The sequence below is a fragment of the Rana temporaria genome, chromosome 3 (assembly GCF_905171775.1).
Source record: "Rana temporaria chromosome 3, aRanTem1.1, whole genome shotgun sequence".
NCBI classification, from domain to species: Eukaryota; Metazoa; Chordata; class Amphibia; order Anura; family Ranidae; genus Rana; species Rana temporaria.
The window spans coordinates 487,500,227-487,572,315 of record NC_053491.1 but is presented as its reverse complement, the minus strand read 5'-3'; the positions used below and the strand labels follow the sequence as shown (position 1 = coordinate 487,572,315).

General features: G+C 47.8%; 1 protein-coding gene across 2 annotated transcripts; it reads left to right on the top strand.

Moving 5' to 3' along the window:
• The first annotated feature begins 11,989 nt into the window (after window positions 1-11,989).
• LOC120933746 (C-type lectin domain family 10 member A-like) lies at window positions 11,990-61,408 on the top strand. 2 transcript variants are annotated; one of them, XM_040347119.1, is made up of 10 exons: window positions 11,990-12,068; window positions 19,208-19,288; window positions 23,247-23,357; window positions 27,803-27,841; window positions 29,607-29,678; window positions 33,517-33,555; window positions 45,609-45,683; window positions 50,630-50,781; window positions 54,122-54,228; window positions 60,987-61,408. In XM_040347119.1, the coding sequence occupies exons 1-10, from the start codon at window positions 12,035-12,037 to the stop codon at window positions 61,135-61,137; spliced, it is 861 nt and encodes a 286-aa protein (XP_040203053.1). In that variant the 5' UTR covers window positions 11,990-12,034; the 3' UTR covers window positions 61,138-61,408. The 2 variants fall into 2 exon arrangements, with proteins under 2 accessions (XP_040203053.1, XP_040203054.1); XM_040347120.1 differs by lacking the exon at window positions 45,609-45,683.
• The last annotated feature ends 10,681 nt before the right edge of the window (window positions 61,409-72,089 follow it).

Genomic DNA, 72,089 nt, shown 5'->3' with positions numbered 1-72,089 from the left:
TACACACAGAGATCTACGTCCCTGGCTCTGTGACTGCCGATCGCGGGTACCTGGCGTACATCGCTGCCATCAGGGATGTGCATCAGCACCTGCGTGAGGCGGCGGGCACAGCTCTTCCACAATACGTGCCCGCGGCAGCGCGCATTGTGGGAGTAAACAAGAGGATGTCCATGGACGTCCACCCGGCAATTGAGCGCCGCGCTGTAGACGTCTTTTGTCTATAGCAGTGGTTCTCAACCGTGCTAGTGCCGTGACCCCTTGATACATTTTCCAAAGTTGTGGGGACCCCCAACAGTAAAATTATTTTGATAGCGTGGGTTGTCAGCACCCAAGGCAGGCCAAGTAATTTGCGCCTCTAACCCACGGACATTTAGCGCTCCCTGAGACCCTTCCTAGTATTAAAACCCCTTATGGTACATTTTTGGCTGTACCACTCTTTCTCTTTGTTCTCCTTTCTTTCCCTTTTATCTCTCTCTATCCTAATGTCTTGTTTTTTTCTCCCCATCCCTCTCTCTATCTTTTTTTTCTTTGTATTATTCTTTCTCTCCCTCTTTTCTTTGTTCCTCTCCCTCTTTTTCTCTCCTTTTCATGTATTCTCTATTTGTATTCCTCCTCTTACTCCTTGGTGAAGGGAATGAGATGAGCGGCAGTGCTGGTGGGGGGTGGGGGGGGTGGGATCAGTGGCAGTGCTGGTGGGGGGTGGGATCAGTGGCAGTGCTGGTGAGGGGTGGGATCAGTGGCAGTGCTGGTGGGGGGTGGGATCAGTGACAGTGCTGGTGAGGGGTGGGATCAGTGGCAGTGCTGGTGGGGGCGTGGGATCAGTGGCAGTGCTGGTGAGGGGTGGGATCAGTGGCAGTGCTGGTGGGGGCGTGGGATCAGTGGCAGTGCTGGTGAGGGGTGGAAGCAATGGCAGTGCTGGTGGGGGGTGGGATCAGTGGCAGTGCTGGTGGGGGGTGGGATCAGTGGCAGTGCTGGTGAGGGGTGGGATCAATGGCAGTGCTGGTGAGCGGTGGGATCAATGGCAGTGCTGGTGGGGGGTGGGATCAATGGCAGTGCTGGTGGGATCACTGGCAGTGCTGGTGGGGGGTGGGATCAGTGGCAGTGCTGGTGAGGGGTGGGATCAATGGCAGTGCTGGTGGGGGGTGGGATCAATGGCAGTGCTGGTGGGATCACTGACAGTGCTGGTGGGGGATGGGATCAATGGCAGTGCTGGTGAGGGGTGGGATCAGTGGCAGTGCTGGTGGGGGGTGGGAGCAATGGCAGTGCTGGTGGGGGGTGGGATCAGTGGCAGTGCTGGTGGGGGGTGGGAGAAATGGCAGTGCTGGTGGGGGGTGGGATCAAGGGCAGTGCTGGTGGGGGGTGGGATCAAGGGCAGTGCTGGTGGGATCAGTGGCAGTGCTGGTGGGGGGTGGGATCAGTGGCAGTGCTGGTGGGGGGTGGGATCAGTGGCAGTGCTGGTGGGGGGTGGGATCAGTGGCAGTGCTGGTGAGGGGTGGGATCAATGGCAGTGCTGGTGGGATCACTGATAGTGCTGGTGGGGGGTGGGATCAGTGGCAGTGCTGGTGGGGGGTGGGATCAGTGGCAGTGCTGGTGAGGGGTGGGATCAATGGCAGTGCTGGTGGGATCACTGGCAGTGCTGGTGGGGGGTGGGATCACTGGCAGTGCTGGTGAGGGGTGGGATCAGTGGCAGTGCTGGTGGGGGGGTGGGATCAGTGGCAGTGCTGGTGAGGGGTGGGAGCAATGGCAGTGCTGGTGGGGGGTGGGATCAGTGGCAGTGCTGGTGAGGGGTGGGATCAGTGGCAGTGCTGGTGGGGGGTGGGATCAGTGGCAGTGCTGGTGAGGGGTGGGATCAGTGGCAGTGCTGGTGGGGGGTGGGATCAGTGGCAGTGCTGGTGAGGGGTGGGATCAGTGGCAGTGCTGGTGGGGGCGTGGGATCAGTGGCAGTGCTGGTGAGGGGTGGGATCAGTGGCAGTGCTGGTGGGGGCGTGGGATCAGTGGCAGTGCTGGTGAGGGGTGGGAGCAATGGCAGTGCTGGTGGGGGGTGGGATCAGTGGCAGTGCTGGTGGGGGGTGGGATCAGTGGCAGTGCTGGTGAGGGGTGGGATCAATCGCAGTGCTGGTGAGGGGTGGGATCAATGGCAGTGCTGGTGGGGGGTGGGATCAATGGCAGTGCTGGTGGGATCACTGGCAGTGCTGGTGGGGGGTGGGATCAGTGGCAGTGCTGGTGAGGGGTGGGATCAATGGCAGTGCTGGTGGGGGGTGGGATCAGTGGCAGTGCTGGTGGGGGGTGGGATCAGTGGCAGTGCTGGTGAGGGGTGGAAGCAATGGCAGTGCTGGTGGGGGGTGGGATCAGTGGCAGTGCTGGTGGGGGGTGGGATCAGTGGCAGTGCTGGTGAGGGGTGGGATCAATGGCAGTGCTGGTGAGGGGTGGGATCAATGGCAGTGCTGGTGGGGGGTGGGATCAATGGCAGTGCTGGTGGGATCACTGGCAGTGCTGGTGGGGGGTGGGATCAGTGGCAGTGCTGGTGAGGGGTGGGATCAATGGCAGTGCTGGTGGGGGGTGGGATCAATGGCAGTGCTGGTGGGATCACTGACAGTGCTGGTGGGGGGTGGGATCAATGGCAGTGCTGGTGAGGGGTGGGATCAGTGGCAGTGCTGGTGGGGGGTGGGAGCAATGGCAGTGCTGGTGGGGGGTGGGATCAGTGGCAGTGCTGGTGGGGGGTGGGAGAAATGGCAGTGCTGGTGGGGGGTGGGATCAAGGGCAGTGCTGGTGGGGGGTGGGATCAAGGGCAGTGCTGGTGGGATCAGTGGCAGTGCTGGTGGGGGGTGGGATCAGTGGCAGTGCTGGTGGGGGGTGGGATCAGTGGCAGTGCTGGTGGGGGGTGGGATCAGTGGCAGTGCTGGTGAGGGGTGGGATCAATGGCAGTGCTGGTGGGATCACTGACAGTGCTGGTGGGGGGTGGGATCAGTGGCAGTGCTGGTGGGGGGTGGGATCAGTGGCAGTGCTGGTGAGGGGTGGGATCAATGGCAGTGCTGGTGGGATCACTGGCAGTGCTGGTGGGGGGTGGGATCACTGGCAGTGCTGGTGAGGGGTGGGATCAGTGGCAGTGCTGGTGGGGGGGTGGGATCAGTGGCAGTGCTGGTGAGGGGTGGGAGCAATGGCAGTGCTGGTGGGGGGTGGGATCAGTGGCAGTGCTGGTGAGGGGTGGGATCAATGGCAGTGCTGGTGGGGGGTGGGATCAGTGGCAGTGCTGGTGGGGGGTGGGATCAGTGGCAGTGCTGGTGAGGGGTGGGAGCAATGGCAGTGCTGGTGGGGGGTGGGATCAGTGGCAGTGCTGGTGGGGGGTGGGATCAGTGGCATTGCTGGTGGGGGGTGGGATCAGTGGCAGTGCTGGTGAGGGGTGGGAGCAATGGCAGTGCTGGTGGGGGGTGGGATCAGTGGCAGTGCTGGTGGGGGGTGGGATCAGTGGCAGTGCTGGTGATGGGTGGGATCAATGGCAGTGCTGGTGGGGGGTGGGATCATTGGCAGTGCTGGTGGGATCACTGGCAGTGCTGGTGGGGGTGGGATCAGTGGCAGTGCTGGTGGGGGTGGGATCAGTGGCAGTGCTGGTGAGGGGTGGGATCAATGGCAGTGCTGGTGGGGGGTGGGATCACTGGCAGTGCTGGTGGGGGTGGGATCAGTGGCAGTGCTGGTGAGGGGTGGGATCAATGGCAGTGCTGGTGGGGGGTGGGATCACTGGCAGTCCTGGTGGGGAGTTGGGATCACTGGCAGTGCTGGTGAGGGGTGGGATCAGTGGCAGTGCTGGTGGGGGGTGGGATCAATGGCAGTGCTGGTGGGATCACTGGCAGTGCTGGTGGGGGGTGGGATCACTGGCAGTGCTGGTGGGGAGTTGGGATCACTGGCAGTGCTGGTGGGGGGTGGGATCAGTGGCAGTGCTGGTGAGGGGTGGGATCAATGGCAGTGCTGGTGGGGGGGTGGGATCACTGGCAGTGCTGGTGGGGGGTGGGATCAGTGGCAGTGCTGGTGAGGGGTGGGAGCAATGGCAGTGCTGGTGGGGGGTGGGATCATTGGCAGTGCTGGTGGGGGGTGGGATCAGTGGCAGTGCTGGTGCTGGTGGGATCAGTGGCAGTGCTGGTGAGGGGTGGGATCAGTGGCAGTGCTGGTGAGGGGTGGGAGCAATGGCAGTGCTGGTGGGGGGTGGGATCAGTGGCAGTGCTGGTGGGGGGTGGGATCAGTGGCAGTGCTGGTGGGGGGTGGGATCAGTGGCAGTGCTGGTGGGGGGTGGGATCAGTGGCAGTGCTGGTGAGGGGTGGGATCAATGGCAGTGCTGGTGGGATCACTGGCAGTGCTGGTGGGGAGTTGGGATCAGTGGCAGTGCTGGTGGGGGTGGGATCAGTGGCAGTGCTGGTGAGGGGTGGGATCACTGGCAGTGCTGGTGGGGAGTTGGGATCACTGGCAGTGCTGGTGGGGGTGGGATCAGTGGCAGTGCTGGTGGGGAGTTGGGATCACTGGCAGTGCTGGTGAGGGGTGGGATCAGTGGCAGTGCTGGTGAGAGTTGGGATCAGTGGCAGTGCTGGTGGGGGTGGGATCAGTGGCAGTGCTGGTGGAGAGTTGGGATCAGTGGCAGTGCTGGTGAGGGGTGGGATCAGTGGCAGTGCTGGTGAGAGTTGGGATCAGTGGCAGTGCTGGTGGGGGTGGGATCAGTGGCAGTGCTGGTGGAGAGTTGGGATCAGTGGCAATGCTGGGGGGAGTTCTGATCAGCCAACTTAGGTGCTCTTGATTAAGGTCATCTGCTGATCTGAGAACTGTAGTGATGACTTTTAATGGCAACTCTAATCAGAGGTATTGTTACTCACTGTGGGCCAGATTCACGTCCGAACGCGTATCTTTGTGCGGGCGTAACGTATCTGATTTACGTTACGCCTCTGCAACTTAGACGGGCAAGTGCTGTATTCTCAAAGCACTTGCTCCGTAAGTTGCGGCGGCGTAGCGTAAATCGGCCGGCGTAAGCCCGCCTAATTCAAATTTGGAACAAGGACGTCATTGGTTTCTACGTGAACGTAAATGACGTCCAGCCCCATTCACGGAATGACTTACGCAAACGACGTAACTTTTTCAAATTTCGACGCGGGAACGACGGCCATTCTTAACATTGTTACGCCGCACTTACGCCACCATATAGCAGGGGTAACTATACGCCGGGAAAAGCCTAACGTAAACGGCGTAACTTTACTGCGTCGGCCAGGCGTACGTTCGGGAATTCGCGTATCTAGCTAATTTGCATACTCAATTCGACGAAAGCGCCACCTAGCGGCCAGCGTAAATATGCAGTTACGATCCGACGGCGTAAGAGACTTACGCCTGTCGGATCTAACACATATCTATGCGTAACTGATTCTAAGAATCAGGCGCATAGATACGATAGCGCAACGCAGAGATACGACGGCGTATCTGGAGATAAGCCGTCGTATCTCGACTGAGAATCTGGCCCTGTGTTTCTGGCTCGGTCGCAAAAAGGCTTGGAGAGTGGTGCGGGCTTCAGGAACAGCCCAGGATTCTGTGACCCCTGGCAAATTGCCCTTTGACCCCCAGGTTGAGAACCACTGGTCTATAGCGTGGGCGCAAAAAGGTTAAGTGAGGACATCAATTAACCATCTTAATACCGGGCACTTTCATCCCCTTCCTGCCCAAGCCATTTTTCAGCTTTCAGCGCTCTCGAACTTTGAATGACAATTGCTTAGTCATGCAATGCTGTACCCAAATGAAATTTATATATATTGGCCCAGATTCAAGAAGCTATTGCGCCTTGCGATGAAAACTTGGGGCGGTGTAACGTATCTACGATACGTTACGCCGCCGCACTTCTATGTGAATCTGGCCCTAATTTTTTATCATTTTGTACCCACAAATAGAGCTTTCTTTTGGTGGTATTTGATCACCTCTGGGATTTTTATTTTCTGCAAAAAAAAATAAAAAAATGACCGAACAATTTAGAAAAAATATTTGTTTTTGTTTCTGTTATAAAACATTGTAAATAAGTACGTTTTCTCCTTCACTAATGTGCACTGATGATACTGCACTGATAAGGTGGCACTGATGGGCACCGATGAGGTGGCACTGATGTGGTGGCATTGATGATGGGCACCAATATGCGGCACTGATGGGTGGCACGGATGGGCACCGATGGGCGGCACGGATAGGCGTCACGGATGGGCAGGGATAGGCGGCATGGATGGGCAGGGATAGGCGGCACGGATGGGCAGGGATAGGTGACACGTATGCTCACTGATAGGTGGCATAGATGGGCACTGATAGGCGGCATGGATGGGCACTGATAGGCGGCATAGATGGTGTGAAGGATATGTCAGTGTAAATCTCCCTGCTTGGTTAAATTGTGGGTTAGAGGTAAAATGGATTCATGTGTTACAAGCTATTGACATGTTAATGACCCGTCTGCAGCTAGCTCCTTATTTCAAAGGGATGTTAAACCTGTTTACTGTGATTAGAGGTGACTCATGTTATGTATTCTGATTGCTTCATTATGCGGTGCCAGGCTGCCCAGCTAATGTGTTCTGTACACCTTGTAATTAAATTCCCTGATGTCATTATTTAAAGAAAATGTGTCTCAGGTCGGCTTCGAATTGTCTGGCTATATTCTGTATGAGAACTCCAGAGTGGGTGAAAAGGGGGTGGAGCTCCCATTGTTCCTTGATTAAGGATTTAGCTTGTAAAACTGTATTTATAACCAGCAGCAAGCTGCCAATAAATCAGTCTTGGTTCCAGCATTCAGTCTTGACTCATGTGTGGATGATCCTGTGATGTTCTTGTATGGAGAGGAGGGAATGCTTGACGGGGATATCATACCGATACCGTCACAGATGGGCACTAACTAATGTGTTGTACTAATGGATGCCAACCAGTGCCAAACAATGCCTGCCAATCAGTGATGCCCATTGTGGGCACTGATTGGCATCCATTGTGGCACTGATTGGCATCCATTATGTGTCATCCCTGGTGGTCTAGGGTGGCATACCTTTGATTTAAATCCCTGGTGATCTAGGGGAATCCCTGGTGATCTAGTGTAATCCCTGGTGGTCCAGTGGGCATCCCTGGTGGTCCAGTGGGCATCCCTGGTGGTCCAGTGGGCATCCTCAGGGGTGGCTGTGCTGATAATCGATCAGCACAAACCCCCCCCTGTCAGAGGAGCAGCCGATCGGCTCTCCTCTACTCGCGTCTGACAGACACGAGTGAGGGAAAGCCGATTACCGGCTTTTGCTGTTTACATCGTGATCAGCCGTGATTGGACACGGCTGATCACGTGGTAAAGTGCCTCCGTGAGAGACTCTTTACCTAGATCGGTGTTGCGGGGTGTCAGACTGACACCCCGCAACAACGATCGCCGTGATGCGTGCCCCCGGGGGCGCGCAGCGGCTCAGGATCCTGAGGACGTCATTTGACGTCCAGTCAGGATTCTACAACCACTTTGCCGACGTCAATCTGTCATTGGCGGGCGGCAAGTGGTTAAAGGGGTCCCAGAGGTCCCCAGGGCCCCGGATGACAACCTCCCTTTTTTTTATATATATAAAAAAAAAAAAAAATTTATATATTTTTTTATTTATATATATAAAAAAAAGGGAGGTTGTCATCCAGGGCCCTTTATTAAAAAAATAAATATTAATTTTTATTTAATTTTTTATAAAAAGTAAATGCAAATCCAGGGCCCTTTTATTAAAGGGCCCTGGATGACAACCTCTCTTCTTTTATATATATGAAAAAATATTTATATATATATATATATATATATATATATATATATATATATATATATATATATATATATATATGTATATATATATATGTGTATATATATATATATATATATATATATATATATATATATATATATATATATATATATATATAAAATATTTTTTTTATATATAAAAAAAGGGAGGTTGTCATCCAGGGCCCTTTAATAAAAATATATATATATTAATTTTTATTAAATTTTTTATTAAATATATATATAATTTTTTTTATTAATGGGACCAGAGGTCCCCAGGGGCCCCAGGGCCATGGATGGCAACCCCCTTTTCAAGCATGGGCCAGGGGGGGCCATAAATCCTGATGGCGGCCCTGCCTATCACGGAAGGGACCAGAAGTAGACCGCGAGTTTTAAACATGGACGCCCGCAGCCTCAATTTCAGGTACGTGGGCACAGTGATGACAATGGGCATGGTGACGGCAATGGGCACAGTGAGATTGCAATGGGCACAGTGAGGTTGTAATGGGCACAGTGAGGTTGCAATAGGCACAGTGAGGTTGTAATGGGCACAGTGAGGTTGCAATGGGCACAGTGTGGTTGCAATGGGCACAGTGTGGTTGCAATGGGCACAGTGTGGTTGCAATGGGCATAGTGAGGTTGCAATGGGCTCAGTGAGGTTGAAATGGGCACAGTGAGGTTGAAATGGGCACAGTGAGGTTGCAATGGGCACAGTGAGGTTGCAATGGGCACAGTGAGGTTGAAATGGGCATAGTGAGGTTGAAATGGGCATAGTGAGGCGTGCCAACGGGCTGTTGACCCCCTTTTCCTCTTACAGTAGCTGCTGCATTCTCACCCTAGGCTTATACTCGAGTCAATAAGTTTTCCCATTTTTTGTGGTAAAATTAGGTGCCTCGGCTTATACTCGGGTCGGATTATACTCGAGTATATACGGTATATATATATATCGTACTTGGAAAAGATTTCAGACACAATATGGAACCATCATCTGTCTGCCACAGCTGTGGACCAGGTCAAAGAAATCAATACATTCTTATGAAATCTATAGTAGAATTCCACCCCCTTCACGCGTCAACCCTGGACAGTTTGGATGAAAGATGCTTACCTGCAGAAAGAAACCAAAACAAGGGGGCAGATTCACGTAGATCTGCGGCGGCATAACGTATCGCATTTACGTTACGCCGCCGCAAGTTTTACGGGGCAAGTGCTTGATTCACAAAGCACTTGCCTGTAAAGTTGCGGCGGCGTAGCGTAAATCCCCCCCCCGGCGCAAGCCCACCTAATTCAAATGATCCGGGTAGGGGGCGTGGATCATTTAAATCAGGCGCGTTCCCGCGCCGAACGTACTGCGCATGCGCCGTCCCTAAAATTTCCCGACGTGCATTGCGCTAAATGACGTCGCAAGGACGTCATTGGTTTCGACGTGAACGTAAATGGCGTCCAGCCCCATTCACGGACGACTTACGCAAACGACGTAACGTTTTCAAATTGCGAAGCGGGAACGACGGCCATACTTAACATTGGATACGCCACCTAGGTGGCAGCTTTATCTTTACGCCGCATATCTCTTACGGAAACGGCGTAAATTTACTGCGACGGGCAAGCGTACGTTCGTGAATCGGCGTAACGACTCATTTGCATATTCTACGCCGGCCGCAATGGAAGCGCCACCTAGCGGCCAGCGGAAATATTGCACCCTAAGATACGATGACGCAGGCTGTCGTATCTTAGGCATCTCAGTTTGAGAATACACTTAAATGTACGACGGGCTTAGATTCGGAGTTACGTTGGCGTATCTACTGATACGCCGGCGTAATTCTTTGAGAATCTGGCCCAAGGTCTTTTACATTATACAAAAAAATCTGGCAAATTTTTACTGTTTCTTTTTTTATTATTCATTGAAGTGTATTTTTTTCCACTTTTTTTTTCTTTAAAGATCGCTGCGCAAATACGGCGTGACATAAAATATTGTAATGTCCGCCATTTTATTCTCCACGGTCTCAGCTAAAAAAAAATATATGGGGCCAGATCCGCATACATTTGGATGGGCGCAGCGTAAGTGAGATACGCTACGCTGCTGTAACTTACATTTTAATTCTTTGAATCCACAAAGAATTTGCGCCGTAATTTACGGCGGCGTAGTGTATCTCTCGGCGCCTAATTCAAATCGGCGAGTAGGGGGCGTGTTTCATTTAAATGAAGCGCGTCCCCGCGCCGAATGAACTGCACATGTGCCGTCCCTAAATTTCCCACCGTGCATTGCGCTAAATGACGTCGCAACGACGTCATTTTTTTAACTTAGACATGAATTACGTCCATCCCTATTCACGGACGACTTACGCAAAAAAAATAAAAATTCAAATTTTGACGGCCATACTTAACATGGCAAGTCTAACTATACGCCGCAAAATAGCAGCTTTAACTATACGCCAGAAAAAGCCGACTAGAGACGACGTAAGAGAATGCGACGGCCGCGCGTACGTTCGTGGATCGTCGGAAAAAGCTAATTTGCATACCCGACGCGGAAAACGACACGAACTCCACCCAGCGGACGCCGAAGTATTGCATCTACGATCCGAAGGCGTACGCCTGTCGGATCGAACCCAGATGCCGTTGTATCTTGGTTTGAGGATTCAAACTAAAGATACGACGCCGGAAATTTGAAAGTACGCCGGCGTATCAGTAGATACGCCGGCGTACTCGCTCTGTGGATCTGGCCCATAATGTTTGGGGGTTCCAAGTAATTTTCTACCAAAAAAATACTGGGCCAGATACGCCGGCGATATTTTCAAATTTGCCGCGTCGTATCTTTAGTTTGAATCCTCAAACCAAGATACGACGGCTTCTGGCTTCGATCCGACAGGCGTACGGCTTTGGATCGTAGGTGTAATACTTTGGTGCCCGCTGGGTGGAGTTCGCGTCGTTTTCCGCGTCGGGTATGCTAATTAGCTGTTTACGGCGATCCACGAAGGTACGCGCATTTGTAGCATTCTCTTAGGTCGTCGCTAGTCGGCTTTTCCCGGCGTATAGTTACGGCTGCTATTTCTTGGCTTATATTTAGGCCCCGTACAGACGACCGAACATGTCTGCTGAAACTGGTCCGCGGACCAATTTTTAGCAGACATGTTCGGTCGTGTGTAGGCCCGAGCGGACAGGATTCCAGTAAACATTTGCCCGCCGGGCCTTTTCCCAGCGGGCAAATATTTCTGGACTTGTTTTAAAACAGCCCGCTGGAATCCTGTCCCCTCGGACATGTTCGGTCGTCTGTACAGACCTACCGTACATGCCCGAGCGCCCGCCACCCCTCGCATGCGTCGAATGACTTTGACACATGCGTGGAAGCATTTAACTGGCAGGGCCGCCCACGTCGCCGCGTCATCGTCGCGGCGACGGGGCGGATACGCCCCGCGTATTGTTTACGCGCGGATTTCTGTACGATTGTGAGTACAGCCACCATACAGAAATCCCCGGGCATACATGTACGGTGAAAACGGTCCGGCGGACCGGTTTCATCGTACATGTATGCTCGTCTGTACGCGGCATTAGACTTGCCATGTTAAAGTATGGCCGTCGTTCCCGCGTCAAATTATTATTTTTTTTTTTGCGTAAGTCGTCCGTGAATAGGAAAGGACGTAACGCACGTCGCCGTTCAAAAAATTACATCGGTGCGACGTCATTTCGCGCAAAGCACGGCGGGAAATTTCAAAACGGAGCATGCGCAGTACGTTCGCCGCGGGAACGCGCCTAATTTAAATGATACACGCCCCATTTGAATTAGGCGGGCTTGCGCCGGACGGATTTACGCTACGCCGCCGCAAGTTTACAGGCAAGTGCTTTGTGAATCAAGCACTTGCCCATAAAACTTGCGGCGGTGTAACGTAAATGCGATACGTTACGCCGCCAGAATTCTATGTGAATCTGGCCCACTGATTTTAACTTGTAAGCAACAAGCGTCTGAATTAGGGTCGGTCTAATTATTTTTCAGCTCCAATGTTATTTTTGATGATGAGTAGTGGATCTAAAGTCCATAAACCACGGAGATTAAATAACAAGTTCATGAGCGGGGCACACGCTTCTACAGAATATCACAGGACTTCACACACTTCCTCTTCTGTGGTATTTCTAAGTTCCTAAAACTGAAATGCAGCACGTGGCAACATCTTATTTTAGGAAGTTCCTAAAGATAACATCAATAAATATCGAAGACGCAAATTGAGCAGAGCACAGAATCGGGTTTGTCTGCAGCCTGCAATGAAGGGAGCTAAAAACCCAGAGAGGGAATCAGGTAGGTTGTAGATGTGATCATTGATTAATATTGAGGGGGGGGGGGCATAGTAAGCTTAGTAAAGTTCTTGGGCCAGATTCACAAAGGGGATACGACGGTGTATCTCCTGATACTCCGTCGTATCTCCTGATACTCCGTCGTATCTCCTGATACACCGTCGTATCTCTGCTTCTATCTATGCGACTGATTCATAGAATCAGTCACATAGATATCCCTAAGATCCGACAGGTATAATTGTTTTACACTGTCGGATCTTAGGATGCAATACCGCGGCCGCCGCTGGGGGGAGTTTGCGTGTTAAACCAGCGTCGCGTATGCAAATTAGGAGTTACGGCGGATCCACGCCGGATTTTCGCGTTTGCTACGTCGCCGCTAGTCTAGTTTCCCGTCGCAAAGTTAGTCGTCGTTTTAGGTGCCCTAACTTTAGTCAGCAAACGTATTGCTGTCTAAAGTATGGCCGTCGTTCCCGCATCCAAATTTAAAATTTAACGTCATTTGCGTAACACGTCCGGGAATACGCAAGTACGCTACGCGCGTCGCCGTTCGAGAAAATTACGTCACGGCGCGCAAAGCACGACGGGATTTGCGAAACGGAGCATGCGCCGTAGGTCCGGCGCGGGAGCGCGCCTAATTTAAATGGCACACGCCCATTTGAATTGGCCCGCCTTGCGCCGGAGGCCGCCGGCGTAGTTTTCATCGCAAGTGCTCTGTGAATCAGGCACTTGCGATGAAAACTTGCGACTGTGTAACGTATCTATGATACGTTACGCCGCCGCAGTTCTATGTGAATCTGGCCCTAAGGATCCATGTTTTTTTTAAGCAAAGGTTTGTTATACATACTGGGCTAGATTCATAGAGAGTTACGCCGGCGTATCAGTAGATATGCCGTCGTAACTCTGAATCTACGCCGTCGTAAATTTAAGCGTATTCTGGAAACCAGATACGCTTAAATTGGGCTAAGATACGAGCGGCGTAAGTCTCCTATGCCGTCGTATCTTAGGGTGCATATTTACGCTGGCCGCTAGGTGGCGCTTCCGTCGATTTCAGCGTAGATAATGTAAATGAGCTGGATACGCCGATTCAGAAACGTACGTGCGCCCGGCGGATTTTTTTACGTTGTTTGCGTAAGGCTTTTTCCGGCGTGACGTTACTCCTGCTATAAGAGGCATAGCCAATGTTAAGTATGGACGTCGGGACAGCGTTGAATTTTGCGTCGTTTACGCTGTTTGCGTAAGTTGTTCGCGAATAGGGCTTTGCGTAAATTACGCTCACGTCGAAAGCATTGACTATTTGCGACGTGATTAGGAGCATGCACACTGGGATACGTTCACGGACGGCGCATGCGCCGTTCGTTAGAGACGTCATTTACGTGGGGTCATGTTTTATTTACATAAAACACGCCCACCTCTCCAGAATTTGAATTTGGCGCGCTTACGCCGGCAGATCTACGCTACGCCGCCGTAACTTAGGGCGCAGGTTCTTTGTGAATCCAGCCCCAGCCTCACTAAGTTACGGCGGCGTAGCGTATCTCAGATACGCTACGCCCGCACAAACTTACGGCGGGCTTTCTGAATCTAGCCCACTGTATGTGAGGGTTATCATTTGGTTACAACTCCTCAGTACCCCATGTGTTGTAGATATGGATGACATTTAGGACCTGAGCATAGACATTTCTCTATTTCTACTGCATAGTGCAGGTTGGTGATAAAAAGGGGCAAATCATTGTACATGTATTTATTTTTCTACATTTTCACTTTTTTCTTCACATTTAGAAATGGTCTGTTGCTAAACAGCTGCATGAAGAGTTGGAATTAAGCCCCCACGAACTAAATCCAGACCCTTCATATAGTTGTACAGCAACAGATCACTTCTAATTATGATCTATTGCCGGCTTTAACCAGTCAGCACTAGATAGGGTGACCAGACATCGCCTGTTTGAGGGGACAGTCCCCGGATTGAGGACACTGTCCCCGGACCAAGTCAGTCCCCAGTTTTGTCCCCAGATTGGATTTGAACAGGGGCTGGGGCAATTTCAAAGACAGTGCAGAATAATAAAACAATTCTGAATTACACCCCCCCCCCCCCCACTCTGCCACTCCTACTAGCTTAGGGTTTTTTTTTTTTTTTCATTATCTGAGCCCCTTTCTGATGATCATGCGCTGGTCGGAGCAAAGGGAATATTTCTTCAGTTTCGGGTGCATACCCATTCAGCTTCACTCACATGTTCTTCTGCCTTGGCTCAAGTCCCGGCCAGCCACCTGCCTGCTTATCTCCTTGCCTTCCCTGGGGGAGAGATCTTCCTCTGCACCCCACCCAGTAGTAGCCGGGGCCCGGAGAGTGAGACTTGACAGGCTGTGAGGCGAGTGGCGACGGGTAGAGAGTCGCTGATTGCCACCATTACTAGTAAAAAAAAAAATGTCCCCGAATTAAATTTTTAAAAATCTGGTCACCTTAGCACTAGATCACTATGATTTCTACTCGAAGAGACTGGAAAGGTCCTGAAGTTCAATGTGTTCCTAGCTGGTGGTAGGGTGCCCATGTGTCCCGGATTGCCCGGGACTGTCCCGCAATTGACATGTCTGTCCTGGGTCCCGGGCTCCTTCATTCTGGGACAATACAATGTCCCGGAATGAAATAGAGGACACAGCCACCCCCTACTAACTAATAACTACATTTCCGGAACTGGTTGCTAGGGCCGGTGCTGCCTGGCATCTTGCAACCAGTGACAATTTACTCTCAGACAGTGAGACCGGGAGCGAGGCCTGCGCCTAGTGCAGCACTGCTGTCCCCACCCACCTCAGCACCTCGTCCTTCTCTGGCACCCAGCGGCAAGCAGCAGGGACTGGTGTGATCTTCACTCTCCAGATAGTGACGCCACTCCTTTCCTTCTACGCACGTGGGTCATGCAGAGGGAGTGACAGCAGCACTTCATCTGGTGGCAGGCTATGGGTGGCAAGCGGCACTGCATTGGGTGGCAAGTCGCCTATTCACCTGACAAATAACCTGCCGCCAAATTCTCCATCAACCCCAAGACTGCATTCCCCACCCCATCTTTTTCTGGGGAAGGTGAGAGAGGGGGTGTGTCCCTGAATGGCAGTTTGGAAATGTGGTCACCCTAGCTGGTGGGCAATTACTGAGATGGACCTGTGTGAATACAGACCCACCCTGGTAATTGTCCGGTTTCTATGTGTTACGTAGAATTGTATTGATTCCTGCCGGACAATCGGTAGCTTGGATCAGCTTTTACGCAGATGCACACCAGTGATTTCCCAGTCCATCAGTGTTACACAGAAGTCCAACTGGTTCCTAGTTGGTGTGTCTTTCCTTCTTGTTTTCTCACTGTCTCCCTTGTAGGTGTAGCACCCTCTAGTGTGTGCTACTAGAATAGCAGTCTAGGTTAAAGCATTTGGCTGGCTCTGGGATTAAAACTTGAGTCACTGAATCTGGGTCAGGGTTACTAGAGGTCAGGGCTGAATGACTCATCCTGGCAGGTTACTGGTGCCTCCCCCTGGTATCTGAAATATTGGAGAATGTTCTAGAACTAGAGGGCAGAAGTGAGGAGAAGCTGCCATGAATATTTATGGTACCTTAGCCAATCCCCAAAAGTGGGCCTGCAGGGGATTGAGAAAATCCCATAAAAGGTCTTGGGCCATGCCAGCAGGGGAGTCGGGTGGAAGATGGAGTAGTGCTGAGAAGAGGCTATTTGTGACCCTTGAGGGACCCCTGCTGAGGAGGAGTTTTACTTTGGGCTGGAGTTCGGGATAGCTGTCCTGGAAGGCAGGAGGCAACTGGGGGGATTCATGTCAGAAGAGGCAGCGGGAGAGAGCAAACAAAGACACTGAGTAATATCAGCACAGTGCCAGGACAAGACAAAGGGGAGAGACTGTCAGATTTAACAGTGCTCTCTGAAACATCAGTGTGCTTAAGTCTTCATCCCTGCCCTGGGGAATCTCCATGGAAGTGTGTGCCAGTAAGGAAGGACTGGGGAAGTGTGTGCCAGTAAGGAAGGACTGGGGAAGTGTGTGCCAGTAAAGAAGACTATGTAGTGAAGTCATACATATAGTGGAGTCCGGTTAGATAATTGATATTTAGGTGTTAGTATGATGACTATAAATTATGTTGTTCCGCAGCAACACACCGTGCTCTCCAGAGAGTGCATTTATTTGACTTCCAATACAGGATAAAGTCCAAATTCCACAGATGATACAAATTCAACAAATTCAACAAGTAATTCAAAGTCCCATCTGACTAGATCAGCTCTAGACCTGTGCCATACCCAGAGAATACACAGAGAATATTCTGATCACTTCTAGACCTGTGCCATATTCATACAGAGAATATACAGAGAATATACAGAGAATATACAGTGACAAGACTGACTGAATGCCAGCTTGAATGTCTCAAATACTGGTCTTACACTGGAGGGAGGGGTTCTTCCAGGTCAACCACTCACTTTGCCTAAGGCCTCGTACAGACGACCGAACATGTCTGCTGAAACTGGTCCGCGGACCAGTTTCAGCAGACATGTTCGGTCGTCTGTACAGCTGAGCAGACAGGTTTCCAGCGGACATTTGTCCACCCGACCGTTTTCGAGCGGACAAATGTTTCTTAGCATGCTAAGAAACATGTCCGCTGGAAAGCTGTCCATCGGACATGTTCGGTCGTCAGACTCACCGTACATGTCCGAGCGGCCGCCATTCCTCGCATGCGTCGAATCACTTCAACGAATGCGTGGAAGCATTGATCTTCCAGGGCCGCGCACGTCGGCACGTCATCGTCGCAGGGACAGCGCGGCCATGTCACGGGGGATGGTGTACGCGCAGATTTCTGTCTGATAGTGTGTACAACCATCAGACAGAAATCTCCGGCCGGACATGTCCGCTGAAAACGGTCCGGCGGACCGATTTCAGCGAACAGTCCGGTCGTCTGTACGAGGCCTAACAGGCATTTTTTAAATGCTGTACCTCACCAGGGTAGTTTGGTTAATTAGATCAAATGTTAATACGATCGTTCTTAACTATTCACACGTGTTTTAGTTGCATGCGGTGGAATCCCAGCCTTCTTCCAGTTTTTTGTTCACAGTGTATCCTGGCCTACTTCCAGTCTTGTATTTCTAATGCATTCCAGCCTTCTTTCAGCCTTGTGTTCTCAATGTATCCCAGCCTGCTTGCAGCCTTGTGTTCCCAGTGTGTCCCAGCCTGCTTCCAGCCTTGTGTTCCCAATGTGTCCCAGCCTGCTTCCAGCATTGTGTTCCCAGTGTGTCCCAGTCTGTTTCCAGCCTTGTGTTCCAAGTGTGTCCCAGTCTGCTTCCACCCTTGTGTTCCCAGTGTGTCCCAGTCTGCTTCCACCCTTGTGTTCCCAGTCTGCTTCCACCCTTGTGTTCCCAGTGTGTCCCAGTCTGCTTCCACCCTTGTGTTCCCAGTGTGTCCCAGCCTGCTTCCACCCTTGTGTTCCCAGTGTTTCCCAGTCTGCTTCCAGCCTTGTGTTCCCAATGTGTCCCAGTCTGCTTCCAGCCTTGTGTTCCCAGTGTGTCCCAGTCTGCTTCCACCCTTGTGTTCCCAGTGTGTCCCAGTCTGCTTCCACCCTTGTGTTCCCAGTGTGTCCCAGTCTGCTTCCACCCTTGTGTTCCCAGTGTATTCCAGTCTGTTTCCAGCCTAGTATTCCAAGTGTGTCCCAGTCTGCTTCCACCCTTGTGTTCCCAGTGTGTCCCAGTCTGCTTCCACCCTTGTGTTCCCAGTCTGCTTCCACCCTTGTGTTCCCAGTGTGTCCTGGCCTGCTTCCACCCTTGTGTTCCCAGTGTGTCCCAGCCTGCTTCCAGCATTGTGTTCCCAGTGTGTCCCAGCCTGCTTCCAGCCTTGTGTTCCCAGTGTGTCCCAGTCTGCTTCCACCCTTGTGTTCCCAGTGTGTCCCAGTCTGCTTCCACCCTTGTGTTCCCAGCGTGTCCCAGCCTGCTTCCACCCCTGTGTTCCCAGTGTGTCCCAGTCTGTTTCCAGCCCCATGTTTTCTTAGTGAACCCTTGTGTTCCCAGTGTGTCCCAGTCTGCTTCCACCCTTGTGTTCCCAGCGTGTCCCAGCCTGCTTCCACCCTTGTGTTCCCAGTGTGTCCCAGTCTGTTTCCAGCCCCATGTTTTCTTAGCGTGTCCCAACCTGCTTCCAGCCTAGTATTTCCAGAGTCTCCCTACCTGATTCCAACCTTGTATTCCCAGTTTGTCCTCAAATTCTTTCCATCTTGTGTTCCCAGTGTGTCCCTACTGGCTTCCAGCTGCTTGATCCAAGTGATTCCCTAACTGCTTTTAGCCGCGTGTTCCCAGTAGGCCCTAGACTACTTTTAGAAGTGTGATCCCAGTGTTCCCCAGCCTGTATTCTGACCCTTTCATCCTATGCAGTCCTGCCAGTATCTATTCTTCCTTCACCTCTGAGTCTCTCTTTGCACTTGAGTCTGTTACTTGCTTCTCGGCACCTGTCTGTTTTCCCTAGCCTGCTGTGTGTCTCATCTGTGTCTTTAGGCATTTCCATGCAGCTTTGCTTCAGCCTTATCTGCTGCCTTGTGATGCCTGTGCTCCAACACTGCAGGGGAGTTGCACCAGTGCAGTTGTGATCTGCTCGGGTGAGTCAAAGGACTACAGCCTGGGTATCACCTACAGAACAATCTCTCTACCTCTAGATGCTAGAGGTGAAGATTTGGCCCTTTTCAGGGCTCTCGCTGTTGCACAGCAAGCAGATTCTCTAAATATTCTGTGTCAGCTCTGCAACTTTGGCCCGTCTGCTCCGCTGCCTCAACCAGTCCTGGTCATCTACTCCGACCCAAGTGGAAGACGAGTCTCAAGTCATCATAGTAATAATACAATTAAATTTGAATGATCCCAAAGTTGTTCTGTTAAATGTTTAAAATGCTTAATTATACCTTGTTATGTAAGTCAATATATTATAGTATGTATCATTGGCATCAGTAACTTTTACAATTCTCCAAGAATAAATTCCTGATAGGTCACAATAAATGTCAATAGTATCATATTTAGGAAAAGCTCCACCTCTTCTTGTTAAAATGCTGTGGAGAGCACCATTATATCTGAATTACATTACCTGAATATCCTCTCTGGTATCCACAATATCTATATTAAGGTCTGTGTTCCTTTTCAGAGTGCTCTTATGAGGAGAATACCTATGCCAATATGGGTGATTTTCATTTAAAAAGGGTGAAGAATGCACCAAAAGCCGAAGGTAAGTTATTATAATGAGGGGTATCCTCTTCATCCATTATAGACAGCCGAGTCTTCATTTATAGGACACATGCAGGGGCAGCCCGTCCATTAGGCATCACCCCCTCTCTCCTCACCACCCCTATAATGCAAATGGATAGATTCATGCATAATCATGCGCCCCTTATTCATGTGTCCGGCCCCTTTTAGGTCACTGGGCGCATGAATTACAACAGCCAGGGTTTTTTCTGAAGCACCTAATTAGAGCCAAAGGCTGGGGGCTGTGTGTTAAGCATAGCCACATGTGTAGAGGCTCAGCCCGAGGGGAGCCTGGTCGTTGCAGAGGTTCCGTGAATCAAGTGTTGCCAGAGGTGAAGTAGAAGCAGTTGCCACATGGGACGACTACTCCTGTTACCAGCAGCAAGTGAGAACCAGAGGTCAGAGATAAAGAGGACCCCGTCGCCAGTAAAGGACAACTACTCCACCTATCAGAGGCCAGGGTTGTGAAGTCTGAAGAAGTACCAGACCAGCCTTTTTCACTAGCAGGGAATGGTGAACAAGTTGGGAAAGCTTCAGTGTTCAAGTCAGGGACCCAGCGATTGAGCGTGGGTGACACTTGAAGAAGATTCAGCGGGTTAGCTGAGAGCCAAGCCAGGGACCCAGCAGGTAGTGTGGGTGACACTTGGAGTGTACAGCAGGTTAGCTGTGGAAGAGCTCAGGGGATCCAGCGGGCAGCTGGGATCTGAAAGTCTGGTGAGAAGACTGGGATCTCAATGAGAAAAGCTACAGCGGGAGGCTGTGAGATTGAGGCCAGGTCCTACACAACGGGGATACCAAGTCTGGTATGTGTACAGATCTGTACAGATGGATTTTGAGGGGGACAACTACGCCATTTAATTTTACAAAATTGGCGAAGAGTTCCCCTTAAAGCGGAGGTTCACCCATAGCTTATACATTTTCCCGTTAGCTTCCTGCTCGTTTTGTCTAGGGGAATCGGCTATTTGTTTTAAAATATGATCCGTACTTACCCATTTACGAGATGCATCTTCTCCGCCGCTTCTGGTTATGGGCTGCGGGACTGGGCGTTCCTTCTTGATTGACAGTCTTCCGAGAGGCTTCCGACGGTCGCATCCATCGCGTCACGATTTTCCGAAAGAAGCCGAACATGGGTGCGCAGGCGCAGTATAGAGCCGCACCGACGTTCGGCTTCTTTCGGCTACGAGTGACGCGATGGATGCGACCGTCGGAAGCCTCTCGGAAGACTGTCAATCAAGAAGGAACGCCCGCTCCCGAAGACCCATACCCGGAAGCGACGGAAGAAGATGCATCTCGAAAACGGTAAGTACAGCTCATATTTAATAACAAATAGCCGATTCCCCTAGACACAACGAGCAGGAATCTAAGGGGAAAATATAAAAAAAAAAGGAATTGGGTGAACTCCCGCTTTAATATCCATACCATAACTGAAGGGCCTGGTAATGGACTGGGGGGGAACCCATGCCGTTTTTTTTCAATGACTGTTATCTGTATTGCCGGGACCTGACAATTCAATATAGCTGCAAGTAGTTTTAAATGACTTTTTTTTCCTTTAGAAATTTCATTTTGTGCAGAGGAAAAATGTGACACTTTACAGGCATACTATAAACACCCCCCAGGTAAGAAATGTAAAGGGATATTTCACTGTTGTTTCACTTTAAGCATTATTAAAATCAATGCTCCCGAAAAAACGGCCGTTTTAAAAAATAATTCTTTGCATTGATACATGTCCTCTGGGGCAGGACCCGGGTCCCCAAACACTTTTTAGGACATTAACTTGCATATTAACCTTTAAATTTAGCACTTTAGATTTCTCCCATAGACTTTCAAAAGGGTGTTCCTTGGCTTTTCGAATTTGCCGCAAACACCCCAAATTGTTACCTATTCGGCGAACAGGCGAACACCTGATGTTCGAGACAAACTTACATTCGACTTGATCATCGGGCTCATCCCTAGTCAGGGGTTGAGCAACCAATGGAGCATCCCTGCCCCACATTTATCTGAATGTATATAGTTGGACTGGGGATGCTAGCATTTGTCATTGACCAAATATCACCACGTGGTCATATTTGCTCAGTGATGTCAGCAAGCATCCTCAGCGTCAATGTTTCCATTCAGCTGAATAGGGACGCATCATTGGTTGCTAGGACACTGGGGGTCACCAGCATCCAAGAACCACTATGGTGTCATTGAAGCTTTGCTGTCTTTCCTGATAAGAGGATCAGTGGGGAAAAAATAATTGTGGGACATTTACTTTGTGGGACTTTCTTTTGGACATTATTTTTGGGCAAGATAGGGCATTCTTTTTTAGACATCTTAGTGCATATTTTTTTTTTTTTTTTTTGGACATTAGGACATTTTTGGACTTTTTTTGGATATCAAGGGGCATTATTTTTGCACATCATAGGACATTATTTTTTTTGACATCAAGGGACATTCTTTTTGGACTTCGTGGGACACATACTTTTTGGACTTCGTGGAACACATACTTTTTGGACATCGTTGGACAATATTTCTGGCCATCTTGGGACATTATGTTTTAGACATCATGGACATTATTTGTGGACATTGTGGGATATTATTTTTGGACATTAAAGGGAAATTTACTTTTAGACATCATAGACATAATTTTTTTGAACATCTTGGGACATTATTTTTTTACAGCTTGGGACATTATTGTTTTGGACATAGTGGGACATTGTTTTTGGACATTGCGGGATATTATTTTTGGAAATCACGGGACATTATTTTTTTCACATTGTGGGACAATATTTTTTATACATTGTAAGACAATATTTTTTGGACATACAGTAGTAGGACATGTAGAAGACATACAGTAGTAGGACATGTAGAAGACATACAGTAGACATACAGTAGTAGCCCTTTATTTGTCGCCACTGTGCCCATTGATGCCACTGTGCCCTTTAATTGTCGCCACTGTGCCCATTGATGACACTGTGCCCATTGATGCCACTGTGCCCATTGTCGCCACTGTGCCCTGTAAAATGCCCCTCCCCCCGCCCGGCACTTACCTTTCTGGGGGTCAGCCATCCTCCTTCCACGTCCCTCGATGTCTTCTCTCGCCCTCGCTGACGCTTCAGCCAATCAGGTTACCGGTAACCAGAACCGGTGAACCTGATTGGCTAAGACACCTGTCAGTCTTATCCAAGGAACGCACCGCCGGTACGTCCCGAGGATAAGCATTCGGAAGCCGACTACAGCCTGAGGGCTGTACTCTGAAAGCCTATCAAAGCCGTCGGCTCTAATAGGCACTTCCACACAGCCAACCAGCTGCCGTTATTCAGGTGGCCGGTGCTCACCATCCGGCCATTTGAATAGTGGGCGGCAGCGGCGAAAATACATAGATTCATGCAATGCATGAATCTATGTATTTCAGTGGCTGTGCGAGAGCCAGAGGGGCGGCGCTCCGGCGCCCTCTATGAACGAACCGCCGCTGGTAGTAGACATACAATAGTAGGACATGTAGAAGACATACGGTAGCAGGACAAGTAGAAGACATACAGTAGTAGGACATGTAGTAGACATATGGTATGAGGACATGTAGTAGACATACGGTCGTAGGACACGTAGTAGACATACAGTAGTAGGACATGTAGTAGACATACAGGAGTAGGACACGTTGTAGACATACAGTAGTAGGGTATGAATCAGAACCTACACTCTCATTTGGCTATATCATGATAATGAAATAACATGATGTGATATTTACATATACAGTTATAGTGGAAGATTATTATATGATAGATGTGATATAAATATAGATATATACAGTTATAGTAGAAGATTTCGGATTTGTATGCAGGGAACGAGCACACAGATGATACGGGATGAATATAAAATGAATTTACATGAGATAAGAATTCTGGAGGATTATTATATCGGCTGATACACTCAGGATTATTCACTATCCTCTCTGTCTGTAGAGATTCCGGCTGCCAAGAATACACAGCCCCGGGTGATCCTGATCCTGGGGGTCCTCCTAATATTGGCCTTCATAACTTTGGTCATCCTCACGACTTTCCTGTTTATTTCCTGTGAGTATCTCTATTATATTGGGATATTGGGGATTTCGATTTGGCATCTGAACTTTCATTAAATTCATGAACTTACCCCTTCACCAGAACCTGGGGTGTCCAGCTCATTAATAACTATCAGGAAAAAAATATATAAAAGGCAAATATAAAAAATGTAAATCTGTAAATGTGTTGAAAAAATGTTGAGTGAAATATTGGCTGGTTTTTGCCCTTTTTAACTTCAAGAGACCATTGGCCTCTCACTCCAGGGTTAAGGCCCATTCTGTTTTTTTTTCTAATCTTTAGAGATGGTCTTTTCAACCCATTGGATAGAGATGAACTTTGGTCGTTCGCGGTCCGCCAAACCGTCGGACATCGGCGATGTTCGCGGCGGTCCGCAATGTTACATGGGTAAGAACTTTGACCTATGACACATCCATCAGGTGGTGCAGGACAGGCAATTGAGACATTTCAGCACATGGACATGCCCCTTACCTTATAAATAGACCTGATCTGGCGGCCATCTTACATTCTGCTTTTTGTCAGTGTAGGGACAGGGTGCTGTTTGGAGCAGGGACAGGCTGTATTCTTTCAAATACAGTAGCTATATAAAAGGTCCACAAAAGTCCTTTTAAGGACTGGTATAGGTGTGCTACTTGCTCTAGTATATAGGTGTCTAATACATTCATATACTTTTTGTCAGTGTAGGGAGAGGGTGCTGTTTGGAGCAGGGACAGAGTTTAGCGACACAAATCGCTACCTAACAGGTTCACAAAAGTCCTTTCAAGCACTGGTATAGGTGTGCTACTTGCTGTGCTCTGCAGTATATAGGTGTAATATACACTTATAATATACTTTAGAATATAGAAAGCATATTATAGTGGATTTGTATTGTGCAGCATTGTGACTGGCGGTGTATTTGGTTACTGCTGGATTTTTGCCTCTTTCGCTGCGTTTCCTCTGCTACACACATTAACAAAAAATCCTGAATAAAAAGTTTCATAACTGGTGAAATAAACCAGTGGCCCCCCAAAACGACAGATTTTGTTATATACCTTCTTCCACACATACTGCGCTTCTCTAGAGACTTTTGTCACAGGGTCATTTAAAAAATGACAGGCAGAGGAAGAGGCAGGCCCTTCCACAGGGGTGGACCAGCACATAGGGAGGAGAGGCAGAGGGACAAAGCAGACTCCTAATGTATCAGGAGCGAGCCATCAACCATGTACGGTCACATCTGGCACTCCCAGGATGCCGGCCCATGGCTCCGCAGTGTGGGCTTTTTTTAACGTGTCCGCTGCTGACAATAGTGTTGCCATCTGCAGCCTTTGCAGTCAACGCATAAGTCGCGGTAAGCCCAACACTCACGTAGGGACGACCACCTTAAGAAGGCACCTGGTCTCCCATCACCGAGCCCAGTGTGGGCAACGCCATCAGAACCCACAAAGCCACACTCCAGGCTCTCACCATCCAGCCCCTTCTCCTTCTCCTTCCCCCTCTATGCTCACAATTGTCCTCTACTCTACCTTCTATCATGCCTTCCTCATGTTTTTCTGCAAAAAGGCAGGCTTCCGTGGCCCAGATGTTCGATCGTAAAAAAACGATGACGCCGGATAACCCTCTTGCCCAACAGTTGACCGCTGGCTTGTCGGAACTGATAGCCCGCCAACTACTGCCATATAAACTGGTGGAGAAAATTTGTGGCCATTGGAACACCACAATGGAAGGTCCCAGGAAGGAAATTTTTTTCACAGAAGGGCATCCCAGAGCTATATGGTCATGTTCAGCAGCAAGTGAATGTATCTCTGGCACACAGTGTCAGTGCCAAGATACATCTGACCACAGACACGTGGTCTAGCAAACACGGGCAGGGAAGGTATATAACTTTCACTGCCCACTGGGTGAACCTTCTGACGGCCGTCAAGCATGTAACCCGTGGCACCCATGTAGATTTGGTTTTACCGCCACGGATTGCATGCAGGCCTGCCTCTTCTTCTCCTCCTCCTCCATCCTCCCTCTCCTCCTCGGCTGACTCCTCCTTTTCCGATGCTAACGTCTCTTCCGCTGCGCCACCCAAGATCCCCAGAACCTATTCGACATGCCAGGTGAGACGTTGCCATGCTGTGCTGCGTCTGTTGTGCCTGGAAGACAAGAGCCACACTGGTCCTGCACTCCTTTCAGCTTTGCGTTCACAGGCAGATCAGTGGCTAAAACCACTCGATTTGACAGTTGGTAAAGTGGTGTGCAACAACGGTGCCAATCTACTGAGCGCGCTGAAACAGGGCAAAATTACACACGTGCCATGCATGGCACACGTCCTGAACTTGGTCGTGCAGCGATTCGTTGCCAAATACCCTGGGCTCCAGGATGTCTTGCGGCAGGCCAGAAAAATCTCGGCCCATTTCAGAAGAACTTACACGGCCATGGCTCGCCTTGCTGACATTCAGCGGTGACACAACCTGCCCGTCAGACGTCTTATTTGTGACTGCCCGACCAATGGAACTCAACATTGTATATGCTTGATAGGCTGCTCCAGCAGAAACGTGCAGTTAACGACTACCTGTACGAACTCTGCGGCAGGACAGGTTCTGGGGAGCTTGGTTTTTTTCACCGCGCCAGTGGCTGCTCATGCGCGACTCATGCAGACTTCTGCAGCCATTTGATGAGATCACCAAACTGGTCAGTCGCAGCCAGGGCACCATCAGTGACATTGTACCTTACGCCTTCTTTCTGGAACGTGCATTGCATTGTGTCATTGATCAAGCCGTCAAGGAGCAGGAAGATGAGGAAGTCGCATCGCTGGATGAATTCCCAGGGGGGGCTACTCCACCTGAGACATATCAACAACGGGAGTCTGAAGAGGAGTCAGAGGAGGATGGTGCCTGGGTGGAGGAGGAGAAAGACGAGCATGCTTTAAACCTTTCTGGGATCCCTGGTGTTGTCTGTGGATGGGGGAGGAGAACGAGGACGACATTATCCTGGATGATGAGCAGGAGCCAAGCCAGTACAGTGCTTCCAGTTTAGTGCAAATGGGGCTTTCATGCTCCAGTGTTTTAAGAGGGGCCCCCGTATAAAAAGCATAAAGGGCAAGGGCCAGTACTGGGTGGCAATGTACTTAGACCCCCAGTACAAACAAAACATGGCGGAAATGTTACCACCATCACAGAGGGCTTTCAGAATGCAGCACTTCCAGGCCTTGCTTCGAGAAATGCTGCATTCTGCTTTTGCGTCTGCTGGCAAAGGAATTTCCACTCACAGAGAAACAGTTTCGGGTACCAATCCAACAGAGCCTGCAAGAAGAGGGCGGTTTGAAGATGTCTTGGTCACTAATGATATGAGATCATTCTTTCAGCCGACCCATCGACAGCTGTCCTCCGGATCCAGCATCGGGGAACGCCTAGAAAGACAGGTGTCCGACTACATCGGGTTAACGGCTGATGTGGACGCACTGAGAAGTGATGAACCCCTGGACAACTGGGTGGGCAGGCTTGACCTCTGGCCAGAGCTTGCAATATTTGCAATGGAACTGTTGGCTTGCCCCTCATCCAGTGTCCTGTCCGAAAGGACGTTCAGCGCAGCAGGGGGGGTCGTGACCGATAAGCGCATTCGCCTAGCTCACAACAGTGTTGACTACCTCACATTTATAAAAATGAATGAAGCACGGATCTCGGAGGAATTCAACACATGTGACCAGTAGACCATGTTTCATTCAAATTCCGATGAACGCCTGTGGGCTATTTTTTTGAATACGGTACTCACCTCTCTAAGTTACGGAGGCGTAGCGTATATGAGATGCGCTACGCCCACCGAAAGTTACGCCATTCTTTCTGAATCTGGCCCAAAGTGTTTAAAGTGTAAGGCCCCATACACACGAGAGGATTTATCCGCAGATACGGTCCAGCGGACCGTATCCGCGGATAAATCCTCTCGAGGATTTCAGAAGATTTCTATGCGATGGCGTGTACACACCATCGCATTGAAATCCGCGCTGAAATCCTCTGCAGATGACGTGTCGCGCCGTCGCCGCTATTATGACGCGGCGACGGGCGCGACGCTGTCATATAAGGAATTCCACGCATGCGTCAAATCATTACGACACGTGCGGGGAATCCCTTTGGACGGATGGATCCGGTAAGTCTGTACAGACGAGCGGATCCATCCGTTGGAATGGATTCCAGCAGATGGATTTGTTGAGCATGTCAGCAAATATCCATCTGCTGGAAATCCATCCCAGGGGAGATTTATCTGCGGATAAATATCCGACGGAGTGTACACACCATAGGATCTATCCGCAGAAACCCATTTGATGGGATTTATCTGCGGATAGATTCTATGGTGTGTATGGGGCCTAAGTCTCCATGAATAAATTCTTGACTAATCTAATCTAATTTTAAACTGTATTTTCTGATGTAAGTTCTCCAACATTGAAGAACCTTATCTGACATGGTTTTCTATTTTCTCTTCAGATAAAAGTGTTGGTGAGGAAATGTCACAGATGAGGAATGGTGAGTGTATAATGATCTCAATGGGTTCCATATATTCCACTTTCTCGGGATCTGTGAAACACTTGGAGGGGTCTCAGGGATTATCCCTTTAACATAAAAAATAATACAATTTGATTAGCTCCCTCTCTATTGTCCCACAATAGTGTGTGATCCTTGGGGAGGACAGAGGCCATATAGCTGCAACCTTCCACCATCCAATAATTTGTCTTGTAGTGTATGTGTTAACAATAGACATGTGCAGACTGGAATATTTTGTTTCGTTTTTTCGTTTTCGTTTGGAAAATAGATTTATTTAGTTACTCCCGAAAATCGTTTTGATTTATTTCGTTTTTCGTTGGGGAATAGCTTTCGTCCGAAAATCCAATAATACTTGGTTTCTGTCGAATGGTCAAAAGAATATTCTCCGGAACGTCGAATCTTTGTTGGTTTCTGTCTAATGGGCAAAAAATATTCTTTACACCGAATCGTCCATTTCCGTTCGAATATTCCGCCTACAGGAATTCTAATGTTGTATGACTAGTAATAATGTCGAATTTATTCTCTATAATGTCGAATCTATTTTCTCATAAATCGAAATCTATTCTCTGTAATGTCGAATCTATTATTTCTATAGTGTCGAATCTTTTCTCTACAATGTCGAATCTTTTCTCTATGATGTTGAATCTTTTCCCTATAATGTCGAATCTCTCTATATCGAATTTTTACCACAACGAAAACGAAAATAAAGCATTTTTTATGTCGGATCTTTCGGTTTTCATTCCTTGCACTTTCGTTATCGTTTGTTAAAACGATAACGAAAAAAACTGATTTTCGGACGAAAATGCATTCTAACGAAAACGAATGCACATGTCTAGTTAACAATCCAACCCTAAGGCTGTATTCACATCTATGCAGTTTTGGTGCTTTCTGCATTTTGCAGATTTGCACTACAGTCCATTTAACATGGTTTCCTATGGAACACGTTCTGTGGTGCAAATCTGCAAAATGCAAAAAGCACTAAAAATGCATAGGTGTGAATCAGGCTTAAAGTATACACCTCTCAGGCAATCAGTGGGTAATTGACCGCTGCAGGTGCTCACCCCGGCTCGTCACCAACGAAACCAAAAGAGAAAAGAAAATGGAAGCACACTACAGGGAGGTCAACTCTTGAAGGTTCTTTATTGTTGCCAGACAGGTACACAGGGTTATGGTTGACGCGTTTCACACTGATCACTCGTGCTTACTCATAACCGTTATGAGTAAGCACGAGTGATTAGTGTGAAACGCGTCAACCATGTCCCTGTGTACCTGTCTGGCTTGGCAACAATAAAAAACCTTCAAGAGTTAATCCCCCTGTGGCGTGCTACCATTTATTTTCTCTATTAGTATATGTGTTACCCAGGTAAGGCAAGGGCACGGCATAAGGGATGAGATCCACCCTGCTACTGTCATCTAGGATCTTGAAGTCATCTGATGTGCCTACAAGAAAGGAGGTATATGTTCTCAGAGTAGGGTGGGAAAGCCAACGTTATACTGTGATACGAGTGATTTTGTATTGCCTATACATTGTGGATCTGTAAATAAGTCCTGTGTGGCTCTAATGCGTTGTACTTTTTATATTTTGTGAATACATTTGTATCATTTTATTAGCGGTTAACTGTATACTGTATTATCAGGCACCTATGAAGTCCCATTTCTAGTGTATTCTTGTTTTTAATGTTCTGTGGGTGTATTGGAGTGTAGATCCACAGTAATCTGAGATGAGCCACCATTGTTATCATTACAGGTTCTCTTTCCAGTGAAGTTCAGAGCATTCGGGGAGCTGTGAGGAACCTGGAACAAGTCCAGACAACAAGCAGTAAGATTATCTTATTCCAATCACTGGAACATGTTTACATCAAACCACCTTCACCACAGTGTGCAAACAGGATGTAGATATCACAAAGCCTCTCTCTGTCTGTGTGTAGAACAACGTGTCCAGATATCAAACAAATTAGGTTAATTTCAATAACAAAAAAAATGACATTACAGGTCCATGACATGACGGGTCCTCTTCTGTCCTCTGCAGTGGGTGGTTTGTGAGTCCTGACATCTTGGGTCTGACATTACAGTTCCTCTTCTGTCCTCAGCATTGGGTGGGTCCTGACATAGTTACATAGTTACATAGTTAGTCAGGTTGAAAAAAGACACAAGTCCATCCAGTTCAACCACAAAAAAATAAAAATAAACAAACAAAATAAAAAACACAATACAAACAATCCCATACACCAAACTCCATACCCACAGTTGATCCAGAGGAAGGCAAAAACCCCCAGCAGAGCATGATCCAATTTGCTACAGCAGGGGAAAAAATTCCTTCCTGATCCCCCGAGAGGCAATCGGATTTACCCTGGATCAACTTTACCTACAAATCTTAGTACTCAGTTATTTTATGTACATTTAGGAAAGTTTCCAGGCCTTTCTTAAAGCAATCTACTGAGCTGGACAGAACCACGTCTGGAGGGAGTCTGTTCCACATTTTCACAGCTCTTACTGTGAAAAAAAACTTTCCGTATTTGGGGGTGAAATCTCTTTTCCTCTAGACGTAAAGAGTGCCCCCTTGTCCTCAGTGTTGGTCAACACCAAGTTCACTATATGGACCCCTTATATATTTGTACATGTTGATCATATCCCCCCTTATTCTCCTCTTCTCAAGAGTGAATAAATTCAGTTCCTCTAATCTTTCCTCATAGCTGAGCTCCTCCATGCCTCTTATCAGTTTGGTTGCCCTTCTCTGCACTTTCTCCAGTTCCCCGATATCCTTTTCTGAGAACTGGGGCCAAAACTGAACTGCATATTCCAGATGAGGTCTTACTAATGATTTGTACAGGGGGGGGGCAAAATTATATCTCTGTCTCTGGAGTCCATACCTCTCTTATACAAGAAAGGACTTTGCTCGCTTTGGAAACCGCAGCTTGGCATTGCATGCCATTATTGCTCGCTTTGGAAACCGCAGCTTGGCATTGCATGCCATTATTGAGCATATGATCTACCAAAACCCCCAGATCCTTCTCCACTACAGATCCCCCAGTTGTACTCCCCCTAGTATGTATGATGCATGCATATTCTTAGCCCCCAAGTGCATAACTTTACATTTATCAACATTAAACCTCATCTGCCACATAGTCGCCCAATCAGACAGAGCATTGAGGTCGGCTTGTAAATTGGAGACATCCTGTAAGGACGTTATTCCACTGCATAGCTTGGTGTCATCTGCAAAGACAGAAATGTTACTTTTGACCTTAGCAGTGGGTGGATTCTGACCCCAGGAGTCCTTTTCTGTCCCCAGAATTGGGTGGATCCTGATGTGATGGGTCCTATTTTGGCCTCAACAGTAGGTGGGTTCTGACCTCATGGGTCCTCTTCTGTCCTCAGCAGATGGTGGGACCTGAAGTTATGGGTCCATGACATGATAGTTCCTCTTTTGTCCTCAGCAGTGGATGGGTCCTGACCTCATGGGTTCTCTTCTATCTTTAGCAATGGGTGGGTCCTGACCTCATTGGTCCTCTTCTGGGGGTGGGGGTCCATATATGATGGGTCTGCGATATGATGGGTCCTCTTCTGTCCTCACCAGTGGGTGGTTTGTGAGTCCTGACATCATGGGTCTGTCATCAGCAGTAGCTAGGTCCTGACCTCATGGGTCCTCTTCTGTCCTCAGCAGAGGGTGGGTCCTGACCTCATGGGTCCTCTTCTGTCCTCAGCAGTGGGTGGATTCTGACCTCAGGGGTCCTCTTCTGTCTTCATCATGGTTCTGTAACATGATAGGGTTCTCTTCTGTCCTCAGCAGTGGGTGGATCCCGATGTGATGGGTCTGTGACATGATGGATCCTCTTCTGTCCTCACCAGTGGGTGGGTTCTGACCTCATGGGTCCTCTTCTGTCCTCAGAAGATGGTGGGATCTGAAGTTATGAGTCCATAACATGAAAGTTCCTTTTTTTTCCTCAGCAGTGGGTGGGTCCTGGCCTTGTGGGTTCTCTTCTATCTTTAGCAGTGGGTGGGTCCTGACCTCATTGGTCCTCTTCTGTGGGGGGGGGGGTCCTTAAATGATGGGTCTGCGACATGATGGGTCCTCTTCTGTCCTCACCAGTGGGTGGGTCCTGATCTTGTAGGTTCTCTTCTATCTTCGGCAGTGGGTGGACCCTGACCTCATTGGTCCTCTTCTGTCCTCGGCAGTGGGGTGGGGGAATTTTTAGATGATGGGTCTGCGACATGATGGGTCCTCTTCTGTTCCCATCAGTAGATGATTCCTGACCTAATGGGTTGTCTTCTGTCCTCAAAAGTGGGTGGTTCCTGACCTCATGTATTATCTTCTGTCCTCAGCAGTAGGTGGGTCCTGACGTCACAGACCCAGAACATGATGGATTCTCTTCTATTCTTAGCAGTGGGTGAATCCTGACATTAGGTTCCTAGTCTGTCCTCAGCAGTGGGTGGGTTCATTACATGGTGGTCCTCTTCTGTCCTTAGAAGTAGCTGAGCCCTGACCTTGTGGGTTCTCTTTTGTCCTTAGCAGTAGTTGAGTCCTAACCTTATGGGTTCTCTTCTGTCCTCAGCAGAGAGTAGGTTCTGATCATATGGTTCCTCTTTTGTCCTCAGCAGAGAGTGGGTTCTAACCTCATGGTACCTCTTAATTTCTCAGCAGTGGGTCTCAGCAGTGGGTAGGTCCTGACCTCGTGGTTCCTCTTCTGTCCTCAGCAGTGGGTAGGTCCTGACCTCATGGTTCCTCTTCTGTCCTCAGCAGTGGGTCTCAGGAGTGGGTAGGTCCTGACCTCATGGTTCCTCTTCTGTCCTCAGCAGAGGGTGAGTTCTGACCTCATGGTTCCTCTTCAGTCCCCAGCAGTGGGTAGGTCCTGACCTCATGGTTCTTCTTCTGTCCTCAGCAGATAGTGAGTTCTGACCTCTTGGTTCCTCTTCAGACCCCAGCAGTGGGTAGGTCCTGACCTCATGGTTCCTCTTCTGTCCTCAGCAGTGGGTAGGTCCTGACCTCATGGTTCCTCTTCAGTCCCCAGCAGTGGGTAGGTCCTGAACGCATGGTTCCTCTTCTGTCCTCAGCAGTAGGTGGGTCCTGGCCATATGGTTCCTCTTCTGTCCTAAGCACTGGGTGAATCTTGAATGTTGCCGAGAGAAGACCATATAATGATAAGGTGTTGCTCTCAGAAGCATGCTCCTGATAACCCATGGATGGCATACCCACGGGGGGTAGGTCTTTGACACCCTGAGTTCACAGGAAGTGGGTTAAGCGACACTGGACATCATTCAATCTGGAAAACTGACAAACTATAATTACTGCAAGGGACACATCCAGCAATGCTTTTTTTTTTTGGTATTAAACTAGAGTTAAGCTTGAAAGCAGACCTTGTATCAAATAAGATTTCTACTGCCTGGTCCACCATGTTCCATGGTGATCAGAAATGGTAACAGTCCTGAAACATTGCATTACATGTAGAAACCACTCCTCCAGAATCCCTGTATGGTCACATGACTAAATGCCTAGGATCAAAGTTCAGACCGGTGGATTTTTCTCTTTAGCAAAAACTATGTGAACCCAAAAGAGATGGGCAAGGTAGTGGGTGTGTCCTGATTGAATGTATGTAGAGTACAGAGGGGTGTATAATGATAAACCTGATTATACTAATTGATGGTTTTCCTCTCTTTCTCAGATTCCGACGTGAAGCGTAATTTGACAAATGAAATCACTGGTAATTATTTACTGCTCAATGTACTATATATTACAATAGTGTACAGTTACAATACAATTCAATACAGGAGGAATCAGAGGGCCCTGCTTGTTATAGCTTACAATCTAGGAGGAAGGTTCAAGTGATACAAAAGGTAATAGCTGTTGGGGATGGGCAGGATAGGCCTCTCTGAAGAGAAGTGTTTTCAGGGATCGTCTAAAAGCAGAGTGGGAGATAATTGGACAGGTTGGGGGTAGGGAGATCCATAAGATCGGAGAGGCTCTGAAAAAGTCCTGGAGGTGAGTATGGGAGAAGGCGATGAGAGAGCTAGAGAGCAGGAGGACTTGGGAGGAGCAAAGAATGATTAGGTTTGCATTTTGAGACTAGCCTAGTGATGTAGCTGGGGAAGAGTTGTGAATGGCTTTGTAAGTTGTTGTTAGTATTTTTAATTGAATTTGTTATAGATAGATCAGAGTCCAGGATTTCACCTAGAACTTTGGCATGGGAGCAGGCATGTACTGGCCATCGGGACTACCAGGAGTTTCCCAGTAAGCCGATGCCTTTGCATCGGAGGTCCGTGACGATTTACCTGTCAATCGCCGACAGCTGGCACCTAACGGGTAGATCGAGATCTAGCCAGCATGCAGAGCAGCGCAGGAAGCGTCTGTAATAAGTTCTCTCTCATGTCACGCTGCCCCCTGGAGGCCCCTCCTCTCTTTTCGTCCATCCCCATTTGCTTGTGACATCATCTGGGATGGATGAGAAGAGGGGAGGGGCCGCCGGGGAGCAGTGTGACACGAGAACTAATTACAGACGCTTCCTGCGCTACTGCATTTGAAGTACAGTAAATGACTAGTAAACACTGTGCTTTATTGTGCCACAATGTGCCCTGGTGTGCCCCATGTGCTTTAATGTGCCCCATGTGCTTTAATGTGCCCAAATGTGCCCCATGTGCTTTAATGTGCCCTGATGTGCTATGTACCATGTGCCCGGATGTGCCATGTGCCCGGATGTGCCATGTGCCCATGCCCCGATGTGCCCTGATGTGCCATGTGCCCTGATGTGCCATGTGCCCTGATGTTCCCCATGCCCCGATGTGCCAATTTTCCCTGATGTGCCATGTGCCCTGATGTGCTCCGTGCCATGTGCCCTATGCCCTGATGTGCCATGTGCCCCATGCCCTGATGTGCCATGTGCCCGGATGTGCCATGTGCCCTGATGTGCCATGTGCCCAGATGTGCCATGTGCCCTGATGTGCCCAGTGCCCTGATGTGCCAGTGCACTGATGTTCCCCGATGTGCCTTGTGCCCCGATGTGCTGTGCCCTGATGCCCTGATGTACTGAAACCTGTCCCCTGATGTGCCCTGATATCCTGTACCCTGATGTGCTGTGCCCTGATGTGCTGTGCCCTGTACCCTGATGTGCCCTGTGCCCTGATGTGTTGTGCCCTGGGCCAGTCTGGATGAAGTCCAGGGCCACATTTTTGTCCCAGTCCAGCCCTGCATGGGGGGATGGGTTGATAGCTGTGCCATCGATCTTGACAGAGAGATCAGGGGAAGGGGGACGTGAGGGAGGAAAAATGATGAGCTCGGCTTTGGATAGACTGAGTTTGAGGAAGTGGTGTGGCATTCAGGCTGATATATGTCTGATAGTAAATTAGTGATACGTGATGAGACTGAGGGAGTGAGATGAGGGGTAGAGAGATGCATTTGGGTGTCATCGGCATAGAGTGGTATTGGAAGCCATGGGAAGCTATCAGCTGACCCAGCGAGGAGGTGTACAGTAGATCAAGAATCAGAGAAGTCCAAGAACAGAACCTTAGGGGACCCCAACAGAGAAAAGAAGAGGAGAGGAGGAAGCGGAATTGTATGTAATGCTAAAAGGTGTGGTTGGATAAGTAGGAAGAGAACCAGCATAGAGTACAGTCGCGGAGATCAAAGACATGGAGCTTTTTGAGGAGGAGGGGTGGTCAACTGTATCAAAGGCAGCAGAGAGGTCCAAGAGTAGGAGTACAGAATAGTGTCCATTAGTTTTGGCCGTTAGTAGATTGTTTGTTAGTTTTAGGAGGACAGTTCCTGTGGAGTGTTGAGGGCGAAATCCAGACTGAAGGGGATCAAGAAGGTTTATCTCACTGAGGTGGTCACTGAGTCGGTTGTAGACCAGGCATTCAAGGAGTTTGGAGTAAAAGGGGAGTAAGGAGATGGGGCATAGGTTGTTAAGATTGGTGGGGTCCAGTGAGGGTTTTTTAAGTAGTGTACGTTTTAGAGAGTTGGGGAAGATGCCAGAAGAGAAGGAGAGATTGAACATGTGAGTTAGAGAGTGTAGAATAGAGCCAGAGGGTGACCGTAGCATTTGTGAGGGAACAGGTTCCAGGGGGCAGGAGGTTAGCTGGACGTTAGCAAGAAGTCAGTTGAATAAATGAATATAATTTACATGAATATGTTTTGGTTTGAACATGATCCACTATGCAGAATAAGTAAAACAAAGCAAAGAAATTATAAATAAACTTGATCCCATCAGAGAACTTCCTTACATCAGGGTCCCAATCAGAGTCCTCAACAAAGTCCACCCTTACATCAGAGTTTGCCCTCACATCAGAATCCCCATTATAGTCCCCTTTACATCAGAGCCCCCTCCCCCTTACAAGGGGTCTTTATCACAGTTCATTCTTACATTATGGTCCCCATCAGAGTACCCTATTATATCGGGATCCCATCAGAGTCCCCCTTACATCAATGTCTCCCCTTACACCAGAGTTACCCTTCCATTAGAATACCTATCATTTTCTTCCCATACACCAGAGTCCCCATAAATGCCCTCCTTACATAAGGCCCCACCACTCTCACTTCCATCAGAATCTCACCTACGTCTGGGTCCCTATCAATGTGTGCAGTTACATCAGAGTCTACCCTTACATCAGGGTCCGCACTGGAGTCCTTCTTTACATCAGGGTCCCATCAGAGTCCATTACATCTAGATCTCATCAGAGTCTCCTCTTACATCCAATCACAGCTGATCATGATGTAAACAGGAAGAGCTGTTGGTCAGCTTTTCCTCGCTCGCATCTGGGACTCATTAGATTCCCAATGAGAGACACCCCTTACATCAGGGTCCCATCAAAGTCTCTTAAAGTGGTTCTAAAGCCCCATCTTGATCCAGCGATGTTTCACGAGAGCCTTCAGCTGTCCGGGGACTCTCTGCCATTGGCTCCCACTGCTGTCAATCAAAGTTAGTGAGCCAATGAGGGGACAGGGCTGAGCTGTGGCTCAGTGTCTGAATGAACACACAGAGCAACGGCTTGGGTGCCCCCATGGCAAGATGCTTGCTGTGGGGGGCACTCGGCAGGAGGAAGGGGCAAGGATCACAAGCAGGGGACCCGAGAAGAAGAGGATCCAATTTTACCGCAAATTTGCAGCTATTTTGACAAGACAGTCATACGACTGTGGATCTGACTTTGCCCCACAACTTGAAGTACGACTTCAATGAGCAGGGACGCGACTTTGATCCCCCAATAATTAGGGGGAACTCCACACCAATTTTTTTTAAAACCCGGCACTGGTTCCCCCTTTGTGAGCATACCGGGCCCTTCGATCTGGTATGGATTTTAAGGGGAACCCCCACGCCCCCCCCCCCCCAAAATCCATACCAGACCCTTATCCGAGGACCAGCACGGCCGTTCAGGAAAGGGGGTGGGGACGAGCGAGCGCCCCCCTCCTAAACCGTACCAGGCGGCATGCCCTCAACAAGGGGGGGTGGGTGCTTTGCCCAAAGCACCTTGCCCCCATGTTGATGAGAACAAGGGCCCTTTCCCGACAACCCTGGCCGTTGGTAGTCGGGGTCTGCGGGCGGGGGGCTTATTGGAATCTGGGAGCCCCCTTTAATAAGGGGGCCCCCAGATCCCGGCCCCCACCCTAGGTGAATGAGTGTGGGGTACATCATACCCCTACCCATTCACCTGGAGGAAAAGTGTCAAAAAAATAAACACACTACACAGGTTTTTAAAATCATTTATTAGTCTGCTCCGGGGGTCTTCTTCCAGCTTCTCCGCTCTCCGGGGGTCTTCTTCTGACATCGGGGGTCTTTTGTCTTCTCCGCTCTCTTCTTCTGCTCTCCGCGCTCCACGGTTCTTCTCCCACTCTCCGGTGCCTTCTTCGGGGCTGGCCGCCGCTATCTTCTTTAAAGCTCTATTACTAGCGGTGGGCAGCCTGGTCTTCCTTGTCGCCTTCTTCCCTCTTCTTTTCTTCCGATGTTGACTCGATGCTCCCTCCCACTGTAATGCCGGGTGTGCGGTGCGCAACGATTTATATAAGCCTCTAATGACGTCACAGTCCCAGCATGCTCTGGGTGGTGATGACATAATTACCCCGCCCCCTTATGTCGTCACCCCCCGGAGCATGCTGGGACTGTGATGTCATAAGAGGCTTATTTGTAGTCAGAATCTTCACCCGTAATACGTAGTGACCCCAACCACCAAGGCCTGTGGCGTGCCTTGGCCTAGCTGGACGGTACGCCTAAAAGAGGGCATACCCTGAATATGAGAATATGAGAAATGAATAATGAAGCCTATACCTGAAAAGGGGGGCCGGGAGGGTGGGAATCAGGAAAGAGACCGACGCTGGACCCGGCAGAGAAGGGAGGATAAGTACTCCCCCAGACTCCGCCTACAAACACAGGCCGGCCTCCGTCCAGCCTTCCAACTTGTAGTCAGAATCTTCACCCGTAATACGTAGTGACCCCAACCACCAAGGCCTGTGGCGTGCCTTGGCCTAGCTGGACGGTACGCCTAAAAGAGGGCAAAAGACACAAGATAGGTAATGAAGCTTTATTGAAAACAGAGTATATTTAATCCAACAGGGTGGCAAACGCCCTACGCACCTCCAAGTGAGGTTCAGGGATATATCTACTATAGCAGGAGGAACTCCAGCGACCCATGTGCTTGATGATGTATGACGGGACCCCTTGCTTGGATGCTGCGGACGCTGCCCCAATTCTAAAGGAATGTCCGGAAAAGCGCCCTGGATTCAGATGCAGTTTGGCAAGAAGAATCCTGACGTGCCCAATGAATTGTTTGGCGGTGATAGGATGCGCAGGAAAGGGGAGCAATGGACTATCCCGGGGTGAGTTTGAGAATACCCTGCAGAGAGAGTCGAGCACCTCAACCGGGCACCAGCGATTGTGAGTCTGATAGTACTTCACCACAAACCCCTGACCAATCTGCCTGGTCTTGTTGTTGGGGAGCTGTAGCTCGTAATGCTCGGGAAACCTGGTCAGACTCCCTCTGAGCAAAACTGGAGCATGGCAGCTGGCTCTGGCCACCTCCCCGGGACGGAGGAACCCAAAGAAACTGAGGTGGATGGCAGCTTTAAGGACCAAGCTGGGACCCATACCAAAAGGGGAAGAGGACAGAATATCCGACAGGTCGCGGAAAATCTGCCCGGTAATGGGTTGACGGGATAACCGTGAGGACCCCTGAGTTCTCTGGATACCCCTCAGCACGGCTTTTAGAGGGTGAGCAGCAAAAATGGACGGCCTGTCCGGCACTTGTAGGGACCTGAAATGCTGAACCCCTGCCAAATATGTCTTGATGGTTCTGGCCGATAAGGTTAGCTCACTATGGCAATAAGCAGAGAACGAAATGAAGTATGAAGAATCTGTGGGACCCTCACACGGAAATAGAGACATGAATCTGAGAAAAACCCTCCAACCCGTGGTGTATGCCTTCAGCGTGTTCCTGGACAACGACCTGTTGGCCAGCTCGACCGCCTGAGACCGGAAAAAACTTAATCCATGACCAACAGTGCAAAGGGGGGAATTGGCTGGCCCGTCCGATCTGCTGCCGGATGCTGAAAGAAAAATTGTGGCATGTTGAGCCGAGATAAGGCATCTGCTGCACCGTTCTGATCTCCCCTAATAAACTCCCCCTGGAAATGAAATTTATACGACAAGCCCAGCCAAGTCAGCTTGCGCATAAATGACATGATCAAAAGGGATCCTGACCTGCCTTTATTGATAATTCTGGCTGTAGCCAAATTATCCGTAAAGAATATGACTGACTTACCTGCCCAGCCAGGGCCCCAAGTGACTGCCGCCGCCATGATCGGGTAAATCTCAAACAATGCAGAAGTGAGAGCAAATTTTGGCAGATGGGACACCTCTGGGGGCCAGCGACTAGCTAACCATTGCTGACCAAAGATGGCGGAAAACCCGACCGAAGCGGCAGCATCTGAAAAAACTCGAGGGGAATTCTCTGAAGGCTGCGGGATGAACATGGAGATACCATTCCAGCGACAGAGGAACTGATCCCACATGATCAAATCGGCTTGGGCATCCCTTGGCAACCTGACCGGGGAGTCCGAATCCTGACCCTGGGGAAGCACAGCCAGTAACCTGGACACAAACGCCCTGCCCTGAGGAATGATCCTCATGGCATGGTTGAGCATCCCCAAAAGAGACTGCAAGTCCCTTTTTGAACATACCGGGGAACGGACAAACTGATGGATGACCTGACGAATCCTGGCCAGCTTCTCCAAGGGCAGGCTAGCGACCATAAGCTCAGAGTCCAGCGTGATCCCCAAGAAGGTGATGACCTTGGCTGGGCCCTCCATTTTATGAGCTGCTAGCGGGACGTCTAACCCTGAAAATAAACCCGTAAGCACCTGCAGATCCCTGGGTGGGCGCCCAGGGTCTTCCAACAACAGGAAGTCGTCAAGGTAGTGAATGACCCTTTGACAACTACCGTAGTCCTCCAGGATCCAATGCAATGCCCGGGCAAAGGTGTCAAACAAAAACGGACTGCTTTTTGAACCAAACGTTAATTTGGTAGCGAAAAAATACTGCCCTCGCCATTTGATACCATGCCACTGCCAGAGGGCCGGACTAATGGGAAGTAGTTTAAAGGCGTCAGTGATATCCGCTTTGGAAAGCCAAGCACCCCTACCCAACTGTAGGATGTGTTGGATAGCCAAGTCAACAGATGCATATTTTAGTGAAAATTCCTCGGAGGGGATGAGTGAGTTGAGGCTAGGAATATGAGAGGAATGAGGCGCAGACAAATCGTAAATTAAACGGAATTTATTAGAAAATTTGCCGGAGACCACCCCGATGGGGCTCACCCTCCACATGGAAAAGGGGGATGATGAAAAGGGGCCGATGAGGAACCCCTTGGCCAGCTCTGCTAGAAGCAACTCGTCGACCATCACTGGGTTGTTCTCTGCAGACCTTAAATTATTACACTCGAAAGTTTCTGTTGGCAGGGTGATGAGGCCAGTATGAAACCCTGCAGAAAACCCTTCCAGCAAAAACTGCCTGACTGCTGGTGCTGGGTGGTCCTCAAGGAGATCCCCTAGCAAAGAAACGTTGACTCGGCTTAGTCAGGCTGTGCTAATTGGCTTGATCAAGCAGGCGGACTTGGGGTGGGCCCTGAAGCAGTTAGCGCAGACATGCAACAATCTACACTGGTTGAAATTGCAACCTGCATAATTGTAGTTGTTACACAGCTGCACTTTCCCAAGGTATCGTATGGGTCTACCCAATTTGTCCACCTGCCCCAGGGTTCCAGCAGACCCCCCTGCCACCTGCCTGGAGGGCCCTACCTGACTGGAGGCTTCCACATTGGAGCACCAGGCCGTGGTATGAGCCGAGGACTGGCAGCTGGTACATACCGGGGATTTTTGACCAGCAAAGTGTCTGCAAAATAGCTCCATGTCAATGGCCCCCCACCATGACACCACCTGGAACTGAGCCCAGGTAGCTGCCACCTTAGCCGCAAAGGATCGGTGGTAATCATAAAAAATTGTGCCACCGTATTTATGGGCCAGATCCACAACCTTATGAAGATAAAGGTCCAACTCCTCCCTTCTACCTGGGCTAACAGCGCAGATGATATCCCTAAAAATACCAAAAGCCAGCACAAATTCCGGTACACTGAGTTTTCGACTCAGCCTGGGGTCTTTGGTCTTAAGAACTACAGATACCTCCCCACAAGAAAAAGATTTGTTCTCCGACACATCCTGAGCCGCTATGAGCAGGGAGGCCAAGTTAACATCTTTCCCCTCCAAGATGTCCTTTTTGATGTTGGCCGGGATGAAATGGGCTGGAGATACCACAGGTGGGGCAGCCGACGGAGATGGTACCGCTGAAGGGAAAGTAGCGACATTACCTGCGGCTGGGCTTGGGAGCGCTAACGCTGGGGATGCTGCATCCACCACGGTAGAGGCTGGTATTACTGTATTAGCCACGGCCCGGGCCTCCATCACCTCCATCCTTTCCTGCAACTGGACCATGGAGGTAGCCAGTGTGTTTAGCAGCGCATGGACCTGTACCAATGCGTTATGCACCGTCGCATGCTCAGCGCTGGTGGCGGGAGATGATTGTGACAGGGGTGGGAAGCATAGCCTAAACAGTTCTGCTTTCCTAGCCGAAGAGGGGAAAGGAATGCCTTTGCGGCGGAGTTCAGCCATGAGTCTGGGTACGGTCCAACTTCTCAAGGATGGTGAATTTCCGAGCTCCGAACCCCCGCGAGGCGGTGTAGGCGGGACGAACGAGAAGTCCTCGCTATCAGCCACTTGAGACATACCGAAATCTAAAGAGACAAACTTCAAAGAATAACATGAAAGCCCTCGCCCCTCAGCCAGCCCAAATGCGTGACAGCCTAGGTGGCCGGAAATAGCGCGTGATCTACCAAGCGGGACCCCGCCCCTGAAATGATGAAACGAAATGAGTGAAATGAGTGAGCCCGAGCGACCTGCAGCGCGACAACAGGTAATTAAAAACGAACACTCAGGGCTACGATACCCACAGGAGCGTGGTGGGTATGTATAAATGAGAAATGATGGTGCCATACCAGACATGAGATGTACGGCGAGAAGATTGTGGTCCAACAATCAATTAATGACCCTCAGCCTGTACGGAACTGTAGACGTGACAGAACCAGAAAGCAATATGGACCTGGAAAAACTAACTATACCCCTAAAAGCGAGCAAATACGTACCAGCTGACACCGGGAAGACACTGTAATCCGACCTGAAAGAATTAATACCATATGTACCGACGGAGAAATGAGCGCAAGAAATGTATAACCAGACAACAGAAATGAATGTGGTAACGATGTGAAATTGCCGCCCTAAAGCGACCGCATCCCCCACCCGAAATGCCCAGTGAGGTGGCAACTGCCCTCCTTGTAAGATTGAAGCAAACGCATGACCGATTGATCAATGAAAAAACCGCACGTCCGACACACTGAAGATGACCGACCTATCAGTGAAAGCCGCACGACAATTTACCATTGACAGATCGCATGCGATTCCCCCGAACCTGACTTATGACACGTACAGCCGACATGCTGCATGACAATCCCTGAAGACCAATGGTATGACGATCTGCCAAGCCAAACGCAAGACCGTCCTGACCAGACAAATCGGATGGTAGTTTTGCGCACGGAAACCGTGCAGTTACCCCCCCCCCCCCATCGCATTACCATCTTGTCAGACAAATCGCCTGACCGTACCCATCAGACAAATCGCCTGACTGTTTCATCAGACAAAATCGCATGACTGTTTCATCAGACGAATCGCATGACTGTTTCATCAGACGAATCGCATGACTGTTTCATCAGACAAAATCGCATGGCTGTTTCATCAGACAAAATCTCATGACTGTTTTATCAGACGAAATCGCATGACTGTTCATCAGACAAATCGCATGACTGTTCATCAGACCAAATCGCATGACTGTTCATCAGACCAAATCGCATGACTGTTCATCAGACAAAATCGCATGATCGATACATCGGACAAACCGTATGACCGCTTCGTCAGACAGATCGCATGACCGTCTTTATCTGACAAACGTATGACCATTCATCAAAGGCAAATCGCACGGCTGTTGCGAGATAATCGCGTGGTCGTGCCAGATGACCATGATGAATTGCCCCCCCCACTACTGAGACCGATCTTACCCCCCCCCCCTCCCAAGACTGGCAAATCTGTATGGGGAATACATGACACAGGGTGGTCAGCAGTCAACCAATAACATCAATGACAAGCCAGATGAATAACACAAATGCAGGCAGATATCAGGAACCCCCCCTCCCCTGGCCCCTAGCCCCTCCGGCCAGAACTGGCGACATGTATGATACCCCCCCCCCCCTTGTGAGGCTCCCGGGGTTTCCCCTGTGGCTGCTGAAATGAAAGCTGTCAGCCAGGCCCCCCCCGTCAGCCAGCCCCCCCTGTCAGCCAGGCGGCCCCCCTCCGCTGCCACGAGGCGAATACACAGGTGAAATGTAAGCACGCCAGTCCCCAATGCTGGTCGCGCCCCCCCCCCCTCAGAATACCTGAAGCCCTCGAGGCTTGGAGACGCACTGGAGCCGCGATCTCAGCTCCCTCCACGCTGGTTGGCGCCCGGAAATGACGTCGGCGGTCGCGGCGGAAGTGACGCACATCCACAGGAAAGAGACCGACGCTGGACCCGGCAGAGAAGGGAGGATAAGTACTCCCCCAGACTCCGCCTACAAACACAGGCCGGCCTCCGTCCAGCCTTCCAACATAAATCATTGCGCACCGCACACCCGGAATTACATTGGGAGGGAGCGTCGAGTCAACATCGGAAGAAAAGAAGTGGGAAGGAGGCGACGAGGAAGACCAGGCTGTCCGCCGCAAGTAAAAGAGCTTCAAAGAAGATAGTGGCGGCCAGCCCCGAAGAAGGCACCGGAGAGAGGGAGAAGAACCGGGGAGCACGGAGAGCAGAAGAAGAGAGCGGAGAAGACGAAAGAAGACCCCCGAAGTCAGAAAAAGACCCCCGGAGAGCGGGGGGAAGTCGGAAGAAGACCCCCGGAGCTGACTAATAAATGATTTTAAAAACCTGTGTAGTGTGTTTATTTTTTTTTACACTTTTCCTCCAGGTAAATGGGTAAGGGTACAATGTACCCCATACTCATTCACCTAGGGTGGGGGGCCGGGATCTGGGGGCCCCCTTATTAAAGGGGATCCCAGATTCTGATAAGCCCCCCACCCGCAGACCCCGACAATCAATGGCCAGGGCTGTCGGGAAGGGGTCCTTGTCCTCATCAACATGGGGGCAAGGTGCTTTTGGGCCCCCCCCCTGCCCCAAAGCACCTACCCCCCATGTTGAGGGCATGCAGCCTGGTACAGCTTAGGAGGGGGGGCGCTCGCTTGTCCCCACTCCTTTCCTGACTGGCCGGCCTGGTGCTCCGATAAGGGTCTGGTATAGATTTTGGGGGGGAAACCACGCAGTTTTTTCGGCATTAGGGTTCCCCTTAAATCCATACCAGACCGAAGGGCCAGGTATGCTCATGAAGGGGGAACCCATGCCATTTAAAAAAATAAATACATTGGAGTGGAGTTCCCCTTCATGTACAAGCCCTGTACAAGTCGCATGCCAAAGTCGGATCTGTTAATACGGAATCCGACTTTGATCCGACTTTAGAAAAATAAGTAATGCAGGAACTACTTTGAAGTCGGCACGACTTAAAGTCGTGCCAGTATGAATGGTAGTCATTGAAAATCATGAAGAATGACTTGTCATACGATTTTGCCTTCCAAAATCGTGGTACAAGTCATATAAGTGTGAAAGGGGACTAAAGGACAGTTTTCCCGAAGTCCTTATATAGTCCTTTTTACATAAGAAGTCTCCCCTACACCAGAGTCCCCATCAGAGTCTTGCCTATATTAAGGTCCCCATTGACATCAGGGTCCCCAACAGAGTCCCCCCTTACATCAGAGCCCACACTTACCTCACACACTGGGAGCCTGAGAGCCCGGGAGTGCAGGTGTAGCAGGTCTATGGAGGAACTATGGTCCTCCTGTAAATGCTGGGGCAAGCATTTGATTGGTTGTTAGGACACCAGCAGCCCTAGCAACCAATGATAGTATACTGGGAGTGCAACCCGGGGGACCTGAACTGGAGACCAGGAAGGGTGGAAGATGCGTATAAATGAAGACTGTAGGAGTGTGAGGGACCTCTAACCCCCAGCTGTGGGCCAGATAAAATCTTGCAGTGGGCTGTAGTTTGGAGACCTCTGGTATAAAAGCTCTCTCCTGACATTCTGTGTATTTCAGCTTATTTTTCCAGCGACATTCAGCGGATTTTGGGATTTTTGGGGAAAGTGGCAGAAGATCTCCAGAAAATGAAAAGTAAGTTTATCTTAAACTATTTCCTCCAAAAATTCTCCAAGGATCCACAATACATCTACTGAGGGCCGCACCTTTGTAAGTCCGGAGAAAGATAAAAACACCAATAATTTATTTTATAGATAGAATTGAAAGTTTTACATCACAAAAAGGGATCAGAAAAAATGTCCTAAAATATTTCACCTGAAAATATTTGGATCCCTGTATCGTGGGGGTTATGTGGGATGATCCTCATCTTACAACAATTACAGTGGAACCTCGGATTGCGAGTAAAACGCTTAACAAGCGTTTCGCAATACGAGCGCTGTACTTCTAAAAATCCTTACTCGGTTTGCGAGTGTTGTCTCGCAAAACAAACAGGATTCAGGCCAAAGCAGGGTGCAGTACCGTGTTTGGCCTGAGGTGGGGGGGTGCCAGAGCCGAATGGCGCCGATCAGACGATCAGCGTCATTCAGAAATGCACGGAAAGGCCCAAGGACAGTTCGGCTGACCTCGGCAAACATCGGAAAGGCTCAGGAACGGAGACTTTCCAAAGTTTGCCGAGGTCAGCCAAGCTGTCCTCGGGCCTTTTCGGCCGTTTACGAGGCTCTCCGGTGCCCCCACCTCTGGCCCCATGTGGTATTGCATCCCATTGAAGTCAACGCGGAACAAATTATTTTCGTTTCCATTGACTTCAATGGGGAAACTCGCTTTGATATGCAAGTACTTTGGATTACGAGCATTCTCCTGGAACGGATCATGCTCGTAATCTGAGGTTCCACTGTACATCCCAATGCTGCAACTCCAGTGTAAATGTAAGCTGAGCCTCTTCTAAGTGAGAGTCCATAAAGACATGGATGAGTGAGTTTGGGGTGGAGGAACTTGACTGGCCGGCAATCATTTGGTGGAGGGGGGGATTATGGTGGGGGGTTGTTTTCCAGGGGTTGGACTTGGCCCCTTAGTTCCAGTGAAGGGAACTCTTAAGCCCTGTACACACGATCGGATATCTCATGGAATCTAATCCTTTTCTACATGCACTGTGAATGTTTACATGGTGTGTTCAATAAAAACATGGTGCCATTTAATTCTTTGTGTGTGTAGTGCTATCCCTGAAGGAGCCGCTGATTGTTTTTGGATCGGCGTATTAAGTTACCCTGCAGTGTGTCTAGGGGTGATAGCAGTGAGCCAAAACAGTGAGCGAATGTCCAGGCCGTGAATAAAGGTTTTCCAATGCTTTATTTCCAGGCCAACACGGCCAACATCAACATTAAGTGGGAAGAACAGGTTGATGAAAGAAAAGAAGAACCTTGTGGTATCAGGCCTGGATATTAATTGAGCAGCCCTTGCTCAATAGAGTACCAAGTTATAACTCGTCGCCACTCTCAGACGGAGTGGGTAAAGTGCCCCCGGACAGAACCCTCTCACAAGCCTGGCAGCCGAAGCGTCACTTAGGATTTTCTGGGAGGAACAGGTCTCTCTCACAGACCTGGCTCTAGGACCTCTGCCACGGGCCAATTACTTTAGGTGAGCTAAATGGATGAACAGAGCAAATCCTCCCAGTGGATTTTTTAGCATAGGTCACCGGGTGACAGCAAAGCGTACTGTCAGCATTCCGGTCACCAGATTCCCGAATCGGACGGCACCTAGCCTGGAATCCTCTCAATAGAACCGGGAACCCAGTAGATTTCTGCAGTCCCATTTTACCTCCGGATGGGGTTTTGTGTAGCCTGCAATTTTGGCCAGGTGGGCCGCGCTGGCGGGGTCCATGGATGCGCACACCCTGAAGGTGGATGCCGCACCTGGAACCGGGACCCCACGAAGACTTTAGAACACATGACACCTGTCACAGATATACCCTTCCCCAGCATGCCTTGCGAGGGAAAAACTCCTCTAATTGGCTGCTGAGGAAAAACTCACTCTGCCAGAACCCCACTGGTGCCAACTGCTGGCCAGGGATGGCAACGCATCCCTTGAGCACAGACTGACCCAGTGGATGTTTCTGGAATGACAGAAGTCACAATTTAAATAAATTGTGAATAGGAGCAAAGTAACTCTCCCATTCCCCACTAACTTTAGCGTAGTGCCCATGCTGAAAGTAAGGGGGCGCTACATGTGTTATTCGTTTAAGCAAACTGTGATTGTCTATTGTTGTGACTTAGATGAAGATCAGATCACATTTTATGACCAATTTGTGCAGAAATCCATATCGTTCCAAAAGGGTTCACATACTTTTTATTGCAACTGTATGTGTTGTGATGATAAGTTGCCGATGAAAATCCCATTAAGGGAAATTTAAAAAAATGTCAGTGATAAAGGGATGTTGGCATGTAGTAGAGTAGACCCCTATTGCCCCCATAAAATATATGTTGAAAGAAAGAGACCAACTCATGTAAAGGGGCATGTGGTTGCCATCATCCCTGAATATAGTGAAAAATAGAAAAAACCTCTGGAGGTGAGATTTTTAAGGCAACGAAAATTCTACTCAAAAAATCATAAAAATATAAATGTATTACATCATATAAATACAATCAAAATATCATGATGAACAGAGTTAAAAATATGAATAGGATTCAAAGTAGAGATGTAACAATGATACTGTCCGTCATCGAATACACACCACCAGACCAACTGATGACAAGTACAGGCGGATAATCCGACGCGTTTCAAATGTAGAACATTCTTCTTCAAGGAATATTAAATCTATAATGAATCAAAATACAAATTGATATTGAACATCTAGAAACCAAGCAATCACATTCCCACATCCTTAACCCCTTGCCCACCGGGCCTATTCTGGCACTTCTCTCCTTCATGTAAAAATCACAATTTTTTTGCTAGAAAATTAATCAGAACCCCCAAACATTATATATATTTTTTTTAGCAGACATCCTAGGGAATAAAATGGCAGTCATTGCAATACTTTTTGACACACCGTATTTGAGCAGCGGTCTTACAAGCGCACTTTTTTTGGAAAAAAAATCACTTTTTTAATTAAAAAATAAGACATCAATAAATTTTGCCATATTTTTTTATATTTTGTGAAAGATAATGTTACGCCGAGTAAAATGATACCCAACATGTCACTCTTAAAAATTGCGCCAAAATCGTGGCATGGCGTCAAACTTTTACCCTTAAAAATCTCGATAGGCGACGTTTAAAAAATTCTACAGGTTGCATTTTTTGAGTTACAGAGGAGGTCTAGGGCTAGAATTATTGCTCTCGCTCTAACGATCGTGCCGATACCTCACTTGTGTGGTTTAAACACAGTTTTCATATGCGGGCGCTACTCACGTATGCGTTTGCTTCTGAGCTCGTCGGGGCGGGGCACTTTAAAAACATTTTTTTTTGGTTTTCTTATTTATTTTTATTTCGTTTATAATTTTTTACACTGAAATAAAAAAAATGATCACTTTTATTCCTATTACAATGAATGTAAACATCCCTTGTAATAGAAAAAAGCATAACAAGTCCTCTTATATATGAGATCTGGGGTCAAAAAGACCTCAGATCTCATATTTAGACTTAAATGCAAAAAAAGAAAAAAAAAATGAAACTGTCATTTTTTCAAATGACAAAGAAAAATGTTTCTTTAAGACGCTGGGCGGGACTGACGTTTTGACGTCACTTCCGCCCAGCAGAGCTATGGGGACGGGTGAAGGACATTTTTCCAACACTCGCACCCCCAGTCAGCTGCCGAACAGACCCGATCTCCTCCACCGCTACCGACGGTAAGCGATGGAGGGCGCGGGAGAGCGGCGGGAGGGGGGGCCCCTCTCCCGCCACCGAAAAACGGCGATCTCGCGGCGAATCCACCACGGAGACTGCCGTTATCATTGACAGAACCACCCACTGAAGAGATAGATATCTCGGTTGTGGCAGCAGCTGCTGCCGTTACCGAGATATCCCTCTTCAAAAACATGATGTTATTTTACGATGGGCAAGTGGTTAAAATGTGAACAAGATAGTGACTCACTTTTCCTTTTAAATCATATGTACCGAACATCTATGGATGCATTTCCCACAATGTCCCCAGTTGAAGGTGCTTATTTTCCATCCCCTGTATTTAATATATTCCTCATCCCCAAATCCTATAGGTGGGCAGGATAGATATCATCCAATTACTGGCGTTTAAATAAATGAAGTGAATCGACACCCGCTGTATCAAAAGAGAGACATGGGAAAAGGGGAAATATGAATAAAGAAAAAAAACATAAAAAAAAAGGGGGGGGGAGGTCAACTATCCAAAAATGTCCAGGACTGGATGCATATAACTAATCACTTACCTATAAATAGAAGGAAAGGAACCCCAAAGAAAATGTGGTCCAGGAAAGGCCTTCAGGCCCAAGGCAATTAGAGGGGCCCCCTGTTACCACCAACATGTTCACCCCAAAAAGCACCTTTGCCTTGGGACATTGTGGGAAATGCATCCATAGATGTTCGGTACATATGATTTAAAAGGAAAAGTGAGTCACTATCTTGCTCACATTTAAAGGATGTGGGAATGCGATCGCTTGGTTTCTAGATGTTTAATATCAATTTGTATTTTGATTCATTATAGATTTGATACTTTAATATTCCTTGAAGAAGAATGTTCTACGTTTGAAACGCGTCGGATTATCCGAATGTACTTGTCATCAGTTGGTCTGGTGGTGTGTATTCGATGACGGACAGTATCATTGTTACATCTCTACTTTGAATCCTATTCATATTTTTAACTCTGTTCATCATGATATTCTGATTGTATTTATATTATGTAATACATTTATATTTTTATGATTTTTTTAGGTTGAATTTTCGTCGCCTTAAAAATCTCACCTCCAGAGTTTTTTATTTTTTATTTGACATAAAATATATATCTGCCTGCTGTGCCCGATTTCCTTTTATTATAATTTTACCATCTTGGCTGAACTGTCCGTCTATAACCATAACAATCCAGCGTCACGCACCTAATCCTCTTTTTGCTCCCTCAGGCTCCTCTGATCCATTATGCAGTGAGGGATGGATAAATTATGGACTCAGCTGTTACTACTTGTCTTCCAATGGGAAAACATGGAACGCCTCCAAAAAAGACTGTGAGGACAGGCAGGCCCACCTGGTGGTCATTAATGGCAAGGAAGAGATGGTATGTAATAAACAGATAGATACTTCCCATTGTAATAGTCCCACTGTCAGGTCACTTTACTCCCAACAGTATTTTATTATTATGCTTTCAGAGCCGGTTCACACTGGGGCTCAGCCGCCTGACGAGTCGCATTCCATTCTATGCAATAGAACCGTTCTAATAGTAGCGACGCAAGTCGCTCCGACTTAGAAAAAGGTTCTTGTACGACTTCGGGGGCGACTCGGGGGGCGATTTGCATTGACTTCTATACAGAAGTCATTTTGCTAATCGCCTCTGAAGTCGTCTTCAAGACGACTGGCAGAGTCGCCCCCCAAAGTCGTCCCGCCGCAGTGTGAACCGGCTCTCAGCCTCACCCTGTGAAGAGATTGTCCAGTTTGCAGGACAACAATCTAAGCACTGGAAGACAGAGAGATTATGACTGAGTCAGGCCAAATGAATAGTTAACCCTTTGCATACACACACGGTAGCCAACACTACAAGTTTTAACAGAAATCTGCACCTTTTATAGAATCTCTTGGTGAAATTCTGACATTTAAAAAAAAAATGTGTGTGCCACTTGCTGCCTCATCCAGACAGGAATGTAACAGAGTTTACACTGCTGTAGCTTCTTCACAGAGACAAAGTTCTTTGATTACTAAATAGAGCGTTCAGCTTCATGATTATCAAACATTTAAAAAAAAGGTGCAGGGCACTCCCTTCTCCGTTAAGAGAAGGTGATGACCTAACATCAATGGAGCGTTTATGTAACATGGAAAAAACTCGGGGGAATATATCCCGAATATATAAAATCTTGACGGAAGCGGAGAGGCATAAAAAATTGAGAAAGGGAATTGGGCAAACGAGGTAGGAACCAAGAGGTGGGTCGAATCTTGAAACGTATACACGGATCATCCATAAATAATAGACATGTGCATTTGTTTTCATCCGAATGCATTTTCGTCTGAATTTCAGGTATTTTCGTTATCGTTTTAACAAACGATAACGAAAGCACAGAAAACGAAAACCGAAAGATCCGACATAAACAAATGCTTTATTTTCCTTTTTCGTTGCGGTCGAATGTGCCTAACCTTAACTCTATTAGTCCAATATTATTCTACATAAAGAGAAAAGATTCGACATAGAGAGAAAAGATTCGAAATTATAGAGACATGAAGAAGAGTCAACATAGAGAGAAAAGATTCGACATAGAGAGAAAAGATTCGACATAGAGAGAAAAGATTCGACATAGAGAGAAAAGATTTGACATAGAGAGAAAAGTTTTGACATAGAGAGACATGAAGATTCGACATAGGCCCCGTACACACGACCGGTTTTCTCGGCAGAATTCAGCCAGAAACTCGATGGGAGACGTATTCTGCCGAGAAAACCGGTCGTGTGTACACTTTTCGCCGAGGAAACCGACGAGGATCTCGTCGGGCCAAAAAGAGAACATGTTCTCTATTTCCTCGTTAGTCAATGGAAAAAGTTGGCTTCACAAGGAACTCGACGAGCAAAACGATGTGTTTTGCCCGTCGAGTTTCTGGGACGTGTGTACGGGGCCATAGAGAGACATGAAGATTCGACATAGAGAGAAAAAATTTGACATAGAGAGAAAAGATTCGACATAGAGAGACATGAAGATTCGACATAGAGAGACATGAAGAGTCAACATTTTTTTTTTTTTTAAAGATTCTATCGAATCTTCTTTTTTTTTCTTAGAACATTCGACAGACACCATAAGCCTTCAATGACAGATTGAACCTCAATTTGGATTTTCGGACGAATGCATTTTTTTAACGAAAAACGAAATAAATAAAAACGAATTTCGGGAGTAACTAAATAAATTTATTTTTCGGACGAAAACGAAATACGAAACAAAATATTTCAGTGTGCACATGTCTAATAAATAATAAGATGATGGAAATGAACTACAAATGTATAACCAGGTGGTATAGGACCCCTGATATCTTAGGGAAGTACCAGATAGGACAGACAACGGAGTGTTGGCGGAAGTGTAGACAGGTGGGAACTATGGCCCACATATGGTGGGAATGCCCTAAGATAGAGATATACTGGAAGGAAGTATTAAGTTACATCAAAGAGATTACTAAGATAGACCTACCTGAGGAACCTTGGACTTGTTTGTTCCATGGGGTTGATATCCCAGTAAAGGAATATAAAAATTCAATGGTAATACATATGATGAATCCCGCAAAAAGTATGATCCCGAAAAATTGGAAAGAAGTAGAAAGCCCAAAGATAGGTGAATGGTTTGATAAGATAGAAGAGATACGGAATATGGAATATTTAAGACATTGTTATGAAGATACAAGTAAGGGGTTTGATAAGAAATGTGAAAAAGAGTGGAAAAGCTTAAAATTAACGAAGAAATATGGTGAAATAAAGAATATGTAGCGAGAAATAGGTGGGGGGAATGGGGGAGGGTAAAACAGAGGGAGGGGGGTATTAGGTAGTGGGGGACGTGGGGGGGGGGGGGGTATAAAAGGTATGGGTAGATAAGATAAAGTATATTTCCTTTGGGGAGGGAAATGTGTTTTGTACTTCTTTTTTTGTTAACCTGGGTTTTCTTAACCTGTATGTGCAAGATAAAATTGAATAAAATATAAAGTAAAAAAAATAATAAAAAAAGGTGCAGGAATTGTATGGACCGGTCATTCAAAGTGTGACAGCGCTGAAAGCTGAAAATTGTCCTGGGCAGGAAGGGGGAAAGTGCCGGTATTGAAGAGGGTAAACATCCCATTTGGCACACTTATCTATGATGAGATGCGCTGCGCAAATTTGTGTGCACATGTGCATATTTGTTGGTTTTTATGGCCATGCGCAAATGTGTTTTGCACGTTGGTACGCACTAATGCGCCCCTTCTTCCAGATATTCGGGGGAACAGGAATTTGTCTGCCGCTATTATTCTGTCTTCTGACAGAGCCTTACTGACAGCACCCAAACTGAGCCACAGTGTCCATTCAGACATGGACCATGGCCCAGCGCCACCCCCTCTGTCTCCTCATTGGCTGGTTGAATGACTTTGATTGCCAACAGTGGGAGCCAATGGCACCACGCTGTTGTCTCAGCCAATGAGGAGGGGAGTCATGGGCAGCCGAGACACTCCTGCAACATTGCTGGATCGAAAGGGACCTCAGGTAAGTATTAGGGGGCTGGGGGGGAGGGGGGGCTTCTGCACACAGAAGGCTTTTTATCATTTTAGTGGATTTCCTCCCGGTTCCCCAGTTTCCTACCCAAACCCAAAAATGTACTGGTAGCCCACCTGTCATGTGACCTAATCAGCCATTGTGTGTATAATAATTCATCTTCTAACAACTTCTATGTTTTGTCTTTCTTAAGGATTTTCTGCGTAGGATTGCAAACCAACACTACTTGTGGATCGGCCTAACGGATGCGGATGGAACCTGGAGATGGGTGGATGGAACTCCTTATGACGTAACTCCAAAGTAAGACACAGAAACCTCAAATATCAAAACCCTTCTCACATATCTCTAAGATCTGGCAAAATGATCTGAAAAGGTGGCACACCGATGGATCCCTAGAGCACATTGTTAAGACTTTATTTCACTTCACCCAGAGCTGTACAATACTTTGTCACCCAGAAAACAACAATGTACTGTGACATGGAGTGATTAGACTCAGTGGTAGACATGTTTTTTTGTGTGAAGTCCATGCCAGTTTTAAGGGTCTGGTAGCCCACTTTTATGAAAACAGATTAACGTAAAGTCCATAAACTTTCCCAGCAGGGGTTTCGGTTGCACAGTATTAATAGGCAAAAAAAATATCAAGCCACCTGGCCCTTTCTTCAGCATTACTTCTGTTCTTAGTAATGTGTCCCTCAGACCAGAGGCGTAGCTTGAAGCTTGTGGGCCCTAATGCAAAAGTTGACTTCGGCCCCCCCCCCACCACCACCCTCCACTTCCACCGTGCGTGCAGATACACCCACCGCATGCCAAGATACTCAAAGTGGCTTAAGAGTTTTGAGTTTTGAGTTCCCAGTGTATCCCCTTAAAGGTGAAACTCCAAAAATTTGAATATTGTGCAAAAGTTCATTTATTTCACTAATGCAACTTAAAAGGTGAAACTAATATATGAGAGAGACTCATTACATGCAAAGCAAGATAGTTCAAGCCGTGATTTGTCATAATTGTGATGATTGTGGCTTACAGCTCATGAAAACTCCAAATCCACAATCTCAGAAAATTTGAAAATGACATGCAATCAATAAAACAAGGATTGTACATAGAACAATATCGGACCTCTGAAAAGTAGAAGCGTGCATATGTACTCAGTACTTGGTTTGGGGCCCTCAGTACTTGGATTGGGCCCCTCAATGGGGTGTGGCATGGAAGCGGTCAGCCTGGTTCACTGCTGAGGTGTTATGGAAGACCAGGATGCTTCAATAGCGGCCTTCAGGTCTTCTGCATTGTTTGGTCTCATGTCTCATCTTTCTCTTGGCAATGCCCCATAGATTCTCTATGGGCTTCAGGTCAGGCGAGTTTGCTGGTCAATCAAGCTCAGTAATCCCACGGTCATTAAACCAGGTTTTGGTGCTTTTGGCAGTGTGGGGGAGGTGCCAAGTCCTGCTGGAAAATTAAGTCATCATCTCCATAGAGCTTGTCTGTGGAAGGAAACATGAAGTGCTCCAAAATCTCCTGGTAGACGGCTGCATTGACTCCGGACTTAATGAAGCGCAGTGGACCAACACCAGCAGATGACACGTCTCCTCAAATCAGCACAGACTGTGGAATCTTCACACTGGACTTCAAGCATTTGGCAGTTTGTGCCTCTCCATTCTTCCTCCATACTCCGGCTCCTTGGTTTCCTCCATACTCCGGCTCCTTGGTTTCCTCCATACTCCGGCTCCTTGGTTTCCTCCATACTCCGGCTCCTTGGTTTCCAAATGAGATGCAAAATTTGTTCTCATCAGAAAAGAGGACTTTGGACCCCTGAGCACCAGACCAGGTTTAGCCCAGGTAAGACCCTTCTGACATTGTTTGTTGGTTAGGGGTGGGGTGACAAGAGGAATACGACATTTGAAGCCCATGTCCAGGATCCGTCTGTGTGTGGTGCTCTTGATGCACTGACTCCAGCCTTAGTCCACTCCTTGTGAAAGTCCCCAACACTTTTGAATGGCCCTGACAATCCTCTCCAGGCTGCGGTCATCCCTGCTGCTTGTGCACATTTTTCTTCCACACTTTTCCCTTCCACATAACTTTCTATCAAAGTGCTTTGATATAGCACTTTGGGAACATCCAACTTCTTTTTCAATTACCTTTTGAGGCTTTCCCTCCTTATGGAGGGTGTCAATGATAGTTTTCTGCACAACTGTCAGGTCAGAAGTCTTTCCCATGATTGTGATTCCTACTGAACCAGACTGAAAGACCATTTAAAGGCTCAGGAACCCATTGCAGGTGTTATGGCTTAATTAGCTGATTAGAGTGGGACACTTTGAGCCTAGAAGATTGCACCTTTTCACAATATTCTAATTTTCTGAGATTGTGGATTTGGGGTTTTCATGAGCTGTAAGCCATAATCATCACAATGATGACAAATCACGACTTGAACTATCATGCTTTGCATGTAATGAGTCTCTCTCATATATTAGTTTCACCTTTTAAGTTGCATTAGTGAAATAAATGAACTTTTGCACGATATTCAAATTTTTCGAGTTTCACCTGTACATCAGAGGACAGGGATCACCGCTGGAGAATCAGAGGACAGGGATCACCACTGGAGAATCAGAGGACAGGGATCACCGCTGGAGAATCAGAGGACAGGGATCACCGCTGGAGAATCAGAGGACAGGGATCACCGCTGGAGAATCAGAGGACAGGGATCACCGCTGGAGAATCAGAGGACAGGGATCACCGCTGGAGAATCAGAGGACAGGGATCACCGCTGGAGAATCAGAGGACAGGGATCACCGCTGGAGAATCAGAGGACAGGGATCACCGCTGGAGAATCAGAGGACAGGGATCACCGCTGGAGAATCAGAGGACAGGGATCACCGCTGGAGAATCAGAGGACAGGGATCACCGCTGGAGAATCAGAGGACAGGGATCACCGCTGGAGAATCAGAGGACAGGGATCACCGCTGGAGAATCAGAGGACAGGGATCACCGCTGGAGAATCAGAGGACAGGGATCACCGCTGGAGAATCAGAGGACAGGGATCACTGCTGGAGAATCAGAGGACAGGGATCACCGCTGGAGAATCAGAGGGCAGGGATCACTGCTGGAGAATCAGAGGACAGGGACCCCTGGCAGAGCTTTTTTCCCATCCCAGCACTGTATACAGCTCCTCCCCCCCACAATACACAGGGCTGTAACCACATTCCTTTACACACAGTCTGTCAGCCTTCACAGGGTGTATCTGGCTTTTATGTTGCCGTTCTGACCTGTGAAATTCTCTGTTCAGAATGGCAGTATAGTCGCAGTAGGCAGATACATGATGTGCAGATTGTGGTTGACTGGCTGTGTTCTAAAAGAATGTGATTTCAGCCCTGCGGAGGAGGAGCAGTATATAGTGCTCTAATGGGAAAGGAGCTCAGCATCCAGGGAAGAGAGGCTGGTCAGGAGGCTTTAGGGGGGGAAACTTAATTGTAGGAGGGCAAAGCCATGTGACACAAAATCTGGAGCCTGTAGCTCTTCAATGGCCCCTCAAGGGATTTGTTTTAGCAATTTCTCTGTCAGTGTTGGCAGGTGTTGGGGGGAGTGTCTTTTCCCCAGTTGTCAGGTACAGAGAATCCCAGCTGGTGACTAGGAGACACTGAGTGGTGTCTTACCTCACCAGTGACATCAGTCCCATTGTGGCTAAAGGACGGCACTCTCCTCCTCTTAACTCGCTGCGCTCGGTTACCATTCCAAGTTGCCAGCACACAGCACAGACACTTTCCCACCCTGGGCGGTTCTCACCCTGTGCTCCTCTCCATTCAGGAAATGGCTCACAGCTTCTCCCCAGCCAATGAGATTGGAGGGGTGTGAACTGTAGAAGGCAAAGTGGAAGCCCAGTACTGGAGTGTGGGTGTGGGGCCCTAGGACAGATCAGAGCTGGACTTTGTGGAGGATATGATAATATGACAGGGAGGCTGCAGGGGCCCCCTGGAGCTAGGGGCGGGCTTGTGATTGTGACCCCTGCAACCCCTTATGCTACGCCCCTGCCTCAGACCAACTTCTCTTCAATGCACATACCTCCAAGCCTGTCAATGCACACATCTCCTCTTCAATTGATCCAGCTATATTGGTTCACACCTGTCTCCTAAGGTGAAGCCCTGTCTCCAAAATGGGAGCACATCTCCCTGCTGGCTGGAGCCCTGAAATGTTCTCAGTCCTTCACACACACCCTGCTGGTAAGGATGAGCTCCGGTGTGTTCGCAAACCCCATGTGCAGAGAACGCCAGGAAGTCGGCACTGCGCTGCGCTAATCGCAGGCAGAGACATTGTCCCGATGCGTGGCTGCAGAGATCGTGAAATGTCTCACTACCGGTGGACGGAGTCGGCGGGCGGAGAGCGAGTCCTCACCTGCAGTGGTAAGCTGGCAGGGGTGTAGGGCAGCCGCATCAGGATCAGGATTGGTGACTGGTGAACGTCCCTACGCCCATCTTGGTACACCCTGCACTCGGCTACAGTAAGCAGCAGCAGACATCTTGTTACACCCAGCCCATATAACTCTGCCCGCCCCCTCTCTAGCCAACTTTGCCTGCACTCTCCATCCACAGACTGTCCGCCCTCTCCAGCCAGACTCCGCCCGCACTCCCTTGCCCTCTCCCGCCCTCCCCAGCCACTGACTCTTCCCGCCCTCCCCGGCCACTCTACCCTAGAAAAATAGAAGAAAAGTATCGGGTGAAGCATCGGAGCATTTGCGCGAGTACAAGTACTTGTGCAAATGCTCGTTATCGGGACAACCCTATCGCAAACCAATCAATAAACGCTTATTGCGATTTTTTTTTTTTTAACCAAAAATATGTAGAAAATATGTAGAAGAATACATATCGGCCTAAACTGAGAAAAAAAAAGTATTTTTTTTAATATATTTTTTGGGGATATTTATTATAGCAAAAAGGTAAAAAATATTGAATTTTTTTGTTTATAGCACAAAAAAATTAAATCGCAGAGATGATCAAATACCACCAAAAGAAATCTCTATTTGTGGGGAAAAAAGGACGTAAATTTTGTTTGGGAGCAACGTCTCACGCCCGCGCAATTGTCAGTTAAATCGACTCAGTGCCGAATCGCAAAAAGTGGCCTGGTCTTTGACCACCAAAATGGTTCCGAGGCTTAAGTGGTTAACTGTGTAACCCATGAATAAAAAACACCTAAAGAAAAGTACGGAAAAAAGAGTCCCTCATTGTAAATCCATCATCAATCATGATGCCCGAAACCTACCGGCTTGTCGGAATTAAAATCTTGGTTGACCTGATGTACATGGCCATTCCCAACAGTACTGCTCGCTGAATGACAGCTTTATAAGGGAAGGGGAGGGGAAAGTAGTGACCTCATTGATCAAATATGGCCAGAGACAGTTGTGGTTATCCCCATCCCTTTACTAATGCAACTGGAGATTCCCACCCATGTAAATAATGTGCCAGAGGTGGTTGCTAGGGACTCATAAGTTGCCAGCACTTGCTGCTTCTTTAGGAACCAGCGACAGCAGGAAGATGTTATATATAGAAGCAGTAGAAATACCACTTCTATAGATGATGCTCAGCTCCCACCAAAAAGGGGACCAAATGTTTGTACATTCTTCCTAACAGCCTAGGTTTAAGCCAAACCATTGGCTTGTCTCTACTCCGCCAAATAGGAAAAGAGATGAGGGCAAGAACTCCTCACATAGACCAAAGGAGTAAAGGGGAAGACCTTCTCAGGGAAGGACCTGGAGGAGAAAACTCCCCATGTATTCAATCCGGGAAAGAGGTGGTAGGAAGAACTCATCACATAGCTAGGGGCTGTGTATTTTTGGGGTTGGCCACCACTGATCTAACCTCAGTAGATTGTACAATCACATTGTAGCATATGGTCATCTCTCTTGCAGCCCATCACAGTTGTTGGGCTCCCACCTTTAAAATCTAATTTTATAGCATTCCTGAGGTCCCAGTTCTGCTCAGTAGGGATGAGCCGAACACCCCCCCTGTTCGGTTCGCATCAGAACAGACCAAAAGTTTGTGTGAACTTTAGAACCCCATTAAAGTCTATGGGACTAGAACGTTTGAAATCTAAAGTGCTAATTTTTAAAAACGAATATGCAAGTTATTGTCCTAAAAAGTGTTTAGGGACCCGGGTCCTGTCCCAGGAAACATGTATCAATGCAAAAAAAAGTTTTAAAAACGACCGTTTTTTCAGGAGCAGTGAATTTAATAATGCTTAAAGTGAAACAATAAAAGTGAAATATTCCTTTAAATTTCGTACCTGGGGTGTAGGGGGGGGTGTAAAGCAGTGCATGTTCCCATGCTTAGAACTGTCTCTGCACAAAATGTAATTTCTGAAGGAAAAAAAGTAATTTTAAATCACTCGCGGCTATAATGAATTGTCGGCTCCCGGCAATAAAGAGAGAAATCAATTATAAAAAAAAAGAATGCGTGGGGGTCCCCCCAAATTCAACACTGTTGGGAAAGTCCTTTATTAAAAATGAAAAAAAAAAAGATTCCAGCGGTGGTAATCCACTCTCGGTCTCCAGTCTTTTTATTAATGACTTTTCCCTGTATTGCCGGAAGCCGACAATTCATTATAGCCGCGAGTGATTTTAAATTATTTTTTTCCTTCAAAAATTGCACTTTGTGCAGGGACAGTTCTAAGCACGGGAAACAAGCGCTGCTTCACAGGCACACTATACACCCCCCAGGTACGAAATATTTCACTTTTATTGTTTTACTTTAAGCTTATTAAAATCACTGCTCCCGAAAAAAAATTAATTTTTTTAAAACTTTTTTTGCATTGATACATGTCCCCTGGGGCAGAACCCAGGTCCCCAAACACTTTTTATGACAATAACTTGCATATTAGCCTTTAAAATTAGCACTTTAGATTTCTCCCATAGACTTTTACAGGGTTTCTCCACGGCTTTTTGAATTTGCCGCAAACACCCCAAATTGTTCAGCGAACAGGCAATGTTCGAGTCGAACATGACCTCGACTCGAACTCGAAGCTCATCCCTACTGCTCAGTTTCGATTTTGGTCTAATCCCTATTGTCTCTTCTGTCCTTCAGGTTCTGGGAGAATAATCAGCCCGATGATTGGATGGGTCATGGTCTTGGAGGAGGGGAAGACTGTGCTCAGTTAAAGGATGGAGTTAAGTGGAATGATCTTCACTGTTCAAAGACCTTACGTTACATCTGTGAGAAGAAGATGATCTTCTGATATGGACTGATGGTCACCAGAGGACACCTGATATCTCTGTCTACCTTTGCTCCTCCTCCATCATACTACAGCCATATAGCATCTACTACTATATAAAATAATGCTTCAGAATATGCTGGGACTTGTTGTTCTTCTAGAATGGGAGGATCTCATCTGCAGTTTTCAACTTGAACTCCAGCCCTGTTTTTAGTCTTTCACAGTTCTATAGGCTCCTGTATTTCATCACAATGTGCATTAGAAGCTACAAAGAGAGGGAGCTGCGGTGGCTCAACGCGATTGGCACTGTGCTGACAAGCCATTCACCTCTGCAGCTAGGGGTTCGGATCCCGGTCTCGGCTACATGTGAATTGAGTTTGGTGGTCTCAGCCCGGCTCCCGGTGGGTGTGCTATGCGAGGTTAGCCTGCGCTTAGTACGCCCACCCCCCTCCCACAAAAACCACCACACTTACACGCACTCGAAATTGGGTTAACATGCACACACTCTGACCACGCGGTCTCTAAAAAGAGAGGCGAAGGACTAACGGGGCTGGTTGAGCGGGCTAGATCCTCCCACTCCCTTATAGGGAGTCCCTCTACCCCGTTGGGCTTCAAAGCGGAGCAGGTAGGGTGGGCTGTGTGGGAGGACCCCCTCACACACCTGCCATTGCCACCCGGGGCATGGAGAAAGGTGGCAGATTGCCTCTGGGGGAGGCCTACTCCCAACTCCTGCAGTCCGGCTTCTCTCTCGAGTACACGCACAAAATACAAAAAAAAAATAAGCTACAAAGAGTCAGATAGAGCCCCGCCTCATTACTTGGCTGGAGGTGGTCCAGTGTCACTTAGGCCTTTCCTCCCCAGCCTGACTGTCTCTGACCCCACCACAAGTCATTCATTGAATTTCAGTTCTTTCAAACATGGAGGCTCAGCATCACATGCGGGTGTTATCTAGGGGGATCTGCATGTCTCCCTCCTTCTTGAGACATACATACCATCAGGGCTGAACTGGGACAAAAATGTGGCCCTGGACTTCATCCAGACTGGCCCACTTAAATTTTGAGTGTCCCCATCAGCAGCCTCCTTGCGTCAGTGCCCCCCCCCCTCCACATGTACTCACAGTTCTGAAGGCAGCATCATGTTCCTCTCTCCAGTCATGTGATAAGTGACAAGGTGAAAGGAAGGAAAGTCTGCTGGCTGTCTATCTCACCCTGCAGGCTGGAGGGAGCAGATAGCCTAATTCTCTCTCCAGCAAGTTACGGGAGCTGTTCCTCCTAACAGGAGTGAAATCGCGATCACTCACTGTCAGAGGAGCGGCTCCAGGAATGCACCTGACCGGCCCCCTGAACCATCGGCCCACTGGGAAACTCCCGGTATTCCCAATGGCCAGTACATACCTGCATACCATACCACATGTATTCAACATGGGGGGTGGGTTACCTTGCCAGAGGCTACAAGGCCTTTAACCACTTCAACACCGAGCACTTTTTTTTTTTTTTTTTTATTTGTTTTTTATTTGATTTTAAAATGGCTTGGTACAACAGGCAGATGTTTAAACAGATAGCAATATTACAGCATACGAGCCAAGAAAGGAAAATTAAACAAAAAACGACAAATTACAGACAATACTAATCATATTCTCAGCTTGTATAGCCGAAGGTGCCTGGTGCCTGCTATATCACCTAGCCATATGTCTATTCTTTCCCTCCCCCAACCCCCCTCCCTACCCCTGTCTAAGGAAGCGTGCTACCCTATTGATCGATCCACTGTGCAAAAAGGAGAGACGAGAAGAGATGAGGCCATTGGGTTTACAGCTTTTTCCTTTATATTGGTGTTAGGGGTCAAATTCCCGGGGGGGTGCTAAACCCTGTTTGGGGCTCCCATCCGTCCCACCCCGACCTCAATGGGGATCAGCCACTGCTGCCGGGGGAGGGCGTAGTATCCTGGAAGGAATTTTTCCGATTTCCCTAGCCTAAGTTCCCCTCCGCCCTCTGCCACGGTCCCCATATTCTTTCAAATTTCCCGTAGTTCCCTTGACGAGTGAAGTACACTCTCTCGTTTGAGATTGTTAGCTTCATAGTTGCTAACCAGTTTTCTACCGACGGAGGAGTCTGTGCCTGCCATTTTTGGGCTATCGTCTTACGTGCCTGGAAGAGGCATCTCAATATAGCTTCCCTGTTGCCTTGAGGAACTCTTATGTCCTCTATGCACCCCAAAAGACAAATCCTAGCCACTGGGTCAAGAGATATTCTGAAGACTTTGTTTATCTTTTCTATTATTTTCACCCAAAAGCCATAGAGTTTGGGGCACTTCCAGACCATGTGTATTAGATCTCCTTTATCTTTACATCTCGGGCATTCATTATTTTGTCTCCACCCTAATTTAAACATTTTGTGCGGGGTATGGTATACCCTATATAATAAGAACAAGTGGGACAGTCTTTGCGCGGGGGCAATTGAGACCAGAGCGCCTTGTTGAAGGATCCTATCCCACAGTTCGGGTGATATTGTTCCCAAGTCTTTTTCCCATGCTACTTTACTCTTAGCCGGGCCCGCTCTGCTTATCGCGCTAGCGCCCAGACTATTATATAATGTTGATATTAAGCCTTTGGCAATTCTTGCATTGATTACCTTAATAAGGATGGGGATCTGGGTCCATACAATTGTATTAGAGCTAAACTGTGCTTGAATAGCATGGCGAATCTGCAAGTACTTATAAAATGTTTTGTTTGAGATATTAAATTCCCTTGTTAAATCTAGAAATGTTTTTAAGGTATTGTCCTCAAACAGGTGCTTTAGGCGGGTTATACCTTGACTCGTCCACTCCCTCGATTCTTCTATACTTGTTACTTCCTGTAAGTTGTTATTTTTCCATAGGGGGGAAAATTCTGTTTGGCCAACATATCCCAATAGGGTCTTTGTAATATGCCAAACTTTAGTAACTAGTTTTATGGTGGGGTATTTGTGGGGGAAAAAATTTGCCTCTAGAGCTTCCACCAGCAGTTTGTGGGGGTTGCGTATTAACATCAAACGGATAATGGAGTCGTCTCTCTCTGCGGTTCCGCACCCTGCTAAATGTTGCAATTGTGACGCAATAAAATATAGCTTTGGGTGTGGAACCGCCATTCCCCCTTCTTTTATTGGCAGTTGAAGTGTTTGCAAACTTATCCTTGCTTGGCCTCCCTTCCATATAAGTTCTCTAAATAATGATTCTATGTTTTTGAACCACATGTATCCCAACCATAAGGGTGCATTATGGAGCACGTATAATAATTGTGGCTGCCATAGCATTTTAATTAGGTTACATCGTCCTGCTACGGACAAGGGCAGTCTTTTCCAGATATCACATTTATTTTTCCACTTTGCTAGCAATGGGGCAAGATTTAAATTTGCATATTGAGAGACGTCTTTCGTTATCCATATCCCTAGGTATTTGAATTTTGTAACCACACTTAGTTGAGAGTTAAGCTGGAGGTCAACTGGATCCAGTGGTAAAAGGGCAGATTTTTCCCAGTTTATTGTTAACCCTGAGAAATGACCAAAATCGTCTACCAATTGCATCACTTTGTCTAGTGTGGTTTCAACATCACCTAGAAAAAACAAGATGTCATCTGCAAATAGTGCAATTTTGTCTTCCCCTTGGTGTCTTCTAAACCCCATTATGTCCGACCTCGCCCTGGCCATTATTGCAAGTGGTTCCATAGCGAGGGCGAACAGAAGGGGGGATAGAGGACACCCCTGTCTCGTCCCTCGCTCTAGTTGAAAGACTTCCGATATCTCATTATTAATTTTAACTTTAGCTCTTGGCTCGCTATATAGTAATTTAACCCATCTAATAAAGCGAGGTCCGATGCCGAATTTCTCTAATACTTCCCATAAGTATCTCCATTCAAGGCTATCGAATGCCTTAGCGGCATCAAGAGATAGCACCGCTCTGGGTCTTTCATTATCCGTTGGTATTTGTATATTTAAAAAAGTTCTTCTTATATTGGTAGTTGTTGCCCTGCCTGGTATAAACCCTGACTGGTCTAGGTGAATAAGGCTACTAATATATCTATTTAGGCGTGTTGCTAGAATTTTAGCTAGGATCTTAACATCGGTAGGTAGCAAGGAAATTGGGCGATAAGATGAGGGCGACAATTTTTCCTTCCCCTCCTTGTGAATTACTATGATAGTTGCTTCCAGCATTGAACAAGGGAGTGTACCTCCACTTTCAGCCCCTTCCAGAGCCTTCAGCAACTCTGGAAGCAAGATCTCGCTAAATTTCTTGTATATCTCGATGGGTAATCCATCCGGGCCAGGAGATTTTTGATTTGGCATCTCGGTTACTACTTGCTGGATTTCGCTTAAAGTGATTGGTGCTTCCAGGGCCTGTCTATCCTTATCAGGCAGGGTAGGGACTACTATTTTCTGGAAAAATGTTTCCATGGTTACTCTCCCAACCCCCCCTTTAGATTTGTAGAGTTCTTTATAGTAATCGCAAAACGTTTGTAGAATCACTTGGCCATCCATAGAAGTTTCTCCCGCTATTGTCCTTATTGCTAGGATATTTGACGGGGGGGAGTTAGTTCTACTCAGGAGCGATAACATCCGCCCTATCTTCTCTCCCTCGCCAAACTGGCACTGCCTTTGCAGAGTTCGCTTATTCTCCGCGTTTCTCAGAATGGCTGTGCTATACTCTAGCTGTTTTGTCAACCATGCTTCCCGCGTGTCTGGGGTAGGCTGCTCGATAAACCTTTGTTCTGCTTGAGTGGTCTCACGGGCCAACCTGTCCTCCTGCTCTCTCCCTTCTCTTTTTATCCTAGCGACCTGCTGTATTAGCAGACCTCGCATAAAGGCTTTCAGAGAATCCCAGACTATTCCCGTCGGTGCGGATCCTGTATTAATGTATACAAAATCTTTTAATTTAGACTCCAAGGATCCTGGATCGACAATCAACTCCAGCCAACCTGGGTTAAATTTCCATTCATTGCGGAAGACTTTAACTCCAATCTTCAATATAAGCACCAGAGGGGAATGGTCCGAAACCCCTCTGGGGCCATAGTATATTCTCTTTACCAGGGGAATTACATCCTCACTACCCACAGCCAGATCTATTCTAGAAAGCGTGTGGTGGGAGCTGGAATAGCACGAGTATTGGTGATCCTGTGGAAAATAAGTTCTCCATATATCCCTCAACCCTATTTCCTCTAGGAATCGAGCTAGTCGTCCCTCGTTAGATTTTTTCCCAGGAGGGAATCTATCCAGGCTTCTATCTAAAACCTCATTATAATCCCCTACAGCTATTACCGGAACAGCTGTTTTATCCAAAACAAACTCAAGGAGTTTATATAGGACCTCTAGCTTAAATGGTGGGGGGATATACATGTTGGCTAGAACGTATGGGCGGTTCTCGATTAGACAGGAAAGAAATATATATCGACCTTGGTCGTCTATCTGAGACTCGATACAGGAAAACGTCACGCCCCTCCCCACCAATATGCTCACTCCCCTTGAATAAGATGAGTGCACCGAGTGGAACTGGGATTGAAATTTACGACTATTCAATAATGAAACGGAGTCCTTGGTCAAATGTGTCTCTTGCAAGCATATCAGTCCCGGTATACCATCTTCCAGGAGTGACATAACTGCTGTTCTCTTGGTTGGATCCCCCATTCCTCGTACATTCCAAGAAGTGATGGCCAGTAACCTATCCTGCATCTAGACTGTTTAACATAATAATAAAGTGCTCGGTTTTGGTCCCGCAGCCTAGGTACATGGCCATCCCTCGCTTTTCTATGTAAACCTGGGCGCCCTCTGGTCTCATCTCTCTCGCTCCTCCCGCTCTCACCCCCCGTAATACAGCTCTTAATACAAGTAGTGTACGCTTCCTATCCCCTCCCTTTAACACTTCCCATTCCCTCCCTCCCCTCCCCCCCACCTCCCCCCACCCTCCCCTCCCACCCGCCCACTTCCTACCTCGCCCTACTGGGCACCCCTTGGGGACTTGTCCAGTGACCTCTCTACGCTCCCTCTCACACATACTACAGACTCGCAGACACGTGTCCCTCCCTCCCTCTCTCTCTCTCTCAAAAAAACTGAATCAAAACTACCTGCAACCCTGTAAAAGAAAGAGTAATAACCAACCCGCTCCCCCCCCTTGACAATATAATACCACCCCCCTATACTAAATCCCCTGGGACATAACCCTAAGGGGAGTAAAAACATTATGTCATAAATGTGTTTACAGTAGGTTAAAAAACAAACATTAATTCAACGTTGCGACAATTGTGACGTTTATCAAAAAGTGCTAGCTAACTAGTTGCTAGTTGTTTCTAACGTGTTACTGAAAATATCTCAGTGCATTTTAGTGTGAATATTTCTATTTATGTGTCAAGTACTCCCCCACAATAAAAAAAAAAAAAAAAAAAAAAAAAAGAGGGGGGGGGGGAGGGGGGGATAAGTCCCCTCCCCCACCCCTAGATAATACTTCACTTCCCCTTCTCCATAAGGGTAATGGGTAATGAAAGGATGGGGTACTCAAATGTGCGTACTATGCTTGGTGTCCAAATTTATCTCCCCCTGCTTTCTTCTTTAGTTAATCTCTTAATCATCAGTAATAATGTTGCCATTAGGGCCCTGATACAGGGCTTCATAAATCACTATACACCGTGTCAACCTAGTAAAACTTGTGTAAATATGTGTATATATAAAAAGTATTTTAACATGGGTTTCACCGAGTGTCCTTACATATCTCTAAGGTGCAAAAAAAAAAAAAAAAAAAAAAAAAATTTCCAGTCCGCTCATATTTTTATTGAACCTTCCGTGGCCAGGTCCCTCTACTGGACTGTCCTCTGTTATCATGTGTCTCTTTTTTCTTTTCTCTTCCTTTCCCAAAAAAAAAAAAAAAAAAAAAAAAAAAACCTTGTTTGGACCTTTTATCATTCATTTGTCAGGCTAGTTTTCATCCCCCGTAACTGAGCAGTCCAAAATGCTTGGGATGCCAGGAGTGGTGTCCAGGCAAAAAAAAAAAAAAAAAACACACATATATATATATATATATACGTTCTTCTTTCTCCCTTCCTTTTAATTATATGGACTTTACGTGTTTTCATCTTCCTCTTTGCTTATTAGACCCACCCCCCTTGTCTCTGGGGAGCTATAAAGCTGATTTATTTGCCTCCAGCCAGTTGGAGACTTCCGTTGGGTCATTGAAAAAGATAGTCCTGCCCAGAGCTACTACTCTAAGACGAGCCGGGTACAGAAGAGCATATGTGATTCTGTATTTCTGAAGGGACTTTTTGATTGGTATAAACTCAGCTCTCCGTTTCTGTAAATCTGGTGAAAAGTCGGGGTATATTGAGATTCTTACTCCATTATATGTAATGTCCCCCATCTCTCTAGCTTTTTGCAGCATGGACATCTTATCTGTGTAGTTAAGCAACTTTAGTAGCATAGGCCTTGGATACTTCCCTTGTTGAAGTACTTTAAAGGGGACCCTATGGGCCCTTTCTATGGAGAAAAAGGGTGAAAAGCTGTCAGAGCCAAAAATTTCTCTACACCAGTTCTCCATAAATATAGTAGGATTTGTGCCTTCACATTGCTCCGGGAGGCCTACCACTCTCACGTTATTTCTCCGCAATCGGTTTTCCATCGCGTCTAACTTGGCCGCCTGAAGGTCTGTTAACTCATGTAACCCTTTAAGTTCCCCCTGTAGTGGGAACAGTATGTCTTCAACTGCGCTTAACCTTTCTTCCAGAGCGTTCGTTCTTACAACAGTCCTATGTAGCTCCTGACTCATGGATAGCAGTTCGGCCTTTAAGCTCATTAACTGGGTGTCAAAATTGACCATGTAGTCCTTACATGAGTTCACCGCACAAAGTACCTCTCTTAGTGTAGGTTCCCCTTCTGTTATCATGCCAGCTAAGGGGGGTCTGGTTCACCAGATGTTGCGATAGTTACCGGAATATTTACAGTCCCAGACACCTCACCCCCTGGCCCTTTAGTACTCACGTTTTTGGCGTTTGCTGTACAGGTAATACTGGCTGGTTTAACGGCTGCTTGGCCCTGGCTCCTTCTGTCAAGTGGCGGCCCCATCTGCGGCTTAAGTTGAGCTGTGACTGTAGATAGTTGGCCTTTAGCTGGTGAATTAGATGAGGGATGTGCATATCGCTCCTGCTTTGCGGCAGATGCCTGGGTGCTTTTAGCTGATCTTGTGGAGGACATTCCTTCCTGCGATTTAAGAGCATTGGGCATAATAAGCCTCCGGATGTAGCAGATGTCGGCAAATGGTGAATGGCAGGTGGACTGCAAGTATCGTCAAGTCTCGTCAAAATATATAAAAAAAAGAGGTGCTGTATTAGTATATGGTATAATGTCTAATGTAGCCGTAATATAGCCAGAAATAACAACTGTAGCTAACAGGATACCCAAAGCGCACCGCTAGGGGTCTGGAGGATCAAGGATTAAACTATAGCCCTTATTGCGTAGCACTTGGATCAGGGGGGTATAACAGACAAAGTGCTGTATTTACTGTATATACTGGGTAACAGCCCCCAAGCTACAAAGCCAGCAAATAACGCTCAGCAAGTCCCTTATGAATTTAATGCGGGTTATAAGTGATGGCTATAAGTTATAGGATTTTCCAGGCTAACATTGACATAAGAAATTAGCAGAAGAGCCACTCCAGCCAGAGTCCTCCTGCCACAGCTCTTCCTGGGGGTAAAAATCAATGACCAGCTGCTCTACAGGGACCTCCACTGTTTATGCTCTATCCAGAGCGCTGTTACACGCTGAAGCACGGCGAGATGCTGGCAGTCCGAGATCTCGCGGCCACTCGAGATCTCGCAATATTTCCCCACAGCTCCGTGTAGTATGGGGCTTGCCTCCCCGCTCCGAGCCAGCCGTCTGATACCGTATCCTGGGTCCCGCTGCACCACCCCACGACCAGTCCACACCCGCACACCGGGTGAATAGAGGGGGGGATGCAGCCAATGGAACGGGGAAGGGAAAAAAAAAAGAAACTGCAGCACCCGGCACTAGCATGCACGGCAGGGACAGGACACGAATCACAGGTGCAGCCAAGCTCCGGATCGTGGGTAAGGCTTCTAAGCTTCTAGCAATAACGATACCATTGGCAGGGGGGGAGATATCATTTGGATCATGAGATCATAAGGAAGGCAAAGGAGCGGAGGAGAGAGAGCAGAGAGGTGCACACGTTCACATGCTCACTCTCACATCCACACGCTCCTACATCCGGTCACGCCCCCTCAAGCCCAGGACTTGCTGGTTTTGACACACCGAGCACTTTAATCACTTCCAGACCTTAGGTGTTTTTCAGATTTTGTGTTTGCAAGACTAAAACAGTTTTTTCTGCTAGAAAATTACTTAAAACCCCCAAACATTATATACTTTTTTTCTAACACCCTAGAGAATAAAATTGCAGTCATTGCAATACTTTTTGTCACACCGTATTTGCGCAGCGGTCTTACAAGCGCACTTTTTTTGGAAAAAATTAACTTTTTGAATTCAAAAATAAGACAACAATAAATTTGGCCCAATTTTTTTATATATTGTGAAAGATAATGTTACGCCGAGTAAAATGATATCCAACATGTCACGCTTAAAAATTGCGCCCGCTCGTGGCATGGCGTCAAACTTTTACCCTTAAAAATCTCGATAGGCGATGTTTAAAAAATTCTAGAGGTTGCATTTTTTGAGCTACAGAGAAGCTCTAGGGCTAGAATTATTGCTCTCGCTCTAACGATCGCGGCGATACCTCACTTGTGTGATTTGAACACCGTTTTCATATGCGGGCGCTACTCACGTATACGTCCGCTTCTGCACGCGAGCTCGTCGGGAAGGGTCGCTTTAAAAAAATTTTTTTTTGTTTTCTTATTTATTTTTATTTATTTTATTACTTTTTACACTGAAAAAAAAGAAAAAATTGATCACTTTTATTCCTATTATAAGGAATGTAAACATCCCTTGTAATAGAAAAAAGCATGACAGGTCCTCTTAAATATGAGATCTGGGGTCAAAAAGACCTCACATCTCATATTTAGACGTCAATGCATAAAATAAAATAAAATTTGGAAATGTCATTTTTTCAAATGACAAAAAAAAAAATTGTCTCTTTAAGACGCTGTGCGGGACTGACGTTTTGACGTCACTTCCGCTCAGCAGAGCTATGGGGACGGGCGAAGGAGATTTTTCCTTCAGTCTCGTCCCCGCTCAGCTAGCGAACGGTCGCGATCTCCTCCGCCGCTACCGACGGCTCCGGTAAGCGGCGGAGGGCGCGGGAGAGCGGCGGGAGGGGGGGGGGGCCCTCTCCCGCCACCGATAACGGCGATCTTGCGGCGAATCCGCCGTCGGAGACCGCCGTTATCGTTTACCAGACCGTGCACACTAAAGATTGATACCTCGGTTGTGGCAGCAGCTGCTGCCGTTACCAAGATATCAATCTTTAAAAAATGGACGTACATCGTCGTGCGCAGGTCTGGAAGTGGTTAATCCCTTTTCTGCCCAGGCCAATTTTCAGCTTTCAACCCTGTCACACTTTGAATGATAATTGCGCGGTCATGCAACACTGTACACATATCAACTTTTTATCTCTTTTTTCACACAAATAAAGCTTTATTTTGGGGGGTATTTAATCCCCACTGGATTTTTTACTTTTTGCTAAATAAACAAAAAAAAAAGATGGAAAATTTTGAAAAATAAAAAATGTTTTTCTTCATTGCTGTTATAAAATTTTGCAAATAAAACATTCTTCATGGATTTAGGCCAACATGTATTCTGCTCCATTTCTTAGCTGAAAAAAAAAAAAAATTCAGTGTATATTATTTAGTCTGTAGGAAAGTGAGGCCCAGATTCTTGTACATCGGCGTATCTCTGCGGCGGCGTAACGTATCCAATTTACATTACCCCGCCACAACTTACACGGGCAAGTGCTGTATTCTCAAAGCACTTGCTCCGTAAGTTGCGGCGGCGTAGCGTAAA

Excerpts from the sequence above, each read along its gene's own strand:
- LOC120933746 (XM_040347119.1), top strand. The coding sequence starts at position 12,035 with ATGAAGGGAGCTAAAAACCCAGAGAGGGAATCAG. Across the intron at positions 23,358-27,802 it reads GACTTTCCTGTTTATTTCCT|ATAAAAGTGTTGGTGAGGAA; the intron begins GTGAGTATCTCT and ends TTTTCTCTTCAG. Across the intron at positions 33,556-45,608 it reads TTTGACAAATGAAATCACTG|CTTATTTTTCCAGCGACATT; the intron begins GTAATTATTTAC and ends TGTGTATTTCAG.